Source organism: Ammodytes marinus, assembly GCF_949987685.1.
Source record: "Ammodytes marinus genome assembly, chromosome: 10".
Lineage (NCBI taxonomy): Eukaryota > Metazoa > Chordata > Actinopteri > Uranoscopiformes > Ammodytidae > Ammodytes > Ammodytes marinus.
Window position 1 is genome coordinate 22949949 of NC_137214.1, and position 65972 is coordinate 23015920.

At 40.5% G+C, this 65972-nt stretch overlaps 2 protein-coding genes across 2 annotated transcripts in view; one reads left to right on the forward strand and one right to left on the reverse strand.

Annotated features, from left to right (window-relative positions):
- The window catches only part of glrbb (glycine receptor, beta b), a gene marked incomplete at its 3' end in the record, with an annotated part of 23379 nt that extends 17360 nt beyond the window's left edge, over positions 1-6019 (reverse strand). The window contains exons 1-3 of the mRNA XM_080036184.1: positions 5886-6019; positions 4155-4261; positions 2724-2791 (exon numbers count right to left, since the gene is read on the reverse strand). Of these exons, the coding sequence (XP_079892310.1) occupies positions 2724-2791; positions 4155-4261; positions 5886-6004 (294 nt within the window). The 5' untranslated portion in view covers positions 6005-6019. The remainder of the gene's footprint in view (positions 1-2723; positions 2792-4154; positions 4262-5885) is intronic.
- Positions 6020-16850: 10831 nt separating this feature from the next.
- On the forward strand, positions 16851-58815 carry pdgfc (platelet derived growth factor c). The gene is made up of 6 exons (XM_080035307.1): positions 16851-17613; positions 43003-43195; positions 47637-47817; positions 56241-56448; positions 56972-57192; positions 57725-58815. Exons 1-6 carry the CDS (start codon positions 17436-17438, stop codon positions 57836-57838), a joined length of 1095 nt encoding a protein of 364 aa, XP_079891433.1. The 5' UTR covers positions 16851-17435; the 3' UTR covers positions 57839-58815.
- The last annotated feature ends 7157 nt before the right edge of the window (positions 58816-65972 follow it).

Below are 65972 nucleotides of genomic sequence, written 5' to 3' on the forward strand. Positions count from 1 at the left end.
CAGCCACTTATTCTAAATGTCAGTGCATTTACTCACATATAGCCTAAAGTAATACAGCAAATGAGCAGAGTTCAGCTCCTTCTGTCCGTTTTCTTTTCTGCTAAATTAGAAGGAAACGTTTCACACTAGAAACCTGTCCTCGGGACCAACACCACACATACACCTAATTAGCACATACACAAACAGATGTTGGTATTATCCTGTTTCACCCTATTCTCAAACAAGTTATAGCAGCGAATTGTGCAAGTGTTGTGTATACAATTTTCTTATCATACTGTGCACATCCAGGACACAGAGAAACCCTACTTTTTTTGGCAGCAATGTAATGGTATACAGGTCGATGCACAATACCTACGAGGAGACAAGGAACCACATGAATGTTTTATCCCTCTCCTGTTGTCTATGCATTATAAATAGCCAGCAACTATTTTAAAATCCCAGCACTGTTTCTATCCACAGAGGTCTTGAGACGGTTTATAAATCCAGCCCTTGAATGTGCTTTATGTCCCTGCCAGCAGTAAAGCGTTTTGGGAGGGAGGGGAGCAGCAGTGGTCAAATGGTTGATATCTTATTTTGGAGAGCGAGCCGTCATTTCAGTACAAGCCTAATTTACGACTCAAGTGTCCAGACTAGTCCTAAAGCGACAGCCTGAATCGCTAACCGCCGGTTCTTCTCTGTCTGAAGGAGACACTTCCAACACCTTTGCCTTTCTGCAAAAACCAGACAGGGAAATATATCTTCCTCTGGCGCGCTATCAAGCTGCCAGGGCTGCGTTCGATTTCGTAGGAGAGATTTAACACAACAGCTCGCTGTAAACAATGAGGAAAAAACTCAAGTCTGAAGAAGCAGGAAAAATTGTCTGTGATTTATTTAAGCCAAATTACTCATGCCTCTCCTCATGCACACAACCATAAAAGGAAAATAGATGGTGGTTAGAGATGCTGGGGTGCTGGATGGTGTTTGGGTGAAGGGGAGGTGTGCAAATGATTAGGGAGAGCTCCAGAGTTTCCAGACATCAGATACCCCACGGAGTGATGAATTGAAGGGGGGAGAGGTGACCAGCTGTCTCTTCACTTTCATTTTTTTTTCTTTCTTTGCCTTTTGTCGGGGCACCCAGGGGAAAACAGGGAAGACAGAATTTGCCATCTGGGGGTCCCACACACACACACCTCTCTTTCTCTGTCTCAGTCTTGGCTCGCATTGTCTATAGGCCTTATCTGTTCTATTCTTTTCTCCTGGATTATCTCTCTCTTTCCATTATTCCCTCTCTTGCTCTCTATAGTGTTTCTCTGCTCATCCCCTCCTGTATTCCTTCCACTTTGTCTAATTCCCCAATTGTTAGGGGGACTTTCCACTTCTTCATCAAAATCATCATCATCATCTGAACTGGTCTGTAATTGGTGTAAAACTCTCCACTGGAAGATTTTTATAAGCGATCAACACACTCTACGGATCTGCAGCCAAATAAGTAGATTTCCATGCCATGCACAAAACATTGACACTGCTTCAGACTGAGAAATTGTCCAGACCTGCTGCAACAAGACCCTTTGACAAAGGTCAAAAATGTCATACTTCCGTGTGCCTGTGAAGGCTGGGGTTGGCAGTATTTTCTACAACTGAAAATGGATTGGTCATACATTAAAAATGGCATTTCTTGCGAACCTGGCTGCCCTGCAGTACACAGGTTTGCCTGCTAATCTTATCAAAAATGTTTTCACAAAGGGGTCGCACGTCTTGGAGATCTGCAGGTGCTGTATGCGTTGCCATGGTTTTGTGGTAAGCTGTTCCGTTTTTGAGGAGCATTCAAATTGTGTTTACGTTCTAATCTAAACTAGCAGACTTCTCTATCTGGCATGGATGCCATTGAACAAACAGAGCCAGGGTTTTCACTTTGTGAATGACATGGGATTAGTTTGAAGTCCTGAATTTGACGGCGGTTTGACAGCTTTTGCAAACGCACCAAATTTTGACTCAATTTCAGTTGTAAGCCCAGTTATTCTTGCAAAAAATATTTACATTATACTTCAAGCCTATTATATGGTATGTAAAAATGTATATCAAAATTCTGGTTTTGGCAAAATCAATATTGTTTAAACATGTTGGTTGTGTTCAGTGTGTGTTCAGATCATGCCCTTAAATAAAAGGTCCAACCATGGAGGATTTGTGCAAGACAAGATGTTTTTTTGTGACTGTGCTGCTTGCAATGTATTCTGTGAGAGTGTGTGTGTCTACTGTTGGCATACAACAGTCCATAAAAGCTGCAGAATCAAGTCAAACTGTCACTCAGCACAGGATTCATCGCAAACACTTTGTCACATTACTGAATATATTTACTGAGAGAGAGACACTTAACGAATACTGGCTCCTCCCAGCAGCTTTAAATTAAAACACATCTGAGCACAGCATTTTCAAAACCTTAAGTAGTGAGTCAACTCATGCAGCGCCATCCTTGTGCTTAAACTGCTAACTCGCATTCAGACTGCACTGGCTTTATCAGCCATTAAGCCATCAGATAAATGGGGCATGGAAACTCCCGTCTTCAAAATGATTCACTGCTAAACGGTCTGATAGTGTCTAGAAAACATGCTCGCCCATTTCCCCCTTAGAACTTGTGGGCTTAAGCAGTTTTTCAGCGCCAGTTTGCTGATGCTGATTGTAGGAAATATTGATTATCAATACTGCCAGGCTGCAGGGTAAAAAAAAAAAAAGCAGTGCATTCTTACCATGGTGGTTTCCTGGATGGAGCCAAAACTGTTGATGAAAATGTTCACTCTGTCTTCCACAGGAATCCCTGGATGAAGAGAGAAGAAAAGAAGAGGGTTGTAGTATTGAGCCTACCGTGTTCTATAGCTGCTTTGCAATTAGAGGGGGAATAGCTGTTGTGCTTGTACGTTATAGTAAGTGTCAGTACGCTTTGTAAAACCCTGCAAGTCTTTATTTCTACATAATTGTACCTGGGGATTCAATTGATGGTGTTTGAGAAAGACTTTATCAACATTGCCAAGTAATGAAAATCCACTCTCATCCCCTTTCTTCTAAGCTATAGCGCTGTAAAAACACAGACATTTTCTCAACACAGCCCTTTCTATTAAACTGATACAATCCTTGATGAATGCAGACTGCTCACCCCGCTTTGAATACATGATTTACCTTTGAGGTGTTTACAGGAGGCTCAGGAGTTTGGAATGATGAATACTATCAGGCTATATACAACATAAATGTGCATAATATGGATTTAGCGTATAATAGCTCACATCTTCTCCACATTTTAATGCAGCCAAGCAACACTAAACAATGAAAAGAAAATACTCAAGAAACACTTCTGGTGCTTAGAATTCTCTATGCGGCCCATAAAAGCAAGCTCACCATTTTATAGGGCTCAGGCAAGGTATTGCACAAGGCACACAGTTTTAGGATATCATGCAGGAAGATTATGACCTAGATGTTAATGGACGGGGAGCTTTTTCAGCCCACCCTGAAATCAAGAGCAGATGTTTGGCGGGCGGGACCAGTCAGTCGGTGAGACGGAGCTGATTCTGTTCATAACACTTCAAACATGGATTTCCAGACACAGCTCCTGCCTGCCAAGTGCCAGAGGATAGAACCTACGTGCAGATCAGCCTAATGACTGCTAAGACCATCATCGTAGTGATATAGGCGTCATTGTAGAGACACACGCCTATCACCTCCTTGTTACTTTTCTGGGTCGTTTTTGTGAGAACTACAGTATGCCTTGTACTCCCTATGGTGTGACATTTTTCAGTATACTGTAAACACTGGAAATATGGTTCACTCCCAAAACTGTGTGTGTGTGTGTGTGTGTGTGTGTGTGTGTGTGTGTGTGTGTGTGTGTGTGTGTGTGTGTGTGTGTGTGTGTGTGTGTGTGTATCAATCACAACTCATGCTATCTTCAGCACATCAACCTACTGTCACTATGTTTTAGTACATGTTATAAATTGAAGTGTAACATTAAATTCAATCACATTAATGTCTCAAGCACCATCTCTGCAAATCCCTGTCTGCGCACCAAGTGTGTGTGTAATAAATCTGGAGGCACATAGTCATAGTGTGCTGGTTTCTTTAAGTAGCATGTCGACGCTAAAGCAAAACTGTCCATTTAAAAAGGGGAAGGATGAAGAGGAAAAGAGACTTGCCTTTGAAGTTGGGCCTTATTCTTGGATCATAGGTCATCAGTAACTTGTTCAATATAGTACTGGTTGTATTTTCAGGGACTCTGGCCAGTTCCTCAGGTGACAGCTGTCTGCAAAAAAAAACATGACATAGGGAACTTAAGGCACGATTACTTTAGCTGGTCAAATTCCTGGCATATGAATAGTAAACCCGCGTGTACTCTCAGATTAAACTGTAACCAGACAGCGCTACCCGTTAAGGAGTAAAGTCTACAGCATGGATAGATACTCAGTGAGGCTTTACTTAAGCGTAGCTGTGCTTAGAACATGCTAGCATGCTCAAAGTGACAATGCTAACATGCTCATGTTTAGAAGTTAGTGTTTGAACCCTGGGTGTAATCATTTGATCAAATAGGTTTTGGTTTGTTCAATGGGTATTTAAAGACACAGTGGGTCAAATGCTTGATACAATACTGTAACGCTTGATCTATCAAGAAAGTGGCCATTTTCTCTAACCAATTTTAGTTGCAAAGTAAACAACAGTAAACACTATTCTTCCCCATTTTGCTAAAAAGAAAATGTGTTGTCTTGAAAGAAAAATACCCTGAAGAATCGGGTCACTGAATGTAACATGTGGGTGGCAAAGAGTATGAATGGCATGTCAAGACAAACAGTTTATCTTTTCTGCAGTGCAGTGTACAATAAAACCACTTATTTGTAGAAACCAAGTGAACATTTTCCCTTTGCATCATCCTGCAAAGAGAATAAGTATAACAACACATCTGTCTACTGAAAACTAGCAGGACATTAGGCTGTGACTTTCAAAGACAAACTTCATTTGTTATTTGAGGTTGACTGATGAAAAAACAATGGGCCAGAGATGGGGAAAAAGGGGAGCACTGGATCTGGCACACACACGCACACACAAACCCACGCACGCACACACACACACACACACACACACACACACACACACACACACACACACACACACACACACACACACTTCTGGAAAAGGAGAAACAGAAAGCCTTCCTTGTGGGTGGCAATGAATTCTCCTGCCAAAGAATTTCCCCTTCTCAAAGCACTTTACATATCATTATTTAAACCTTATCGTGCACTGAGGATGAGTTAAAGTGCTCCACAGGAATGCAGCGTGCGGGGTGTGTGTATGTTATGCGGTTCCCCTGATCAAAGTGAAACACATAATTCCCCTCCACTAGACCTCAACTTTTTTTCTATTTCTCTCTCTCTCTCTCTCTCTCTCTCTTTTTAACAGACCCCTCTGAAAACCTCAAGCATAACAGCAGAAACTGGAACCAAGTGCTTCCCTTGATCTAACGGAGGCATCCTCGGCACTAAACACGAAATATGCAGTACAGCCTACACACTTGCCAATACTGGGATGACATCAAACTGTTTTTTTCCCTCATTTCAGGAAGTTTCACTGTCGAGTCCATTTGTTACCATTTTAGGAAGTAGAGAGGGTAGCACGGAGACAATGGGCCGTCCAAAAGCATGTTAGGGGTATATTGGAACATATTTGAACGATGTCTTGAAAAATACAGTCATATATTTAAAATGTCGAAATTCTTTTGAACATACAACCATCTTGGAACTATAAAGTTAAAAGGAACTCAAAGCAATATCATGTTGAATCATCATCACTGTACCTATTACTGTCTACATGAGGAACATCTGTTATTGTGTCTGGTGGTGGCAGCCCGTGGTGTGGTTTTATCCCTTTATACTTACGATGGACAGTAAACCTGCTTCTCTTTCTTCTTTCCCTTCTTTGTTCCTTTTTCTGCCAATCCTCCCTCCAGACAAAGAGAGAGGAGCAGGAGAAAGATGGCGAGCTTCTTAGTGCCCATTCTGGTTCGAGTAGAGCCTGTGGAGGATAAAAAAAAGTAAATTGTTTGAATAAAAGAGACGAGGGACCGCAGCACTTAAACTGCCCGAGCTTAATAATGGCGTGCACAATTTTAATAACCCAAACTGAGTTCTTTTTTCCTTCAGGACATTCAACAAATCCTCAAGCATTCATTTGCACATGAAGACACAGAAAGCACCAGTGGCCTGTTTCAGCTTAGCCCTCTGTTAAAAGCTTTGGAGTATGTGATCTATGTCATAGGATAGGAGTGTGTTGCATGCTTTCAATGATGACATGAAACACATTTACTCTGGATGCATGTCACAAGGAGTACATGTCTGAAATGACTCTGGAAAGGCTTTAGTTGCGTGCAAAGTTCAAGCATTAATCCAATCAGTGGAGCTATTCACTTGAATTACGACGGTCATTGGGGACACGTTAGGTGAATGGGTCCCCTACAGTGTAAAGGATGGCAGAAAATAATACCAAACATACCATTTACTTCAGTCTAGAACCGTTAGGCCCTGTTCTCACGGTGAAAACGTGACAGTTTTCCCGTTTTTGGTTTAAAAAAAAACCCTGTTCAGACACAATTTATCTGACATCTTCACTCGTACACATGTTTTCAGAGGAAACGGGACGAAATCGCTGTAGTAAGCATGCCATGCCAGCAGTTGGCGGTACAAGGTAGTAGTAGATAGCTTTTCCGGTACAATTTGATGCATAAAACCTTACTGTAACCGAAAATTAATGCCACTAACATTCATAAAGCGGTTGGTGTAAGCTTGGGGTTACAAGTATTGTAAATGACAAGCTTTCTGTCCTCTTATTTCACCCATTGAACTCGTGAAAATAGAAGACATGCTGGTAGTGAAGGGGCTTTGTGAGCGGCTATCTTTCCTTTCCTGTTTAGGCGTACTTCAAAATAAAAGTCAACTCACGTTTGTCCAGTGAAATGCTATTAATCTTTAGCCAGTGACATGCTTTTACTGTGAAGCCGTAGCCTTAATGCTCCTTTTGTTAAACAGTAACTTAACCGCTGCGAACTATGGATAGTGTTTTTTAATGTAGAGAGAGCCGTGTCCCTGGCATATAGAAGCTACACACGTCTATTTTGCTAGAAAAACCGGCAGAGCACAAATCTTTCCCCAGACAAAGTGGCGGTTGCATGGTATCAATAACTTACTAATAGACTATAGACTAAATTGGCGAGTGTTATATTTGAGCCCTGCACGACACTCTCCGCTGATCACAGTGATGGTGCCGCGGAAACACCGTGCATGTTATGTTGTCTTCTAACTTTATAACTCGCGTCGCGTGTGGGTATTTTGACAGCAAATGTTATAGACTATGTATACGTGAAGTGGAGCCGTGACGTCAGCGTTGTCAGAGGAAATGGTTTCGGTGTTTACAAGAAACCAAAACCGTTGTGTTTTCCAAAAAATCCTCCCTGGGAGTAGATCTCAAAAACTTGCGGTTTCATGCCTGCGTTTGCTGTTTTCATGTACATGATATAGTGCAACCGCGGGAATTTTTCCGCGTTTGCACCGTTTCGTGTTGCCGTGAGAACAGGGCCTTAGAGAAAAGGGCTTAATAATATTGTTCCTGCATACAGCTTATATACCTGTCCCCAGTTGTTTAAAATATGATCTTCATAAGCTATATAGCCTTCTGTAAATTTTGGTTTGATTAATGGTAGCTGTGGTGCTAAAGCTCTATCATTCTTTCTCACAACACAACTAAAATGTAAAGAGATAAGGTGGCCCTGTGTGTTTGCCATGAAGCTTTTTGTTAAAAAAAATCCAAAAGGAAGGTCTGACTGTAACACATCTATACGTATAGAAAAGCACACACACCTCCCCACACAGGCAGGCAGTGTATTTAGTGCTCTTCTTGATAGGGGCCATTAATCAGCGTGCAGCCTGTGTGATTCTTACTCCATCGAGGAAAGCGGTGCCCTTTTGTATGAGGACAGCAGTCTTCCCTTCGCCTGCCCTGGCAGCAAAGACTGTATATTAACAGAAGCAGTTTATTGTCTAGACAGACACTCTCTCTCTCTCCTGCCTTGGCCCAGTAACTTCTTGACTGTCTCTCGTCTGCACATTGATCACAATATTATCTCCTTGAAAATAGTTCCCGCCGCCATTTCTCTCCATAAGAAACACATTGTCTTGTCCAGGCTATACGTCAACATTTGCTTTATCAATTGGGTAGGATTCCTGAACCAGATGAAATGGCCAACATACGTCAGCACCCACTGACCCACACTTGTCAGATGGCAGCAGCTGGAGCGATGGGGAATGTGTAACTTGGCAACCGACCAACTACATTTTTCAGAAAACCGCATTTCGTCATTTCTATTTCCCGTCTTCCTTGCAGCTTTTTGCTGAACGCAATATCAACTCAGGCGTGAAAGTACAGCACATTGAGGGGTTATTGTCCAATAATGATGTCTTTTTGACCAGTCAAATGTGTGTCCCATTCCAACCTTACATGTGAGGGGGACGTTGGTTTTACCCTTTTATTTTTACATTTAAATAGTTACTAGCTGAAAGCCATGGTGCATATATTTTGAATTTGACACTGCCCCAGTGAACTCTGTGCTACCAATCCAAAAAAAGTGTCCTCCGTGTGTGTTACTGCTGACACTGTATCAACTGCAGTGCAGAGGGTTTGTCATGCAGTGACTTACAGTGACTCAAGCAGGCTAAGCTTCCATGGTGTGCCCCAGGGTCCAAGGTCAGCAAGCAAATTCTGCTTCGCCCAATTAACTCCTCTCAAGCTGTTCATTCTCAGATTCTGCACCATGAAAAAAGATGTTGTATGAAAAATAAACCTTATTAAAAAGGTCAGAAGAATAATCAGATAAATTAATAAATAATAGGTGTTGATTATACCATCGATTATAGATTATTATATAAGATATGTAATGTTGGTTTAAAACATATGTAGGCCTAATATTCACCCTTTTGTTAGTAGCCTATATGTTATAGCTTATGTTAGTTATAAAATACTCGATGAATTATCGGGTAAGCTTACTGTATCTAACTGCAAACGGCTTTAATCCACCGGGAAAGGCCTTTGCTTCGGGGCTATCAAAACATTGTCGTGATGCAACCGATTCAAAACAAACACGCCCTCACAACCTGTGGCTGCACATCGCATTGGGTCTCCTGGTAACAACAGAAAAGTAAACCCAAAAAGCAGAGGCTCGCTCGCTCTAAAAGCCTGAGCGTGAGAAGAGCAGTGGGACTGAAGTGGGGGGAAAACACAGCAAAACGGCGACCACCATGATGGAGAGGAGGGGGATGCAGGAAGAAGATTCCAATACACACACACACACACATGAATAACGCGAGCGAACTTCACACGAGCGCACGTCACGAACACAAAACAGTCGTTAATCAAAAAACACGGACGCGCCCACTTACCGGTTGGCCTTTGTCACCTGTCAATTCCTTTTAGGATAAAAAGACCATGTGAAGCAGCTGACTGTGCAAGTAGTCGTTACCAGAGCCTTCCGCACCAGTCGTTGTCTTTCATTTCCATTTTTGGTTCACCGCTGTCGACACTGAAGCGATTTGTTGAATGGGTTAAAGAGGAGCAGAAAAATAAAAAGTTACATCTCGGCAAATTGCCAATTTTCTTCCTTTTAATTGCCGCTGCAGGTTTGTTTTTGTTTTGGAATGAGTGTGTTTGTTTGTATATAAGGCTGCTGCACTTTCGCCTCAGCTCGGGATTGCCCAAGATGGAGGCTTGCGTGTACCTGTCATGCAACATGCGCAGAAGCGGCTGCACAGAGCCGGCGAGCATCATCAGTCCTCCCATCAGCACCACGGACAGCCGCTCCCCGCCTCCACACACGCTGCTAAACGCTCACTACGTGCCATGTGACGCCAGGGGAAAAAGAAGAAAAGACACTCACTCAGTGGCGGCCGCAAACGTCCCACTATTTATGGCCCCGTCTGTGTGCTATTTAGCGGCAGATGGATGCAGACAGTGCAGGGATGTATAGACCGTAAAACAGACAGAGCGACGGGTATAATGCAATACACCGTTCAGGCTGAGGGGCTTCCATTAGGGGTTATTGCTGTGAATGATGGGGTATATATTAAAGAGCAGACTACACGTTGCATTTAGGCTATATTTAACTGACTCATGTGAGTCATTCTTATTTCATTTTTGAAATATGTGTGAAATCTTTGTGAGCATGACAGTGAAAACCAAATAAAGGACATTTTCTTTTTCTTTACATCTGACATCAAGGTAGCCTATAGTTGCATATGATCATAATACGCATTTGACTCCTGTGTTTACGAACACTACTTACATGAACAAACATTTTATTATTAAAAATAATAATATTGGTAGAAAAATGTCTTGCAATGCATTTACCACATGTTACAGGAGCTTTCAATCCCATCACATGATCTTCATCGGCATATTAACACTAAGGTACTGTAGGTGCTCGAAATAAGTAGATCAATAATATATGGAATAATAAATGCCATGGCAACTGGGCAGATGATATCTGATGATAAAGGTTGTGTGGTGTGAGTGACAGCTCCAGTATAGCAACATAGACCTTATGGTGCAGGGAATGTATCTCCTTAGCTGTTAGCTCTAGCGTGAGTTTATCTGTCATCAATTTGGGAGTTTTAGCAGGTTGCAATATGTTCTTCATGTGTGTAGTTGGAGGCCATTACATCAGGCTTGTGCTTGTGAATTAATGAATTGAAGTGCTAGGAAAAGAAACTGACAGAATAAGAGACAAATAGGCTTTTGGCAAAGGGCAACATCGTTACAGGTTGTTCGACATGTATTAACATATAGGGTCACACCATTGAATATATCTATGTCTATATAAATGTAGAGTCTGTGATTTAAAGGAATTTTATGCAGCATGTATGGGATTTATAGGACACAAGATTTATGTTCATCCTTAAGTACACTGTAAGGAGTTGAGCTGAGCAGAGCAAAGCCTCAAGTCCTCTCACTGTTGTATGGAGGCTGAGAAGCTCAACTAACATAACAATACAACACTGCTCATTGTTGACAGTGTGTGTGTGTGTGTGTGTGTGTGTGTGTGTGTGTGTGTGTGTGTGTGTGTGTGTGTGTGTGTGTGTGTTTGCTTAATGCGTAGATAAGCGTGGGCATAATGTTGACAGCTGCTAATATGATGGAGTTTCCTCTCTGAGAACAGCAGACACATGCAGCGTGGATGAAATCTCTAAAAACTCATTAAAGTGGATTACCCTGCCCTCTACCTCACCTTAATGACTTTAATTGTGTAAACGGCGGTGCTATATTACAATGTGGGCTGATCAAATCATTGTGGAGAAATACTGAACACTATGAATGCAATTGTTTGGATATATACCTTGCTAGTTGAAGTGTTCTAACATTGGAGGTCTAAAGGTCTCATATAGTACATGTGCAAAATACTGCAAGATTATCTTTTGGTCACAAATGCAGTTGATTATATGGATGATGGTACAAATTCCTTTAAATGTTTTCTTTGCTAAGAATATAGTTCCCTCAAAAGGTTTAAACTGCAGCATGCATCTGGAATTACTGCAGTGTTGGTTATAACCTCTCACCATATTTTTTTTTCTTTTTTTTTTTTTGCAAATGCCAGAACTGTTTGTGTCATTTCTAATTTATTTCAAATATTTAGCTGAAACACACCGACTAGAACAGCCTGCTCTTTTGTTCTTTCAGTGAAACTAAAATCCAGCGCAGAACGTAAACCGAGTGGATTTTTTCCCACAGTTCCTGATCCATATCTCATTCATCACTTTATGTCAAACAACTTGGGCGGCCTTCTGATCCCCCCCCAGTCTAATTTTGACTGGCAAGGCATTCAATTTGCACACACAAATTAATCAGCTCCATATGCATAGAGATTAATGATTTATGTCACAGGGCACATAGTTCTGGCGTTACAATCAAGAGGCTTGCAATCGAGCACAAGGATCTTTTTGTGCTGTCTGTACTGTAATGTTCTGGCTGCAGGCCATGTGTCTGATGGACAACCGTGTTCCTTTCCAGGAATATGTCAGGCTGGATTGAACCTTGTGGAATTATACCTGATTACATTACACCACTACTGTAGAGGAGTTATATCTTTTGTCACATTCATTTTTTAACATAAATAAAAAAGCTTTTGATTGTACATTTCCATTAAATATATTTTATGCACTGCCAAGGAACATGTTTGAAAGTCAGAAGATATGGGTGTTTTTTTGTTTTCTATTTTGTTTTACAGAGCCCAGATAAGCTGCATGATCAGCAAAACAATAAATTGCTTTGGAAGAGGAGGGAGCACACGTCATATGAGCTGTCTAGCTAAATGAGACTTGGATGAAAACCATGAAAGATGAACAGCAGCAGGACTGACGGGATTTGAATTTTTTTTTTGTATGTCTGCAAACTGAATTTGATGTTGGGTTTCAAGTGATTTTACTGAAGGGTAAAAGTATGTACCTTGGTTGGCCAAAGAAATAAAGAGGAAATCATTGATGGTTATTTGTGAAACTTAGTGTTGATTTTTAATTATAAATCTGATGTGAACTCTTCAAGGGGAGTTACACACCCACACAACTTTTTTTTTGGGAGGGGAGGCTTTCTGAAAGGGAACTTTTTTTAAATTCACTACATGTAGCTATAACTAAGTGATAATATGTGACTATGAAATACATTGACAGTCACATATATGAAAAATATGTATGAAGGTTTTTTGTTTCTATTTTGTTATTACTTCCATTACAAAATAAGCAACGTGTTTTTCTGAGATGGTTCATAAAACTAAGAAAAGGCTGCTCATATTATGTGTAGTTTGTTAAAGTAGATTGAGCATGTAACCAACCTATAAATAAAGAAAGAAAACAATATGTTAAAAGAATAGATTCGGCTGGAACGAGGACAAAAAGGTTATTTTGATTTTGCTTTCTTCATACACGCCATAATTCAAACACTTAAATGTGAGACAGATCAGATAGATGTGATCCAAACTGCACATATTATTCAGTAGGCATTCTCTGCACACACGTTAGATAATAGTTGACATGTGCACAGAGTTGCATGCTTGCAGATGTTCAACCTCATGCAATTTATCACCCAAGTGCTGGGCTCCAAAACAATAAGGTATTGATGACGTTTGGCAGTGCAGTAGATTTTGATCCTGGATCATCATATAAGCAGATTGTCATGATGGAAAGTGAGTCCTCCCCGTCAGCAGATGTTTTATTAAGTGCAACAGTAACCTAGATTATGACTGGGGTATGGAGCCAGGAAGCTGTTGAGCAGGAGGGCTCCCTCATTCCCAATGGAGCAAGAGATTCTTTCCAAATTGAGATGTCCAACATTTTTGGAATGTTACAAATAATGAAAGTATGACAGGTTGAAATTAATAGTCAAACTTTAAATAGCTCACACAGTGGTTTAGCCTGTAACATAATAGCTCCTCTGTTTATGTCATCAGGTGAATTCCTTAAAAAAAAGAAAAAAATCACCACTTGAGATTAGATTTTCCCTTTTTAATATGTACACTATTTCAGCAGCACAACAAAACACAAAGGTTCAAAGGAAGGAGCTTGTTTACATGCCAGCTTGTGCGTTCACAGTGCATACTGCGTACCTCTTCTTTTTCATTATGAAATAAGCTAGGGGCAAAAACAAATCGAGTCAGACGCCATCACACAAGTGAATTTCAATTTGTGCTTTCTAACCCCCATACACTCATTCAAATGCATGATATTCGTAGTTGTTTTGCATGATGGGATTTAAACACAGAACATTATGATCAGGTTATAACATATGATGCAGTGGCCTTGATTAAACACCACAACAGTAAAGAAAATACTTACATTTGGCTCCAACTCAAGCTCAACGTTACATAGCTCTTTAAATGTTAATGCATCAATCATTTTACTTAGATACAAATTTGAAGGCAAGTCTCGCACCTGGAGTGATTACATTGTGGTATTGCTACTGTGACTTGAACATCTTTACCTTTATTTGGAATCAATGACGACATGATTTCCTTTGTTTAGAAACTGGAAACCAAACAAGCATTTTTTTCCAGAACTCAGAACTTCCCCACATTACTTGCAGTGGCTTCAACAAGAGTTCCAGGGGTAAAGGCCTGACTGTAGCCCCATGGGGCACCACCAGGGGGCTCTGGTTTCAAGGCCAAGTGCAGGCAAGGGCAATTAATCAAAATGATGCCGCACTTTTCACTTCTTAAACCCAAGCACAAGACGGTGATAATATCCATAAAGATAGAGGATCTCGCTGACATATTCAAGCGTGGACATGTTGAAGGACAGAGTTCCCTCACCGCAAAACATTAGCACAACATTGTAGCTGTGTTTTCAATGTAAATCAGCCATAACAATGAGTGTAAAAGACTTCAATTTGTCATCAGAAAATGTGCGTCATTTTCTTTGTAAATTACTTCACTGGCATGTTTCCCACCTTCAGGGGAAAACCTTGACTCCTCGCAGGACCACACAGTGAAAGCTCCTGCTGCTGCCACAGGAGGTTTTACCATATAAATGAAGTCATCTCCAAGGCCTTTCACTTGTAAGTGCAATAATGAGCTGCAACCTGGATTTTAGCAAACACGTCTCCCTTGTGTTTCACTTCATTTCACCCGGAACAAAAATTGTGTTTCGAGACATTGACAGATGCATCGTGTAATACAGACCGATCAGGAGAAGGGGGCATTTGTTTGTGTGACAGAACGTGTCCTGAAAAGGCAAGACAATCTAATGGGATTTAGCCAGGAGCCCACAACTGTGAATTCTCCATTGTATACATTTCCATCTCCAGTCTGCTGGGTAGACGATTAGCCCTCCTGGCTGGCATGTCTCTCTCTCTCTCTCTCTCTCTCTCTCTGTATGTTAGCCATGACCCAAAAGGTCTGTCTTGTTTCTAATTTCCTCTGTTTATTATATTTCTTTGTATCAAAGACTCCGCGTTCAACAGGACCACCGTGGAAGCGGCAATCAAATGTGGACAACGAGACAAAATACCCAGCTTTTACAGACAAAACCTCAAGGGGTGAATGAGTGTGTGTGTGTGTGTGTGTGTGTGTGTGTGTGTGTGTGTGTGTGTGTGTGTGTGTGTGTGTGTGTGTTTGTGTGTGTGTGTGTGTGCGAAAGAGAGAGGGATTCCACAATGTGAAGTGCTGACATCTGCTGCAGGCCCTTGCAGGGCTGGAATGTGATACTCTCCTTTACACAAAGGGCCTTGGCCCTTGCAGCAGGCACAAGAAGACCTCTATATGCCCCTCTCCACGGGGGCAAAACATGTATGAAATGACTGTATCAATGCCCCATTCCTTCTTTTCCCAGCCATTAACTTTGATTAAAACCACAAAACCTTCCTTGATACCTTGATGCTGGAGAGAGGGCTGCTCTGCGCTCTCTTTGAGGTGGTGGGTTTCTGAGCTACGTGAGACCGGGGGTAAATTGCTAGAGCATTGCATCATGTGTCTGGCTCAATGGGTTCAATATGTCTCCAGCTCTGCCTTGATTGTTGTGTCTATTCGGCAGCAGACTTAACCATACAGTGGGGGGACACACTGGTGGATTTTGCCAACAATAGAATAGTTAGGAACCACATGAAACGCATTTGATGAGGTACAACAGTGTGCCGGAGAGAAAGGAAATTGGGAACAGGCTGAAGTATTGTTCCAAGCGGCGTCCCTGCTTTGATATGACAAATTGAGAAGCGCTTAAACATTTCCTTCCACAGAAACATTTAGGCAGAATGCACCCCACAGTGTGTTGAAAAGACTTGAGTGCATTTATCTTTCATATATCTATTGGGGGAAATGAATCAAGGCTTTAGCCAATCACTCCATGGTTACAACATGCTTAGTAAGGCATATTTTCTTATGGAAAGTTTCCTGTGGTATGAAGAAGTCTCTGATGTGAATATGCACTGTGGACTTCATTGTTTAACCAGGTGTATGTTATAAACTTGATCGACCATGATGCACTGGGCAAAAAAAATTAAGTGGGCTAAACATGTTACAGTGATGTAGCCCAGTACAAAGAGTAAAACAAAGAAATGCATGAGAATTAACAGTGGGAGTCAATATGGAAACAAAATTACAAGTAAATATTGTCATATTTAATCTTCCAAATAGGCTGAAATGTTACAGCAGAACTTTCTTTTTCAGGGACAGCAGTTTCAGAAAAAAAACATTCAGGTCTGTTCATTCAGTTACAGTGTCCAATCATAGTTTGCATATTTTGTATTGTGTGAGACAATGTGTGGAGAGATGTGTTCTACACAGAAGAAAATCATATTATTTACTTTAGTTTAAAACCCACTTGTCTTAGAAGAAGTGACAAAGTCAGCTGCAATATTCCGTCTAATTTGACTGTTTTCAGCAGTTGCTGAAAGGTCATTCTGGAATATGACAGAAATAGACAAATAACTCCACTTTTATTTGAGACTTCCAAAAATGGGAGAAAAAAAGTTATACATTATGTTTCCATTGTGGTCAAAACCGTCTGCAAAGCTGTTTTATTTTGTTTGTATCAAAACCCTTCTTCATAACATACTATGCAGAGAAGTTGTACTCTGAGTTATCTGCAAATGCTGCCACTTTTTAGAGGAAACTACTGGAAACATGTGAAACTGTTTTGCAGCATGTTGAATTGCTGCATTCGCCACTTTGTAAAGAGAAGTAGGTGAAAAACACGTCATTGGAGCAGGCAGCAACGGAATAGTTAACATGCCGGGGAGTTTCCTCGTCTGGGAAAGTTGTACTTTATGTAGCCCCGTAGCACCTGTTGTGCCGTCAGTTGGCAGTCCCCAAAAACCCAACCCCGGCTGAGCAGCGATATTTTATCTGTCTCCACCAAAGTTATGACTCAAGAACTCGCCGGACAACAGAACTCGTCTCGGCGTTGCGAATGCTTTCTGGGCTACAGACTGTATCAGGTTGCTGCACACTCTCTCGCTGTCTCCGTGTGAGACATTTCTCTCTAATGTGTAAAGACTTGCGGGGATTTATTCAGACGGAGTTAAGAACGCACCGTGGATGCGCGCTTTTAGCCATAATGCATATGGGCTTTTTTTTTCTTATGATCTCGTACCATGAATGATATGCCTGCACCGGGACGCGTGTACAACTAATTCCAGGATTATAACTACTTAAATCCAGACCTTGTCCAACACAATATCCAACTTTTTTTCGCATAACCAACAGGTGCGCACTTGCATTGCGCAAAAGGCTGCAGGTCTGGAGTCTACGGTCGGGGACTTGTCTTGATTTTTAGGGAGATATATAAATATATATATTTCACTTTTTTTCCCCAAAAAGGACTGATGATTAAGAGTATGTGGATTCTACTCTGCGTGTATCCTCTCCAAATGTGTCCAAAACAGCACTGCTGTCCTGTAAACGACGCATGTGTGTGGTGATACAAACCATCCTGTCAACAGCGCTTTGTGATCGCCAACCACCACTCATCCAAATGATCCTTCCATTATTATTCCTTCTTGCATCGCTTCTGCAACAATATGGCTCGGAAGCTGAATCAAGTCATGTCAGCAAGTTTCACCCTCCAAGTGTAAAGGAGCAAAACGGTGAGTGTTGAGAATGTTAGTTACATTTAGAGAAGTTTGAGCCTTAACTTGGATATTTTCTCACACTCACATAGCAACATGCTTATGCTTACTGGGCTTGAAGCCATTCTTTTTTTAAATGCACATCTTGCTTGAGTTTAAACTGCAATGAATGAGAGCGTTTCATTCAGTTCAAACACCATTATCCAGGATGGGAAGTACAAAATTACCCTTTACCTTTAAAGTGTACCCATGTATGTTTAAGGGGGAAAACCCTCTGAAATTCCAGGTCCCCCAGGAGAAGTTTTCCCTGTGATCATAAAAAAGGACTCCATTCATGCAGCAGCAGTGGCTCCGGGCAATGTAATTTGCTTACCCTCTGAACTGCACCGAGCTGCACAATCAAATTCAGAAATCCACTTTTGTCAGTGTTTTATGTTAGCCGGAGTTTAAATGAAGTTGAAAAAAAAAGTCTATAGTTACTCTCTGATGATTTATTTCCACCCTGGGCAATTTGGAGATCAAGCTATTTGCTGTTGTATAGTGTGTGTGTGTGTGTGTGTGTGTGTGTGTGTGTGTGTGTGTGTGTGTGTGTGTGTGTGTGTGTGTGTGTGTGTGTGTGTGTGTGTGTGTGTAGTGGGGAGCAGAGGGACCATATTTCAAACTTACCTTAAACAGATTCTTATTTCCACTAATGAACTTAATGAACCAACTAGATTAGATTGTTTTGTTATCCTGCCTCATTTTCTCATTCCTTACTTTTAACCCACAAGATGCATCATACATTATTATATTCCAAATTAGTTTTTTATGGCTTCCATTATAATATGACTGCAACAGGTAATTAAGAACAATACGCCAGGATATATTGGCAACAGAAAAATAGGCTTGCCAAAAGTAATCCATCTTTACTTGGCATTTGACCAAGCCTTTGCAGGCTGTACATGCCTATACGGCTGTAAAGACTGATGTTTTAATATCAATATTCTTGTTTCAAGGGACATACTCTTTTCACTCCACAGTTAAGTGTGTAGCACTTTCTTATAATGCAACCTTTATAAAGGGTTTGTAAACTGTACCCAAAGGCTGGTTAATACATAGTTTAACCATGATGCCTTCTAGACCAGTTAAGAACAACTTTTTGATTACAATCCTCCTCTATCTTTGTCTGATTAGACCTAGAACCAAACCCATCAAATGGACTGTAAGACTACTTTATACGTCTAATAATAAGTTGTCAATAAATGGATTTTGGTCCAGATGTCCTTATAGTCCTCTTCTTTTTCTAGAAGTCATGTTCATCAGATGTGTTCTTTTTGACCGATTAAAGAGCTAACTAATAAGACAAAGCCTCTGCTATCTGGATTTGCACTAACTTGAAAACTTAAAAGTTGATCTTGTTAATGGCTTAAAGCTTAACTGTTCATTGAAGTTTTTTTTTTAACTAAAGTGCAATAAATTATCATGTGTACTTGACTGACACATTGACATGGATTTGCACTACAAAGTAAAGAAACAACAACAGAACCTCACAGTGTAAACATTTGGAAGTAAGAAGAACATTCCTGTGTCCTGCAGATGTTACACTAGCTGGTCTCACTTCATTCATTCCTCATTGCAGTCGGCAATGGCCAGTGTGCGTTTGAGTTTGACTGGCCTTGTGTGAGGACATGCAGCCTCTGACTTCCCTACAGTAAAGAGTTAGGGGCTGGGGGAAACCAGAGCCTCCCACCGGGATCTCTCGGTTTAATCAGCACGACTGAGAAAGAACAACAATAGGGAGGAGAAAGGGAAGGAAGAGGTGGATGGAGAGATGAAGGAGGAGGGAGGAGGGAGGGGGAAGTGTGGAGTGGGAGAGATGTTAAACTGTCAAAGAGCTCTTTTAAACGGTGGTCACACATTGGCTGAGGTGGAAGCCAGGCCGTCTGTAACCTTTCGCCTGCAGTGACTGACTTGCTGCACAGTTCTGGGCGCTTCACTGCTGACGCTCTCTGTGAGACAATTTGATATCGATCTAAGGGGAAGGGAGCGAGCCAGGATCTGTCTGGCATGTTTAGTAGTAGTTGCCAGGAGAGTTACGGGTCCCCAATCGTATTAAACTTGGCAAGCCTCTGTTGATGACTCCATAAGATATCAGAGGGGGTTGTCTCTCCCATTGAGGGGCCAGTGTGCTGTGCTTGAGTAACCAACATGTCACAATAAAGGATTTGGAGAAAAAGGCTCAGAAAGGCTAAGAGATCGCCATGAACTCTGGAAAGTACATTTTTTGTGTAGTGAACATTTCCCTCGTCCATCACCTAGGGGTTTTTGAGAACCAATTTTGTTGTTGTTGGTAAAAATGACATCTCCAGTTGCGCTATACCAACAATTATGTATGAGTTTAGAAAATATTTAGGGTCTAAATTGCATGCATGTACACACCTACCACGACCGTCACCACAATTGATGGTTGTGTCTACAAGTTATCCTTTACTTCTGAAAAAATAAATGTCTTAAAGGTTGATATTTTATGGAATACTATGTCGAATGATGGTTCATAAAATTGTAATGGAGTCTTAATTAACAGAACTCATAAAAAAACATATTTATATAACTAACAGAACAGCTAGACACGTTATTTTTTGAAAAAGCAGATGTGAAAGTATTAAATTAGTTTTATGTGTTGTAGTGAAAATTCAACCTATTAAACAGCTTGTGGGTTATGTTAGGGCAACTCAAAGCACCAGAGTCAACACACGTTTGCTCTGGGTTAACTTTTTTTCGATGCAAAACATGAAATTTTCCTCTAAGCGTATTGGTAGATGCCCAATTGTAACAACATGTGATGCAGGAAAAATGTCTAGTATATAAGAGTAGAGTATTTCATAGCAGGTAGAGTTGTGATTTTTTATAATACTACAGGATTTATATTCTGTTTATTTATTGTGGCATTCTAATCAAGGTTGTTCTCCCGTCCAAGCAAACAGTCACACCTATTGCAATAAAGCTTGCACCTTGCCTTCAAGCTTATAAACTAACGGCCTATATAAGATGGTTTCATTACCTTGAGATGGCTTTTGTTCACGCTACAGTGTTTATAATGGCTGCCCTCTATTAGACACTGATTTCCTTTGCAGAGCCAGCAGTTGTATAACACTGCATATCCCACGATGCATCTCATCTGCCCTATCAACAGAGGTCATCTCAGGTTGTGCCTCTTTAATAACGCTTCTCTTAGTCAAGTGGTCCGGCTTCACTTTACCTCAAGGCCATGTTTTCAACCCCACACACAGCCCACCCATAAACACATGCCCGGGTCTTATTAGAAAAATCCGGCTGCAAATATTAGTAGAAGATGGGGATTACCTGAAGATATTCCGATGTGAATCCCCCCCCCTCCCCCCTCCCCACACACACACTCTAAGCACCAATCAAGGAAGTTATGCAGCGTACTAGAACGGCCAATGATCACAGAGGCTGCTGTTCCGCCAAAGATTAATGAGATTAGAGGGGAGTACCGAGGTTCTAAAGGTCACAGGCACATGCAGACCATGTACATAGATGGAGGGTTCAAGAGAGGTACAGATGTGCATTGTGCATTCATTAGATTATGATGCAGACAAATAAGCAGGTTTATAGGAGGGCCTTTAAGAACAGGAAAGAGTGTGGGTGGCCTAGTTAGAACTGGTTCAGGTGTAATTTGAAGTGTTCATGAACCCATTCATTCATAGATGGCTGAGAGTTAATAGCACACTTCAAAAGCGTAGCGAACTGGGAGGAGTTATTTTGGTCATTCAGGGCTCCGCAAGTAAAAGTCCTTTTCATTTCTAACACTTACACAATGTCAGGAGACTGATTAACTTTCTCGTTTTGAATTACTGATGATAAGCTCCTGCATTAAGAAATAAACCGGGTCATTTATGAAATGTAACCTGTACAACCCTGTATACTGTACATAAAAGGGGAGGGGAAACTACAACTCTTTTTGGTTGGAAGCACCTAATCAGAGGATTCCGACAAATGCGAGCTGAAGCTAAATGGTCCACCCCTTTGCAAATTGACAATGCATTCAATTTATATTAATTTGGGGCCAATTGTTATTGGGACAATTTAAGATGATTTCAGTAAGGGTTGGTGCAATGTGCAGTAGGTCGTTTTCTATAAGTGTGGCCAGCTGGCATTCAAGTTTCCACTATGTTATTTGAAGTGGTTGTCTTGGTTTCTTAACTCTATGTTTTAATTTGAAATGACGATACGCCTCTTAAACTCATGAAACAAAAACCTGCCGGTCTTGGAATCTCCATTAGTTTTTTTAATACAGCTCAGATGTGTCCTGCTTTCCTGGGAAAGCTTGTATCCAGTTAGAAGAGGCTTTACTTTGATGGATATGCTTGAATGAATGAAGGCAGGACTATGCAGTTAATCATTGTAGTGGTCAGTGCAGTAGCTGGCGGTATGCTTGGCTGAATTAAAACCATTAAAGGAAATGAATGGCTCAAATGTTGAAGGAACTCAGGGGCCACAATTACACTGAGTATATTGCCATATTCAGATGAAAGCCATATAGAAAAATCAGTTGATCAAGACGGTTAAAATGATTTTGCATTGCACAATGAATCACTGTGAACAATGGATTTCTTTCTAACTGGTTTCACATGGCCCTCCATCCGGAAAGTCACTGAACACATCACTTCCCATGTACACATTCAGTGTCCATAACCCCGTGGGCCACTGAATACAGGCAGGTCTATGTCTACTGGCCAGAGGAGTTTTTTCCCCTCAGCATCTGACTCCAGAGTTGGGGACCCTGGATAACAGTGTCTATGTTTTTCCTGTCAGTACTCATTTGAACGTGGAGTGCTGTATTTGGCAAGCAAAGCATGCCACCGCCTGCCTGCTGTTTGTCATTTCAGGCAGGGGAAGCACCGACTCCCCCACCTTCTTGAGCAGCCAAGGGAGTTTTCAAGGGATGTGGGTCACATGGTTAGGCTCTAGTGGAGAAGAAATGTTCTCAACAGACACCAAGTTTGTCCCAGTTTAAATGTTAGGGAACGTTGTCATTGCTTACAGTCATTGTTTTGGCCAATGGTGGTCTAATGAAGTCATAAAAGCAGTAATTGGTCTCCTAATATAGTTTAGCATGATGCTTAGGAACTACAATAAAATATTTTCTGGCCACCTTGGGGCATTGCAACAACCTGAAAACACAACCTTATTGAGTATTGAGTATTGGTAGCAATTTCAATATTTGAGTCCTGATTCTGATCCCCTGATCATTTAAAGTACATTATTCATTTTGCTTACATCTTTTTTGGGCTCCACCAACTCCAAGAAATATCTGGCTAGTTAGTTGCAAATAGTTCGCTATAGAGCAAATAGTGTACAAGGGGCTTATGAGAGCTATTTCATTGAAAACATATGTCTGTTGTGACTGAAACGGAGTATGGCGAGAGTATTGTTTGGATTAACAAGTATAGATAGATAGATAGATAGATAGATAGATAGATAGATAGATAGATAGATAGATAGATAGATAGATAGATAGATAGATAGATAGATAGATAGATAGATAGATAGATAGATAGATAGATAGATAGATAGATAGATAGATAGATAGATAGATAGATAGATAGATAGATAGATAGATAGATAGATAGATAGATAGATAGATAGATAGATAGATAGATTAGATAGTGTTCAAGGGATCCAATTTTCCTGTGAGGAAAGTTTTTAATTCAGTTATGAAAATATACCTTAGAAAATATACACTTCTCCGACACACCCAAAGTTACATAGTGCACCTTTAAGTGCCTTTAAGTAGCCAGTGTGAGAAGTTCAGTGGGTGCACTTACAATTGCCAGGTGTGTCTGAGACTGCCTGGATAGAAATCAGGGTGTTGCTGAGGAAACACATTCATGCTCTGCAAACACTGCCTTGTTAAATAACCTATTTAAGTCATTTCTTTGATGCAGTGCCATATTTCACTTCTTTGAGTTTCTTATCGATTCAGCTTCCGTGATCTCATGGTCAGGCCCTCCATAAACTGCCATCCAATAATAAACTGACCTTCTGAAATATTACCAGTTTGCAGATAAGGATAGTCCTTGTGCTTGGCAATATGGTGTTGAATGGTTGGCTTTGTCAGTTTTTTATTGCAAATTATTGTTTCAAAAGACACCATTTTTCATTGGCAGTTGTAAGGTTATATTATCACTTTCCCCCTGAAGCAAAACAAATACAGATAACATTTATATCAGGGTTTTTTTCTTCTTTCTCCTTATCGTCAAATGAAATTACTTGAATAGAAAAGCAATTTATCTTCCTTAGTGGAAGGACTTAGTGAATGTTATCAGCTAGCTTCTACACAATGCCTCAAGTAGCTCTGGACTGACCAGCTGGCACAGTGCAAAGCCGCTCCACATGAAGCAGACTGGATAAAACAAAGCAAAAAGACAATAAGCAATTTTGAGTCTAGTGCATGCTTCTGAGACTCGCAGTGAGCAAAATGTACGGTATATATACATTGATTCTGACAGGCAAAGGAAAGTGTCTGTCTGTTGCAGTCTAAACATGAAGGTTGGAGAATGGCTGCCTAAGGTCAAGTATCTCCTCTCCCTTTCCTTACTAAACTACTGTTGTACTGTTGTCACTGATGTATTGATGTTGTGGGTGAACAACACACGGTGCACTTACTTTTTTTTGCCACTTTGAAGGACTTAAGAGTCATACAACTTACCTCAAAAAAAAATGTTCATTAAAATAATTGCAATATTTAACCTGACCAAGAAACCCTCAAAAAGAATATTCCGCATAACATATCGAGTTCCCATGGTGTTACCCTCTTACATAACTTAGTCTTTATTATTGAGTACCATAAAGGCAATTATTGTACATTTTGCATTGCATGTCAAAGCAAGTAAATGTACTTACATCCCAAGTCATGTGTAATAAAAACTATGATAGTATGAAGAAGAACAAAAATTGGAGCTCTTAGTGATTGTTTGATCTGCCGTCAATGTTGGCAAGAATGATCATTCTTCTTGTTCTTATGAAACCTATTATTATTGTGAAACAGATCCGGAAAAAACAGAATATTTCATTGGTAAAGCATTTTGGTCAACTTGAAGCTTTGATGGTTCAAAACTTCACCAGTATATGTTTGGCACAATTTTTAGACAGGGTTAAGTTGTCCTGTGTTGTCTTATGGCAACTGGAATTCCACAGGACTAAAACATCTTGGCAGTGAGATGAGTTGTCTCTGGAGGGCATGTCTGCATAGCTTGGCAGATGTCATCACCTCCTATCAGAGAGGTATTTCAGTGTGTCCTGTAATGACTCTGCTGCTCCTCAATTCACTTGGCTTCATGGGCATCACCTTGCAATTTGACTGACAGGCAGCTTGACCCAGATCAAGTGCGGGAGAGTCCCACAGCTGTGTCTTTTGTAAGAGAATAAGAGCTTATTTGGTAACCCTATACAAAAGGTTGGACAAAACCGTTTTGATCTTTATCTACTGAATAAAACACTATATATGTTCATTAAGAACAGACTGCGTGATACTATGTCAATTAACAAGTGACTGAGGATTTAATAGAATAGTGTGTTTATGTTGCATTTCTCCATGATTTGTGTACAGCAATTCCACATGTGCACTGTAGACAATGTAGCCACATTGCTTGATAGCTAAAACAAAGGTATCTCAGAGGTCACAGTATGCAAACCCATCACTGTGGCAGAAACAGCAACTAAACTGGTTACACTTTACTATGTCTCCGTTTCCATTTTCATTATGACATTCCTCATGTGTGAAACCGAGACACCATATTTATCAGATGCAGCAGAGACATTTCACGTTTATCGGGCACCATCATTAATGATGCTAATTTTAGCAAGAAGCAATGAGAGCTACTGATGCGTGAGGAGTCTCATGCAGTTTAAAATGCACCCTGGCGCTGCAACATCACTCACATATTCATCCCTCCAAAGTTAAAATGGAGAAATGAATTTTGCTTTCAGTTCACATTCCCTAAACGACTTATCATACTAACTTGTAAGTCATGCCTTCCCATGTACATCCAACCACCACTGTATCTTTATGAACTATTGGAGGATAGTGAGAAAAGAACCAGAAGCTATTAAATTGAGATGCGAAATATCCCAGCCCTAATGCATTTAGTTGGGGGGAAATAAAAAACACACCTGTCCCAGTGATCATGGGCACAGCTCCGTCCCATGCTGGCTGGATTATGTCACCTAGCACATGGTGAGATGTGATATACGACTCTACGACAGTGGCATAGGGAGACGGTAACCCAATCAACATACTATTTTGAGAATGTATAGCTTTTCCCGAAGCGCAAATAGGTTTTCAGTGCAGGCTGGATACACTCTCTGCCACGGCATGCTAACACTTGGATCCCCCATGGGAGGGTATCCATTTCTACGGCCAAATGGAATGAAAATGCACATTAGGTCTTATGACTGACTGGAATGATTTTGCCAACTGTGTGTGTGTGTGTGTGTGTGTGTGTGTGTGTGTGTGTGTGTGTGTGTGTGTGTGTGTGTGTGTGTGTGTGTGTGTGTGTGTGTGTGTGCACGCATGCATGTGTGTGTGTGTGCGTGTGTTTGTATATCGTTGTACTGAACAGAATCTGCAGCAATCTCCATATAATAAAATAAGATTGAAATTACGTATCACTCAAGCCAGATCCTCTGTAATACAGGTTTGTCAGTGTTGCTGGGAAAGGTTTTGTCTTTGAGCAACATCTTTATAGCCCGTCAGGTTGAATTTGACTGGAAACACTTAAAGAAAATGACAGTTGATACCAAGGGTAATAGAGGACATAATACCCATTAAATGATTTTTCTAAATAATTTGTGAAGACCAGGGTCAAACATAATATCTTAAATCTTGGCCTTGCCTTTTCAGTTTATTTTCTTTCTATTCAACTCAACCAATTGTCCGTTGAGGAAACTGTTGGTGGTGATTACGATACAATGAGATATCTGAAACTTTGTTGCAGTGCCAGGAGCTGCTGTCCTTGTACAATGTAGAAAGAAAAAAATAACTTGGCAACACCGGTCGATTTACTGGAAAAGTGTTTTTTCACATTGGCTTCTCGTGTTACTTGCACATCCGAAAGTAGCACCACTCTTTCTACTTCCAACTACTTGGGTGCCAGTTGGTACTTTGAGTAGCTGATTTGTCTGTGCACACGTCACCACGCTAAATGCTTGTAAATGTGTCATACTTGATGATTAAAAGGAAACCTGATTCTGGTTGTGGTTATAGGCACTTGGTGCAGAGGTGTGGAGAGGAAAGGGCCCAATGCCCAGATGTTGCGTGGCTTAGTAACCGGGTTGAGGCAAACAACGTATACAAAGAAATCCAGTCAAGTGGTGAAAATGCAGACAAGTTTAAAAAAAGGTCTCGAATCACACACATGGACTATGGGGTCTTGAAGTAATGTGATATATGCCAATTGGTAGAAAGTTATCCATGCCAAAGCAGAAGGTATTCTAGGAAGTATTGGGCACACTGGAATTTACCGTCAGGCAGGAACCAAATAATAATAAATGGGAGAAACTTAAATTGGTTTGCTAGCACAGGTGTATAACTAATAACCTTAGGTATGGCTTTGCTCCATTTAGGTGTGCCAGTAATCTGTTAAAATAGGCCAGAATGCATAACACAGGTGTCTTGCTGGCACAACTGAATGCAGTGCAGCCTTCATTGATGTTATTAGTTAGACCTGTGATTAACACGTGAACATATCGACTGTGAGAGATGTCTACTCAGTGTGTTGGTGTCAGAAGGTAGAGCTACAGCTGGACAAAAGAAACAACAGTGTCTAAAAAGCCTCCCTAAAATAATAATCCTAAAATGTAATTAAAATCTTGTGCAGTAAGTGCAAGGCCTTTAATCTCTCTAATGCAGTTTTAAAAGTGTTTTTGCTCTGTAATGGGCGTGGAGGGAGTTTGTGTTTCCGTCCAGGTGATAATTAACGTGACATAAACTGGGCAGCTCGCCACTAAAGTCACTAATGGGCATTAGGAAAGGAATATTAACGTTGTTTATTGGTGGTTTTCATTGTGTTTCCAGCCTTGGCACACTGCTGTATGCCAATGTGAAAATTACACACACACACGGCTGCTGTCTTCTCCATAACTTCGTAAATGTAGTTTGGTATCTCAGTTATTAAGGTGGGGTACAATCCGGCAATGTATATTTTGCTTTTTGTAATTCATGTATTCCTCTTTGTGTTGGCCTTTTCACAACTGAAAGTGGTGAAACATATCTCCCTGCGTGGATAGGTCTAACATGTATAGTTTTGTATTGTATTGTAGAATCAAGCTGTGTTCATATGTATCTGGCTTAGCTGGGCCTAAATCCCACACTAAACCATTGGGGCTGTACTGATTTATCAGTTTACACATATACAAAGGCTGCTGATTAAGCCATCTACAAATATTCAATTTGACAGAATACCAATTTGAAGCTCTGTGAAATGGATTGGCCAGTGTTAAACATTTTAATGTCTCTCTTCATGACTCACCAAGACTTTTCAGACTCCAGTTTCTTCTTCACAGGGAAGAGTGTGTGTAACAGCTTGAAAGGACACCTTCACAATGAGTCATGCTGAGGGAAAGACAGACTCTGTAAAAGGAGTATGGCGAGTTACAAAGCAGTTAATAGGAAAGGTGTTGAGCCCCCTCCTCCTTCTCCTCTTTCTACCCCCATATCTTACATCTGTTCAGCCGCCTCTAATTAGGGCTTTTACAAACAACAGCATTAAAATAGCCCCGGAAACCAGGCCAACTATGAGACACCATTGACAAGGCAGATCTTTCATGCCCAACTCAGTTTGTCAAAATATATCTCTTGTTTTTTTTCTGCCTCAACAGCCAAAGTTTGTGCAACACTTTGTCTGCCTTCACACCTGTTGACAGGCCTCAGTTGAGATTGGAAGTGTGCTTCACTGAGTTGCCTTGTTTTTGGCTCAGTCTGCAGCATGGGATGCTCATGGTGATGGATTTTCTCAGGCAGATCACTGACATGTTTCCATGCATGCTGTGGACAAGAAATGTTTTTCGCCATTCTGTTGCTGCCAGTATTTTTATTATGTAGAGACCAGTTAAATCCTTTCTCTTTCGATTTGTCTTTACAAGGCATCTTGTATGTAGCTACATTCAATTATGTTCCTACATTTAAAACATTTAACTGAAACGTTTAAGGACAATTTCACATGAAAAATGGGATTGTCCTTATTCACTTCCAAATATGAGCTATTATTAGTTGGGTGTGAGATGAATTGGTCAGGTAGCTATGTTATTACATAAGATAACTTTAGAGTTACTTGCTAGGCATCTCCCCTCATTCAAGATAATCTCTGCTAAGCTAACACGTCCCAGACCACAAAGCAGCTCAAGACGACAAAACACTCACCAACATGTTACTGAGTAATATCTGACTGTGCATAACCGACTGTAAGTTTCTAATATACGTATAATGTAGCATGTTGTCGTATAGTAGGTAGCCTAATGTGATAAAGAAGTTTCCTCTTCTTGTTGACAGCGCAGCAAGCTGTAAACATAACATTAACATTATCACCTTTAAAGGTTGATTCTGTGAACGGGTTTGTGCGTGTTGGTAAACAATGTGTTGTTAACTTTGAGTTGTGTTTCTGGCTACTTAGGAAATGTAAGCGAAACATTCTGATTTGATTTGATTTATTGAGCACATGTTAAAAAACAATAACAATGAGACATTTTTAATAACAGACGTGCTAAGAAAAACCCAGAAAGCCCTCAAGGGGCTTGACATGTTGGGTTCCCTCCAATGATTCAACAATACATCATAACATGTAGAGATTCTCTTTCCTTTTATCTCTGTTTTGGTTTCCATCAACTCCTGAGGGAATAATCCGTCTTGTCGGCTGCTAATGCTCCATATATTCGTCAGCTATAGTCAATAAATGTGTCTGTCTTTCCGATTTGTGCTGAACAGGTTCATTCACTTTGCCAGTGCTTGTTCACTCAGAACAGCTGTGTGGGTCTGTCGATGAAAAGGAGGCTTGTGAAAGCAGTGAGACTGAACCCAAAACAATGAAAAAGTGAATGCTGTCAAACTAAAACAATGAGCTGAAATACTCCCAAACCTCTCTGTTGTATTGCAGGGAACAGCTGCAGTGGGGTAGTCCATCGCCAGAAGGGACACTCTTCACATTCCACATGGTCATTTGATCCATTAATGATATCAAAATATAGATCTGAGCAACTTCCAGGTATAATACCTATTAATTGTCATGATAGGTAAATAAGTTGCAGTTCTATAGATGCTCATTTCTGATTGCTGCTTTTGCCACAACTCTCAATTCACAATTCCCCAAATAATCACATTTACATGAGATTCATTGAGTATGGTGACATCACAGCCGATATCAGTCATATCACTCACAGGGATATGTGCATGTGGTTGTTGAAGGTTAAACAAGGGGTTACTTAAAATGTTATTCCCCCTATGCAAAAAGAGACGATTGTACAAGCCATAGTTGTTACATTTAGTTGCTGGGGGGGATGTGTACATGCAGCAGGCTTATTTGAGAAAAGAGTGACTGTGCTATGCCCTAATGATTTGCCCAGAATCAAACCACATTCTAAGCAAATAGAGTTGCAAGGGTTAAAGTCAAAATACTGTGTTAATGTCCAACCACTGCTAAGATAGTAAAAGTACAGAGGCAGAGGGAGATGAGGCAATTGATCAAAAGATGTTCTACTGGGGTCCCAGACCCCAGTGTATTTCTCCTGCCGCCATAGTGGTTGAAATACAAATCCTTTGGAAACCCCTGGATGAATGGATCCATAGAGAACAGCTATGTGAGCAGCATTGCAATTATACAATAATTGTATTCCCTTCTTGTGGGAATTAACCTGCAGACACTAAGTCACTGCCCTCGCCTACAGACCTTTCCCCTCAGAAACATCAATTTTCCATTTTTCTAATCCTCAAATTGCTACTCATGTCAACCGTGAACATCCAGGTATATACTTGCTTCGTTCAGCAAAAGCCAACCCTTTGGCAAGTTGTTCTGCTGAGATGTATGCACAGACTGAGTGGGTGCATGGTGGTGACTGAATTATTAGCAAAGCACGCGTTTGACCATGGGGTTGTCACTTTCAATCCAGTGAGAGTTTGAATTGACCAAGCTTGTCAACTCTTTCAACAACTGCTGTCACAGTGCTTTGGACCGAAGCAAAAAATAAAAAAAACATATGGCTGTAGTGGGTATAGCAACAGGCCTGTATCTATGAGAGCGAGAGCAGGATGTTACAGAAAAAGAGCAGTTGTGCTCAGCAAAAGCCTCCCTGGGTAAATAGAGGTTGAAAGGAATATACTTTCATTACCCTGGGCTATGCACTGCAGCTCCTCTTCTCTAGACAGCTGGGCCAAAAGGTTATGCGGTCTTGGTGGGGTGGCAGTAATTAGAGAATCAGGGCAACCCGCTTAAAGGAATCAATCTGTATCTGGAAGCAGAGACAGAGACTAGAGAGTTTTTATTCTTAAACTGACACAATTAAAATGTTCTTTTACTCGACTCCTTGTCTGCTCCTTAGGATTAATCATCCAATTTGCCATGGCTGAAAATCCCTTCAGACCTTTGAAGGCTTCCCCCAGATTTGCTTGCATTGCTTCTAGCTTCTTAAAGGGTTGATCAGAGGCTAAATGTTCACTCTGGAAATTGTATGTTTTTTTCTAGGATGAATAGACAGCTTTTATGTTGAAATGGTTGTTACTTAGTGTTCTTCTTATGATATAAGGACATTTGATACATTGAGTATTGGGTGGTCAATTTAACTTGAATTTTCATGATTTAAGATAAGATCAAATGAGACACAATGAGACAAGGAGAAGACTCCTGAGATTGTGTGAAGAAAGAGTCACTCATGTGCACTTGGCAGTTATCCAAGTTGCAACTTTAGCTTTTCTTGAGATTCCAGGGCAGATTTGTGTGCAGTCCCAGATCAATAATGAAATAATTTGGTGGAAACATTATTGACCCATTTCTCTTCCAAGTTGTTCATTGCAGATTTGTGTGATTCTGTCTTGGAGCCAAAAGCTACAAAACAGATCGTTTTTGATCAGCCATCAATCCTCTCATATGCGTTCATTTGCAAAAAAAAAAATGCATCTTTGATCAGTGTTAATGGCAGTGTCTGGGATCTGGTGCGGCAAAGCTGTCTTCCAATCTGGCCTCGCCACAGATCAAACTGTAATTTTTCCTCCAAACATCCAGCTGTCCAGCTCACAGATGTGACTACAAAGCAGCCTGGAGCTGCCCATGCACAGCTGTGGAGAGACGTCCAAAAAAGATGTGGTTCGTCTGTCAACACCTGTTTTCCAGCCAGAAAGGGAAGTTAAGGCCGTTTCCCAATGTTTGTGAAAGACATCGCACAGCTTTCTTTTTTTGTGCCAGACTGTCAGACCATACATTCAACCATAATTAACTTTGATGTTGATTCTAAGTTTGACAACCGACAAGGAAACTGATGTTGATGTGAGGCATCCTGCATAACAAAGCTGCAGCCACGATTGTTATTACAACAGAGAGGTTATTGAAAGTAATACAACATACATTATATTTATTTGACCAAGTGATAATTTGAGACAATTTTACAACATTGGATTTGTTCAAAATTAGGGATGTGCCTTTTTTAATAAAGATGAGAAAGAAAATGATGTTGAAAGTGTTTATTCTTCATTTTATGGCTGATTTTGGTGTTGATATCTAGGTCTAAATCCAGGCTCAGGGGCTCAGACACAGAACACCAGAGGGCCACCACAAATAGACGGCTGTTGTGAAAAAGACTGACACTCAATCTTCTCTTTCCTGGATGCCAAACACAAGTGTGGGCACTAATTAGAGGCTCCAAGAAATCATTTAGGGGTGGGGAACCATTGTAACCGGAGGAGATGCCGTTGTGTGGGGACAAGCTTAACTTGTTGAAAGACTTAAGTTTAGGTCCTGTTCTGTCTGCTATTCACACAACATCCCATGTGCTCGCAAACTTCTGTGCATTCATTATTATAAACAGCCCACAGTGGTGCCTTTATAAAACTTTATCACAATTTCTCATCATTTGTCAGATAACACTTTGTGCAATTCATCAAGGGTACATGTGGTAGTTGTAATGCAAGTTAGATCTTTCATTGGCTTGAGGGATGCTGATGTCTTTGGCAATGTTTATGGTAGAATTAACTGTTTATTTGAGCAATTGTTAGCTATGTCCAAAGCTTTTTTTGTTGTTGCCATTTTCACCCATGCATATTCATTTTAGTTTTTATTAGGTGGGATTAGTTAAATCTTATTTCCACCTAGATTTTACATTTCTACACGTGCAAACATTGATGTGTGTCCTGCATTTCATTATGTTTTGACAACACATAACATTATACTGTAAGGCACATGCTAATGGCTCTCAACCAAATGGCATAGCCTATGTTCTGTTTGCCTCCAAATGTGTTCCTGGAACTGTTTTATGTACAAGAAATAACCTGACTTTGAGATCTCTTTACACCCACACAATTCCTCATTCCTAACCTGTTTTGGGGAAACAAGCACACACACACACACACACACACACACACACATACAAAATAGTGGTATCAGGTTGGGCCATCTGATATGATCCGCAGATGTTTTGCTTTGCCTCTGCAGCAGGTGTCAACAGATGTCTCTCCTGCCCCGTGGGCCAGGCTGACCTATTGGTTATAAGACCACCCTTCAGCCAGACGACCTCTGAGTGCAGCTCTCCTGCTGTGAATGATCTGCGCTGCTAAAGCAAGTCATTACCAGCATGCCCCATCCAGAGGCGCTCATCTGGCCTGCATGTAGCTACAGGGGCAGAGAAATGGAGCATTTAACTGCAGTGGTCACTAAAGTATTACATTATTATGCTATACGAAACAGCAAAACCAACAGGTTCAGTCTTTTTCATTGCTGGCAAGGATTACTTTCCCTTTGACCTTTGACCCCTTCCCTTAAAGGGCTTTAAACGGTCACACTAGTCCACCTGTTGATGACAGCACTTGAAGTTTAAGATGTTTAACACACAAGTATAAAAAGCTGTATTCTGGTTAGCAAGTGGGATTATTTACTGGTATGATGTTTTGCATAATTGTACCTATTGCTGTTGATGGAGAAACATAGAAAAAGGGAACAGTTTGCCTGAGAGCCCTGCTTCATTCTGTCTGCATGACTGGCTTTCAAGACACATTGTTTTAAACTGTTGATTATACCTCATCATCTTTTGCATTATCCTTTATTTGTGTGGCAGAAAAAAAGTATTTCGTTATTTCCCATTGTCACAATATGTGTGGTCTGTTGTTTTGTACTTCAGCAGACACACAGTATACAGTATGTGCAATTTTTCTTTAATATATTACTAGTGCGATTGCTGCCATGGCATGGTCTGTTATCACTAGGTCAGCCAAGTGTGGAAATAAGGACGATTATGCTGCTTTGGTCTAGCTGTCAATCAAACTGAACTACTAATTATTCCATCCATACGACTGTGCTTAGTGTTAAAGTAGATACATATACAGTACAGACAATATATCCAAATTGACATGCATATAATAAAGACAGTGCACTAGATAAGACAGCTCCCATTGGATCACACTAACTGCTTGCACATAATATATTTTATCCTTGACAGTGACTTGGGTGCACGTTGATATGTTAACATGTTTTATGCACCTCAACAACATGCATGCATTTAACCATTTCTTTGCTCATGTTATCCCTCCGCCCTTATTCCAGCGATCACTGCAGGGGATCTAAAACCCGGTTGAACTTGCTTCCTCTTCCGCCCGACACACAGAAGCATATGCCCGGCAGATGAAATCACTTTAGAGCAGTCCCAGGCAGCCAAATTATTGTTTAATGGTATGAAAGATTCCCATGGCGTGTTGCGGGTCCTTTTTTGCCCGGCCGACTGTAAACCTAAAAGCAATAAATATCCTAAGCAAGCTCGGGATTTACTGCACCTGTAGTAACCACTGCGCCGTCTTAATAAGCAACAGATGTCGGAGGGGATTACATCGAGCCTCAAACGCATGCATTATGTGAGAAAAAAAAGGGGAATTCTTTGTTAGATACAGTTTCATCAACTGACCAAAAGCTGCTTCGACTCTGTCCCTCATGGGCCTCACATTCATTTTGATCAGCAGGTAACAGGGGCCCAAATTAAAAACAATTTGGATTTAGTGTCACAGTGACTGGGCTGTCGATTACCAGACAGGAAATAGCTGTCGTGAATGATTATCCATGATGCATGAGGCTGCTGGGAGAACACCGTGTATATTACCTGACCAATCTCTAGCCCCATAATGTGTGAAAATAACAATTTAGCCAATTTGTAGAACAAACACTACCCCCATGGCAGTGTAATCCATACTTATTTGATTTGGACCCAGAGGTATGAGAATTCTGAAACATTTCTTGTGTTTTATCTTTTCAACAGGACCATTTCAAATGGTAAATAAAGGCTGTGATCCCCTCAAAAAGTATTGAAGGCAGGCACAATTATTTATTGCTTTGAGGGCTTGAAAGGGGTGCTACCTATATATGCATATATAGTTCTCCCAAAAATAAGGCAAATCTATGTCTACTATATTATACAGTATGACCACTGGATACACTCCAAAGCTAGGGGCAGAGGCATGTGAAGAATGATGAATGTAGTGAGCCTAATAGAAGTCAGAATGAGTGGATACTATCAGTCCTCCTGCTCCTGCTTTTTTTTATGAGAAACATGCAGCAGTCTGGATAAAGGAGCTGTTCTCATTAGTTAAGCTTAGCTGGAAGGCATCTAGCATTTATTACAGTAATACATCTGGGTATGTATGCATGTAACTGTGTATGTGTGTGTGGGTGTATATGTGTGTGTGCTTGGGCTTTGTAAGCGTGTGTGAGGGGGTGGGGATATGGTTGTGTGTCCATTTGCTTATGCCTTTGTCCACTGTGCGGTATGATTGATGTGCAGTCTTCTGTGTATTTGATCATGTACAGTATATTGCTATTTTAATTATAGTTTATGTTTTTATCATCACTAGAACTATAAGTAATAGTTGCAGCTGTAGTATTAATGATTGTTCAATGCTGCAGTTCACTAATGTAACATTGTATAGGTCTAAAATTATCCCTCATGTGCACTCCAGTTTTTGCTTTGGCAGTGGAAAGGTTAATGTTTAACAGCATAGAGGGGTTCACCCACTAACGTGTGAACAAAGCACAATGGCTGCACTGTATAGGCCCCTATTTATTCAGAGTCACTTCCTCCCTTAATAGTCAGCTCTACTTACCTCACGGAGGAAAAGAAAGTAGGTCGAAGAAAAGTCATGTTTGAGGTAATTCACTCTAGGGGACCGCTTCTCTGATCATTAGATGACATTGGTTAACCCCGAGAGTGAGGTCATTTTCGAGTCAATGTTACACCCAGAATCCAGCCTGACACGGTGGTGTGTCTGTGTATTTCACAGTACATGTAGGGTAAAATCAGAGAGGGAGGATATAAGCGGGAAAGTCGAAACGAGAGAGGCATGACAAGATAATATTGTGATTAAAAAACTGTAATCAAACATTGGTTTTCAGTTGATGTAGTCCGATGGGGCAAACTGTTGAGGAATGTCTGCTTTGATAGCAAGTGAACAAAAGATCCACAGCAAGAAACACTTGGATGGTTCATTTTTGATCTTCTTGCAAAAGAAAATCCTGAGCAAAAGAGGAATGCACACACATTGTTCCACCTACTGCAATTACTTATGATGAGTGTGTAAGGATTAAGCAAGGATGTTTGCAAGACTTTTTGGATTAAGTATGATTTCATCCGTGCAGATTTCTGGAATACCTTTTCATCAGGACATAATGCTTTCATGTCAATGGCTCTTTTTTCTTATTTCCCCCCTTCTCTGCACCATCAAGCTCAGAGTTTCCCTCCCCTTCCCCTAATTACAGTCCTAAATAAAGGGGCATTCCAGTCATTTAACAGATTTCCCCAAGGAATGATGTACATAGACAGAGAGCCCTAAAAGGAAGATTATTTGTAAATGTGAAAGTAGATTTTTTTTTCTGCCCACGTCTATTAATACCACACACATACCTACTGTCACAACCCCGATACAATGCATCTGAACTCAAATATTCAAGATCATCCCATATTTGTTGTTGTGTACTTTATGAACCTGTATGCTGGAGCCCACTTTAATGGGAATGTCATTAAAAAGATGTCATTGTGATGGAGGGCCAAGAGTTAATAGCATGAAAACTATTGGCTTGTTTCCTCCTGAGCCAGCACATGGATATAAACATAGTCAATCAAACACAGTGTCCTGGCGCAACAAAGAGCAGCATGAACAGCCATTTTTTTTCAGAATTGTCTGCAAATAAGTATTGACAAGTAAAAGTTGGATTTTTTTTAATATAATCAAGCTATTATTAACTAAAGAAAGACGGTTTAATCCTGATCCACAAAATATGGCTTTAAGGGGCTCTCCTGGATAAAATGCCGATTTTCTTTCCATGTATTATTTTGAAAATATTTTGACTTTCCCTTAGAAGGTGCACAGCGCTTATTTGCCAAGACAGATTGCACTTGAGGCCAAACTCTTCACAGAGTTATGAAAGAACCTGTTCATTGAGAAGTCATGCCCGGGCCTTTTTTTTTTCTTTTCATCTGGCACACTGTCATTCAATCTGTTCCCACCTGGCTCACCACCAAACCCAACTGAAAACATCAAAGTGACACATGCGGTCTGAAGTAATTGTTTTTGTTTTGTTGTTTAAGTGTCATTGTTGTTTTTTTCACTTACTCTAATTGAAAGACGGAATCTTCCTGGGTGCCAGGAGAGAAAGTCCAGATTTCATCAAGTTACATCTTGATAAAACATTTCTTTTTGATCGGATCAGAAAAGGTAGTTGGACGCCTTTCTATCTAAAACACAACATAAAAAGGAAATCCAAAAGGTAAATTTCCTAATGCTTTCAGTTTTATTTTATATTACGATAACTATTATTGTATTCTTAAAAAAGCAAATTGGAACAAATTGATGTGCATTGGTTTTACAGCAAGTATCTAGTAAATGCAGGCCTGTGAAGCTTTGGATTTCTCAACAAGTTGGAGTGGTGTGCACAGAACTTTAGAAAGAGCGATGTTATACATTGGAAGATATTTGAGGGTTGTGTCCTGTTCTCTTCCTGTATTTGAGGGATGTAAGCAGCCAATGGTTATGTTATGTAACACACAAAATCATCATCCTAAACGCTTTTTTCCCCCCCGCTAACATTAAACAAAAACTAAATGTATTTCCAAGTCTTCTACATGGTTTATCAGCTGGTGGCGTGATGGAACTTAACACAATATCATATACCATGTTTCTTGTTTTAAAGGTCACATATTATGCAAAATGCACTTTTTAAACGTGTTGGAACATAACTATGGGTCCACGGTGTGCCTAGGGACTGCCAAAATAAAATAAAAATAATTAAAAATCCTCACCCTCCCCCTTTCTGAAAACCTCTCCAATATACTCCAGTCAGAATTCTCGCCGACTATAACGTCACAGTCGGCACAGCCACTTCCCCATATGTTCTTTATATGTCCATGCTCCCCCCCCACATTAGTAACCAGAAACTTCCACCGTGCAGTAGTCTATGATAACCCCCCCCCCCATTTCTTATTGGTCCGAGGCCCCGAGATCCGACGGAAAATTTTCCGAGCGACAGCCATGTTGTTTTCCCCGCTAAGCGACAAGATGCCCATAGTATAGCAAACCATGCTGAATGTTACATACACCAACACAGAATGCTTTTGCTCATACTCCACTAATTTATCTTAACCACAAAATGGTAAATGGACTTGTATAGCGCTATATCTCCGTTTATCACAGACCCAAAGCGCTTTACATTGTTTTTGTACACATTCACCCAGTCACACACACATTCATAAACCGATAGCAGCAGCTACCACGCAGGGTAGGCTAAGCTAACTAAGCTAACTATCGGGAGCAATTCGGGGTTCAATGTCTTGCCCAGGGACACTTCGACATGTGGCGGGGAGACGGGGGATCGAACCTCCGACCCTGCACAACAGAGGCGAACTCCCTACCCACTTCGCCACTGCCGCCTATTAATGCCTCGTTTTTAATAACACAACGGATAGGAAGCTACTTGTGCTTTTTTTTAAACTGTGAAACTAAAATAATAGTTTTTATTGGTATTTTTGCCTGACTGGTGTATAGCTATTAGCTTTGGGACAAGCAACCAGATTTTGCTCATAACATGCTGTTTATATTCCCCACAGCAGTCTGAAAATGCCTCGTTTTTAGCAAGACAAAGCATAGGAAGGTAATAGAGTCAAAGGGCCAATCCGAATAGTCTTTTTTGCATAGGAAATTTCCTTTCCTATCGAGATGAACCGGAAGTACTCGGCGGATAGGTGATTCGAATTCTCAAAATGCTTAGGAAAGGCATAGGAAAGGAGCCTCGATTCGTCCTTTAACCCTCCTTTAGCATAGGTTACTCTGGACCAACCTATGCAAAAGGAAAGGAGATAGTGGTATCCCATAATCCTTTACGGCGGCAAGATTTAAAGCAACAGGCCACTGACGGAGTTTACCGACTCTACACGAATATGAACGAGAGGTAAAACAAAAGAGAGGAGAGGAGAAAAGAGGAAGATTTAACTCGGCTAAAACAAAATACCCCCCCCCCAAAGATAATAAATAACTCATAAAAGACCAACACAATTTAGTTATTTTCGTAGCACATAATTTACACCATAAGAAAATAAAATACCAACTTCACATTTAATGAAGTTACTGGGGGCAGTTCATTTCAACATCAACATAAGTGTAGCCTCTTTTTATTCCACATGTGAATTGGGATTCAAGTGGCCTTAAATATTCCCCTTGGCCAAGTCCGATCTAAGTGATTCTCACTCTGTTGGCGACAACCTGATTAAAATCAATATGAAAAGAACGCATGGATCAAACGAGCGCTTGTTGTAGTACATTTTCGGAGAATAGGCTATAGTGTAGTTTCACGCTAGTGACTCACGTCAGCAATACTCGCCGTCGCGCAATGACGTCGGTTAGGAAAAGTGGAGTCGAATTCATTTGAAACAGTGCTGTCTTTTCCTATGTTCGATAGGAAGCACCTTTCATCTCTCCTTAACCCCGATGACGTTTAGGGGTTAAGGTATAGGAAAGGAGGCTTATAGGTTAGGAGATTGGACTATTCGGATTGGCCCAAAGTCTAACTTTGAAGCTAATTTTTTCACTGATTTTAGTGATATTTTTAGCGGTTAGCTTCCAAGCTAGCTTCGGGAAAAGCATTGATAATTGCTCATAACAAGCTGTTTATATTCCCCACAGCAGTCTGAACATGCCTCGTTTTTAGCAAGACAAAGCATTGGAAGGTAATAGAGTCGAAGTGTAACTTTGAAGCAAATTTTTTCACTGATTTTAGTGATATTTTATTAGCCGTTAGCTTCCGAGCTAGCTTCGCAGTAGCCTCCATCTTTTGCTGCATTTTTATTGTGAACATGCCGTTTCCATTAGCTTGTGGCTGTCAGTGCATCTGTATGAACATAGTCTTTCATGTAGACAAGGATCGGTCATGTCAAACTGTTCAAAGTGCGGGTGAGCTCCTGCGTTACTAGCACTAGACATGGTTCTTCTCAGGCTAAACCTAACCGTGGTAACATGCAGTGCCGGCACGGCAAGCTATGTACCTATGGGCAGACGCCAATGGCTTCGTTTCCAGACAGGGGCGGAGGGAGCTCATAGATTGTATATTTACGAGGGGAGCTGCAGCTCGGTTTCAAAAATAGGCCATCGTGAGATTAGCTGAAAATCAAGGTATAGAGGCATACTACAATAAATTATCTGAACGTTTTTTTCAGCAAACAACTAAAGAAAAATTTATTAGGGACCTCTAAGACCATATAATATTGACAGAAAAGTGTATAATATGAGTGCTTTAAAACATAAAATTATCTAAAAGTCACCCAGAGACAGACTTTTCAACTAACTTACAAAGCTAACATTAACTAAATTAGCTAGCTGAAAGAATAGGCCAGCAACATGTTGGCATTTAGGACACACTTCATCTAAAGTTACTCTGTATTTATTCTGGTAAATATGCCGTTGTTGTCATTATAAACCATGTATGTGACATTCAGGTGTGTCAACAGGGGGGCAAAGCCTGCTAAAGATGGTTCCACTCACTTATTTTCAGCGACGATTACTTCTGACAGAATTGTTGTCCTTGGAACCATCCTGAGAAAGTCAGGCTTACAGTGGGACTGTTTTGACATTGAACAGGGTGAGCACATGGCACAAACTTGACCTGCCTGTGTTTTTGTTTCTATTGCAAGCAAATAACCTCAGAATGAATCACCTTGCTGGCTATGAATCACATCCTTAAATCAAATTCATCACAAAGTAAATACTAGTCAAGCAAATCAAAAAATTATTTCAAATATATATTCTGTCTGTGTTCAATTTGCAGTGGGAAAACGGTTACTCATCCGTTTAATGCACTGACAAACTTCCAGCAGCACTCTCCTTCTCCTGAGTATATTAAAGCCCTGCTGGTTCCTCTGAGGGCTAGACACATTGGAATGGTTATGAATACTGAATGATCATCACAAAACAACATAAGTACTGCTTAAACACATTGAGGATAAGCTGGGAATGGGATTTTTTTTTAAGTTAGTCAGAAAGTCATCAAAACTTCAACACAGCATGTTGATACTAATAACAGTATAAAGAGCTAGCATTGAAGTATATTGTTGTTAAAAAAAAGAAAATTGTTATGCAAAGCAAACACTACAGGACTGTTGATAAGAGTTGAATTATTTATTTTACAACTACTGTGAGCACATACAAGATCTGTGCAGGCCATTGTCGCCTTTGTGCTGCCTTCTTTTTTACTTCTTTTTGCATTGCTTTACAGCACTGTATTCTATTATGGGGAAAACCAGGAAAATATGCTTCTCTCTCAAATGTAGCTGCAGCTATAGAACATTTTATGGAAAAAATATTCCATCACACCAAGAGTCATATAAGAGGATCAATATCAATGTCAGCTGTACAATCAATATATGGCTCTATGGCAGGTTTAGCATAGCTCAGATTGAAAATAATAATTGATATAAAGTATATCTGTAATTGCAATTGTTTGTTCACAATAATCATACCAAAAGTTTGTGAGTAATTTGGGATAAAGCTACTTTTTCTTGATAGCTTTAACATGAAGGATACATTTAAACTCTCATTTTGACCCGGTAAAATGCAAACAGTCAAGTAATCAATATGGCTTCAGGGTGTTGTCATTGCATTGAGTGTGAGGTTCAGGTGGCATTATTTACTCTGAAGGTGACGGGGCCTGATGGAGCACCCTGGGGGGACAGAGTGACAAGCTTCTTTACTGTGATTGCATCCTGCAGCTACTGCTCCCAGTGGCCCTTAATGGCTTTATGAGAGGAACTTGCAAAAAACCCATCAGGCACAGCCACAAATAGTTAGGCAATATGCAATGTTTTGATTGTATACTACTTAGCTTAATTTACCCCCGGAAGACTAATTTTCCAATTTTGTATTTCCCACACTGTCGGCTCAATCTTTTTTGCCAATTTTTTGGACATTCACGTTCTCTCAAAGTTAACCCATTTGGTTTGTTTCTGTCAGGTGTTCCCTCTTGTGCTTCTTTAAGCTGTTATTTCAATCCTGCCCTTACATGGCTCTTATCTCCCCCTAAAGCTCTTGTGATTTTCATAACAAAGCCCAGAGTGGGACTCAGCTTCAGTTGCATACTTCATGTTTGCCTCTTGGCGAATTCTATCACACAATCAAGAAAGAATTTAAGTAAATCATAAATGACAAACACACATGATTTTAAAAGAACTATTCTTTTAGGAATGTATAAAAGCTTTATATAATTAAGATATTGATTTGTCTTATTTGCATGTGGGTGTATATTTTTGGATGTGTATTGGATGTTAAATATGGAATGGAGATATGAATTGTTCTATTATTTTCCTGGATTTATCATTTGTTTAATGTGACAGGTAGGTACGTGTTTGAGAAGCAGCCAGATATGTCAGGGTTTTCCAGACTCCCTGAGGGTAAATAAAACATCGAAGGAGCTTAAATCCGGTGTTCCTTCTTTACAGTCTCACCTTTCATATTGGAAACTCTGTCACTATTTCACAAAGCATTGTACCCCCTTTGCAAGGTGCTTGGCAAGATTGTGTTTTAAATCATAAGTCTTCCCCAAACCAAACTCCCCACCACGGTTTACCAATTTAATCTCAACCTGTCAAATTCTTGAAAGTGCATAACACAAAACGTTTTTTTTTCTCTTTCAGGAGTGCAAGAATCCCATCAGGAGAAGATCATAACAGTATCTGGAGAGGGAATGGTCCACAGCCCAGACTTCCCAAACACTTATCCCAGGAATACCGCCGTGGTGTGGAGACTAGTGGCGCCCAATAACATGAGGATCCAGCTCACCTTTGATGATAGGTTTGGTCTGGAGGACCCAGAGGATGGCATATGCAAGTAAGAACAACAAAAGATGTTCACTAGTATTTCAGTATAAAGATGATTAAATAAAAAATGTTTGGCCTCATGGGTTCTCCTCGCATATATTTGTCAACCTCTGGAAAGAAAATGTTTACACACTATGAAGGTAAAGTTTATGAAAGAAAAGTAGCTTTTATTGTCTGAGGGAAAAAATATAAAGCATTACACTTTAAAGGATAGCCGGAAAAGGGTAACCCCCCCTCAGCAGTTAGCTGTAGCAGTTTTTTATTAATAGTTTCCTTCACTTGCATGGTCAGCCCTCATTAAATGGGGGTTTCCCCAGTTTGCTTGTCAGACACTTGATCTAGGGTAATGACATGTCCATGTAGTAGTCCACCTCTAAAGATTTAGAGTCGAGAGTGTGGCCATTTGTGAAATTGCCTTTGGACTGCTGTGGCAGCTCGTGAATATGGAAAACACAGCAGCAGGGTGATTTGTGTTGCCCGAGACACCATGATGTCGTGGTCTGGACAGACATATTTTACTTGATGTGGTCGATATTTTTTAGCTTGCTTACGTGATTTTTCAAAAGACACACCTTTTGACATACAAACACATAAACACAAACACAAACACACACATTTGTACAGTGCATCTCTCTGGAAGTGCATCTTTATAGAAGCGCCCACTTTCAATTACTGCCTGGCTTTGCCTTTGTTGCCATTCAATTTAAAGAGGAATCCCGAGCCCCAACAATCGATTTAGCCGAGGCACATTAAGCTCAGTGCTCTGCTGTCAATATATCACAACTGACTGGTTAGCATGGAGAAGCCTAATCAGTGGAAGGTGGAGAGGAGCTGGGGGAGGGTGACCCCCCTGCTAGACATTCCTGGAGAGCCCCCTAATGGATGACAAGGTGAATGACAGGTTTTTCTACAGAGCTGACAAGGTTTTACATTTCAGACAACATGGCAAGCAGCACTAGATGTACACGTATCATTTGAGTAATGAACTGTGTCTATAAGAAAAGTAAAAGAACATGTGGCCATGAATAAGTTTGCTTCTGTCCCAAGTGACAGTTTTTGGGCATTTGACTTCAAATAATCAATCAGGTGTTTGTGATCGTGACTCAGATTTTGGACACGATCTGCTTTTAAAATGTATTTGTTTGATGTGCTGACATCCAAGATTCATTGCTTCCGTCCCACATTATCTTCCCCGTATCCTGTCTTTGTCGGCTGTTGCTCATCAGTAAAGGAAAGAAAAAAGAGTGTGTGAGTGCAGGTAATTTGAGGCCCCCAGCACACCTCTGTGGTGGGCCGGGCGAACGTTTGACGTATGAGTGTTAGTGTTGCCGTTTGAAACCCCCGTGAGGGAAAGTTCCACACTGGGGCAGGGTGCAGATTGACAGCTTTTGTGCTTGTCCCGCCTTTGCAAGACTGCACTAGTCGACTAGTCCTCAGGGAGAGGGCCGAGAGACAATAACGGCATCCTTTTCCAGGGGTCATGCGAATCATCGCCACGTCTACCGCTCCAAGCTGTCACTGTTTTCCTTTTTTCTCTCTCTCTCTTTCGCCCCCACCTCACCGCCGACGCCCAACAGGTTCTTGATCAGATCCCAAGATACACACTCTTGGCAGGGCCTGGCAGACGGATGAATGCAGCATGCAATCACAAGCAGAAACAGACACACATGCACAAGTCTGTCTACTTGTTTTTTCTCTCTCACTCGCTACTCTCTCTGTCAAACACACTCTATCTTTGTCTCTGTCTCTCTCGGTCTCTCTCTCTCTCTCTCTCTCTCTCTCTCTCTCTCTCTCTCTCTCTCTCTCTCTCTCTCTCTCGCTCTCCCACATACAAACACTTACATTAACAAGCCCCTGGCATAGTCTGCACACATCTACTTTATCTTGGGTGTTGTTTACAAATGCATTCACAAATGTTGCCCCTTAGACCATCATATCACTGGGTTTACGGTACAAAGCGTGCATACAGGATTATTGATATAGCCCTTAACCCTTGTGTCACTGCACAATGCGATGCAAATAAAAGATGCAAATAAAAGCATTGATTGAATCTCGTGTCCACAGTAATTAACAGCAATGGGGGTGAGAGACGTGTCTGTGAGCCCGAAGCGAGAAAGTCTTTACTAAGATGAGAGCGGCGGCCGTGTAGTCGAGAAACTCATCTGCTATTCTGTTTGTCTGTGGCACGATGGAAAGCATTCTTATACCAACAAATCCACTTGGCGGAGAGAGGCATATTGGGAGGGGGATTGGTCTTTTCTTCTGGTTGGCATGGCAGCAGAGTCGTGCTTGAAGGCTCACAGACAGGACCGTTCTCAGAAAGGCGTTTATGCTTCTCTGTCTCTGAAAGGAGAGGTTTAAAAAAAAAGAAAAGAAAACAGTGTTCGTGTTTGCAAATATGCGTCATCTGTGTGGTGGCTTATGTAGCTATTAATAATGTACGGAGAAAAAAAACGTTGTAGGGAGAGAGCTTTGTGAATATTAAAAAACACAGTTTCCTTGTAGTATAGCGTCTCTCCGGTAGCACTGTGTATCATATTCCTTTGTTGATGTTGTGATCCTGTTTACTGTGACAGTATACGGCACAGTTTGGTATGTATGTCAGTGCATTTGTAAATCATAGAGAAACCGCTGTTGGACATGGTGATTCTGAACACATGGTGGTGTGTAATGATCAGGGCTGTGCATTATTGATGATCCATCTGTCAAAGCTGTGGCGCTGTCTGAGGGCTGATACTCAAGAGGGGGAAGCGTCTCTTCCCATTGAGCGCCATATACAAAAGAGAAAGAAGCTAGACTCAAATTGTAATCATTTTCCAAAACCATTTCAAGCCAGTCTGGCTTGCCCTTTACATTTTTACATTTTACAAATCATACATGTACAGCTTCAGTTTTTTAACCTTTCCCAATGTGTGTTGTTTGAGCGCATTAAAAAACGTCCTGTAAGCTATATCTTTCCAAATGAAAATGCAGCAGAGCCGTCAATGTATAAAGACCCTCCCTACCCCCTTCAGTTTATTTAGCATCACAGAAAAATCCATTTTTAGTCTCGCCCGTGTCCCTCCATGTTGTTTTATTGAAACCAGCTTGAACCGAATCTGTCAAGCCTGGGCAAAATGTAAACAATGTCCTTGAAATCCAAATATCCGAATTGGCAGTGCTGAATGAGAGGTTAGAGTGCCTGTTGACGCAAATGGCAAAGTGATTAATCCCAGACTGTGAAGAGCAGGCGAAACAAGGCTGTATTGAAAGTTGTGCAGCCACTGGTGATACACAGACACACACACACACACACACACGCAGGTATAAATAATATGAGCTGAACTCCTGAACTGTGTGTCTTAAGTGCTGAGGTTTGTCGATGTTAGGGTTGGCACACCAAAGGGGTTTGGAAAACGGCCATATGCTTCTACACTTTGGGTTGGCAGGACTGGCATATAGGAGTAATAGGGTCACACAGTTTTATCTCCACAACAAGACACACATTGTTTTATACATTTCTCAGTTGACATTTGTATTGTCATTCTGTTGACTGAAATTTGTGCATCTAAAATTTAAACCAATTAAACCATCATGGTAAATCTCAAAATGTTTTCAAAAAAGCATGGAATTGTTTTTAAGACACAATGTTTTATTTTCAGCCTCTAACAGCTTCTGCAGTTTTCAGCGATTGATGTGTTTTAGTCAGAAAAATACTGCATAATATACAATTCATACAACTTCTGTAATTTCTTGTTCACATTGATATCCAGACCTACAGCAGCAGTCTATCACAAAACAGCAATCATAAAAATGTTATGATTTACAGAGTCAGCTTTCAAACAACAGGGAATTAGTTTTGGAGTCCAAGTAAAAGGGCTGCAGCTTTATCGGGCAACATCCATTACAATTTAGTACAAGATGACAAGGTTTAATTAAAAACTTCAGTCACTGACAACATCTAGCATTAGTGTCATAGGACTTAGAACAGGGTTAACCCCAACCCTGCCACAACCACTAAATACTAAGAGCACCCGTAAATAACAGAGAGAAATCACATCTGTCAGTGCTGAGATATTGTAACCTGGTGTTAAAGATAGTTATTTCCTTTTTCTTTATTTTTCTTTTTTTTATGAGGTTAAACCTTTATTTCCCTGGGCAGCTTTATTGATTTTAAAAATCCAACCTTCAGAAGGGCAAGACAGATCTGAAGAGGCTGCCTCATGGCAAACACTTCAGGTGCTGACAGGCTTACAACAAGCAAAAATACACTTAAACTATATAAAATTTTAAAAAATGCATGTGCTGGTCTATTACAGGCTTTATCACATGGTTGCTCCCGATAGTTAGAAGTTGTGGGATAACTAGGACAGAGACAGTATCATGACAATAGAACACAGTTTGAGAGTGCATGGGCCTAATAACTATGTAGATAATCAAGTTCTGCATTTTTCTCTGTTCCACTCCACCAGGTACGACTTTGTGGAGATAGAGGATCCGATTGAGAAGAGCATCCTGGGACGCTGGTGTGGCTCACAGTCGGTTCCAGCTGCTCACACTTCCAAAGGCAGTCAGATCCGCATCCGCTTCACCTCGGATGAATACTTCCCCTCTGAGCCTGGATTCTGCATCCGCTACACCCTCCTGCCTGTGGTAAGTACAGTGCCAATGGTCAGACGTTTTTTTTATTAAAATGTTCATTGTTGTGAGTAGTTGAGCATTTGGGAGCTGCCGTAGCATTTCTCTGCCTCTATCTCCCAACGTGTGGGAGTTCACGTGGCAGACTGGCAGTGGGCTAATTAGTCTTCTTGCAGGCACAATTAAAATCTGCTTGCATAACATGGTGTCCTAATTTCGCAAATCATCCATTGCTGCTTATGTTTACCCAAGGTTTAAAGCACCGTTGGGGAGAAATTAGGTTTAAACACTTTGCAACAACATCTGGCACCTGTACAATCATTGTGTTTAGTTATGAAGATGCATACAGGCCAGAACTGCTCAGACACAGTCACAGACAAAACAATATTTGCTGTGATCTGGGTTGAGCACAACCAAACTGCCAACCACTGTTTCTTTCAAAGAATAACATTGGAATTTTCTGTCATGGACCCTAATTTTCCCATTTTCTGGGACCCATATTGTTTCCACCTTTAAATAATCATAGAGTTATGTTGGATGTTGCTTTTCTATATGACACTGTACACCCTCTTAACCTGTACTGTATCGAAATATCCCGTGAGATGAGTCGGACAGATGAAGTGTGTCAATGTCACTGATGGTGTTGCTCAAGACTGAATTGAGAAAATAAGTGGTTTCACATTCACAAAGAGGTCGTCTGACCCCTCGGCATGGATCCATTCAAGTCCCTAAAATGAAATGAAAGTATAGGAATTAAGAGATAGAAGTGCTCTTTGTCTGAAAGAAAATTGTCAGGCTGTCGGTTTTATTTTCTGCTCCCGTTTTATCAACTCGTAGCTTACAGTAGTACAAAAGTAATATCCCCTTTTATGTTTTTTATAGTAAAGGCCTAGCCCACTTCATCATAGACATCCATGTTATTTAACTCTACACTCAGGATGTACTGTCTGTCTGGAAACAAACACAATAGTTCCTTCTTCCTACTTTTTCCCCATCATCCTAAAACATATCCCATAATCACTACTTCCATCCTTCGCACTAGACCTTCTTTCCACTCACTTTTAGAATGTTGGCAGCTACTTTTCCAATAAAAGAGTGTGTATACTTGCATGAGCTTTAACTCATTCAGTACGTCACCAGCTTTGCAATTAAGGTTTGTGTTGATTTTGTACACTGAAAAAATATGTTACCCTCATACAGCACAAATGTGTGGAGCCAAAGTACCAATATGTTTCAGAGCAAAGTGGAAAAACGAAAAGTGGATGACAGAGAATTACACTCTTATCAGTGTTTTCCTTTGATGACCTCTCACTCTGACTTCAGTCGGAAAACAACTGATACAGCTGCATGCATCCCACATACTTGTCACCTATAGAGTGGCTATGCTGCCCATAATGTCTTTCTTTGTAACTAGCTAGCCAGCTACGTAGGAAGAAAACATCCCTATGCTTAGTCCTGCCTAAAATAGCTTGAGCTGCTGAACAAATCAAGCAAATGCAGAATTGATAGGACAGCGCAGTTCTGCCTCCGACAAATACTTTCACAAATTCAGTAAAAATGTCTAAAAGATGACTGCACCTATGTACTTCTAGCCATCTTTGTCTTGATCCATCCTTTTTTCCCATTCCTCCACATGCATTCTCTTTCACTTTCTTAATGTTTCTCCGTCCCCGGGTATTTGGACCACACACACGCACACAGACAATCCCTCGGTCCCCCGCTCCCCTTTACTGACAAAAGCCCAGAGAGATAAACTGAAGAGACGGCTGCCATGTTTGAACCTGTCATGTTCCAGCTCTGTTCACTTGCTTTAAGTAAACAGCTCTTCTCCTCATTAATCTCTAATGGCCCTGCAGCACTGGGAAATCTGACAAGCAAAAAATAGGCAACCGAGGTCACTGGTTGGCACTTTGTATTCTCTCTGCAACTTTACTTTCTGTTTCAAAAGCTTTTTTTTGTTCTTTAAAGCCTGGTACATTATAATTGCATTCTTTCTTCACCTTTTAAAAGACAAAATAACACTGTTGATAGCGCTTATTGACATAACATTCACATACTGAGTCTGATGCAGACTATCAAAGCTGTATTTCTCAAGATACTGATGTGTAAAAACTGATACATGTACAAGCTCCTTGTACTAAATACAATATATGTTGCATTATTGCAGCCCACTAAGAGGGTTGCTTAGCCATTCTACAGTAACAATATCATTCATGTCCATGCAATTGTGTCTACTTGTGTCGTATAATGTGCCATCCAAAGACAGCATTAAATTATGATGTAAGAGCAGGGTCTTGCCTTTTCGTTGTGGAAGTTGATAAATCCATTAAGACACCATAACAGGAAGTTACTTGATTCCAGAATCCCTGAAGTGGGAGGAAGTGTCATCACATAATGATACATTTTTAATGATGTGCTTTTTTATTTGAGCAGCAGAGTACACTTTCAAAATCTACAAAAGGGCACTATGTTCTGTCCTTGTGTTGTAGACACATTAATCATCTTAAGCATTAGGTCAGGAATCCATTGACATTTCTCAATACTGGGATCAGGTTGTGATATCCAGCCCTATCAACCATTGATCTCGCTGGCTACTTTATTTACTGTTATGCTGTATGTTATTGCATTAAAAAAAAATCTGAAATATTTTAATTTAGGGAAGAACGGGGTAATCTGAGCCACTTTTTACATTTGCTCCCCTCTAAGCGAGCTAAAATGATTTATCACTCAAATGTACACATTTCCCATTAATTCAGGATGTTTCCTAGAAATGGGCATTAGCGACAAAGGGCAGTGAAAATATGGTTGTTTTAAAAAAAGTTGTCATGTGGCTCACTTTACCCCAGCTGTGGGGTAAACTGATCCACTTACTTTTTCCACTCTGAAACTACCATAACAACACATATTGTAACAGTAAGAATCCTGAAAGCTAGCCACACATTCCAGAACTAATGTCGGACTAGTAAAAGAATGATGGGGTTTGGTCAATTAAGCAAAGCAAATTTTCTAAACACTTGAAAGTAACTCTGAACAAAATCAAATACAACATATTATATTCAAAAGGTTTTAATAAGATTCAAATGAAAGATATAACCAGTTAGATTAGAACACAGTCTGGGGGTCAGAACACAGGACCCTTAGAGCCAGCTTGTGTCTGGGGGTCAAAGCATAGGAAAATCAGAACCAGCGAGAACAGCCTGGGACTCAGAACACAGGAGAAGACCCAACTGGATTATAACATCAGCCTGTCATACTCTATAACTAGGCCTACTCTACATTCCAGCCCTGAAGGTTACAGGGAAAGATGAGAAGGTGCTCTTTCCGTGTGGTTGCCCCAGGTCGTCTTCCTGGTGTATTTCCTTGGCATGATGGCTTTTCTACAATGTGTATGACATTAAAATAAAACTCGTGTCATGTAATATTACATTAAAATATGTTTAAGACTAAACTTAACTTGTGCCTCATGGTGGGGGAAAGTGAGACTGTGGCTCACTTTCCCCCACAGCATTTGGCTCACTTTCCCCCACCACCACAATTTGAGAAAAACTACCTCTCTTAGCATTTCAGGCTAATCTTTAGCTAATATAATCACATGGTTTTTATATGTTGGTAGTTCATCAACACGTATGATAGAAGTTTTTCTATGTGAATACATTTGCTTTGGCACAACAGTTGATTAAGTTGACAGCAAGACAATTTACTTTTACATGCAAAATACCTATTTTGGTGAAAAAAACATGCTTACCACAGCACCATGAGGTCCTCTCTTTCAGGGCCATGGGGAAATGAGAGGGGCTTGAAAACATATATCTCACATGACCACAAATGTTTTCCGTTGCCTAGATACAGGGGGTGGCTCACATTACCCGATGCCTCAGATTCCCCCGTTCTCCCCTATATGTAAATATCTCCAAACAAATTATTATTTGTGAGTAAATTGTTATTGCTTTGCAGCAGAATTAAACTATTTTACTGTGGAATTTAAATGTCTGCCACTTACTTTTTGTGACGGAACAAGAGAGACAGTTTTTCTTTCATATTTATACTGCAGAAGGTGAGGAAACCATGAGGTGGGGGGGAGCTTTGGCCTGTGTACGTTCAGTCTGGCTTTCCTTTGAACCTTTCCTCTGACAGTGAAGGAGCGTGCTAGAAACAGCAGCACTCTGTTTCCTCTGTGGTCTTACCAGCGGCTACTGGAACCTGGTGCCACGCAGGGGCCGGCACTTTAGTTTATATTTAAACAAGCAATAATTGCTCCCCACCACTTCCATGGAATAAGACCCGGTCTGTAATTCACAGGAAAACGTTTTTTTTTAAGGAAAAGTGAAAGGCCCGGGGCAGATAGGCTATTAAAACAAAGAGGAGGATAAGACTTTTGAATGGATCACAAGAGAGGTGTGAGTAGTGGGATATAGGAGGAAACAAAACATACAACGTGTTTTTGTGAGGTCCCAATTCGGAATTAAGCCCCATTGCTATCTAGGCATCAAGATTGCTCTACCAGCTTTGGGACATTTACACACTCTGGCTTGAACAGAGCGAGATTGGACATGCAGAAGTTTGAAATTGAGGTCTGTTTTTATACCAACCTCAATTGCAGTGTGTGTGCCATAGAGTGAGTGCATAAAACACTTTATTCACGCACAACAGACCTTGTTGCTTACTCAGAGCTCTGTTGTGCAAGGAAGTGGTTTGCAAACTCCATGTAAAAGAGAAGATATTGTTTGTCCAGAGCTCTCCCAAGATGCTATTTCAGAATTTTCATCTCAACACAGTTAGCCAAACCTGTCATTTCAGTTACCCAGAATAAGACAATGTGGTTGTGCTGGGTAACAACAAAGAGAGCTGGAAATGAGGTAATCACAGCTTGAAAAATGAGGTTATTCTCTTGACGGGCAGGGGGTTGGGAGAGTTTTGGCAGTGACAAAACGTAAGTTACAAGCTCTTACAATTTTGACTTTGTCTTAGGTCATTTAGAGAAAAAAAACACATTCGGTCTGATACCACTTAAAACACAGCTGTTCTTATGAAAACACACAAGAGTTACACATTGCAAATCTTGTTAAATATCCCACTGCTGCCAGCGAACACAATGTCTATGCCCATATTGTTATGTTCACAATTGCACATATTTTGGGACAAGCAAAGTACCTCCTCTGAGTCTCACATTTCTCCCCTTAAGCCTGCTTTGGTCTGCTGGCTCAGCTATTTCTTAAGCTAAGGCATGTTATAGAACATAACATGCCAATGGAGGTTTGAGTTCTTAGAGTTTTAAATCTCCACATCACAAGTTGTTGCTGAGGTTAAATAATTAGCATGAAAATTAGATAACACAATGCAACATTTGATATTTATTATAATTCTGCAAGGACATTTTTTTAATGTAGTCCTAAATCGCTCAAAAAATCATCAGAATCCTGCTTTTTTTCCCGATCATGTAAAAAATAAGAACTGTAGGCCTACATACAGAAAGGCCTAATTCTTCACTACACAGTTGTTATATTTGTAATGGACTGTTGAATTCAGGATATCCTCTTCACTGTTCACCTGTCTTGTCAATGGCAGCTTTAAGTAAACATGAAGTTTTGCCCAATGTTCTGCCTTTGGTAAGTAACTGTCAGTCACCTAGACACTAAGACAATAATCCCATAAGTAGGACCTGGACTGACCCGGTGCCTCAGTGGACCAAACATGTTGCATCCCGTCTATTCCAAGGCGCTGTTGAATGTCATTCCACACTCACTCTGGTTCAATAATTTCCATTTCTTATGTTCTTTTGAACACAAAAACAACACAAAAACAAATGGCAACCAATCAAGAGCTTTTGAGTTATGTTGATTCAATACAGCGCCTCTTTGCTAGCTCAAACTCGTAAATCTTAAAAAATCATCAATCATAGATCCAGATATGTCAAATCATAGATCAATTTGTTGACAGCAAATAATATCAACTACGCATAGAAGATATATTTCTAATATAGATTGGGGGTTTCACTGAACCTATTTCAAAAGTTATGTTTGCTTGTCCTCTAGTTCAGGAAGGTTTTTCTTCTAAACTTATTCCAACACTGTATGCGTTCATGCATCAAGTCTTTATGAGAAAAATTTGACACTGAATTTGTGCCAGTTAGCAGTCGGTGGTCCATTTAAGTACTTTGCTCGTAAATGTCTTAAATAGGAGCTCTCGTCTGCTACTTATAGATTTATTCACACCATCTTGATGCGTCTCTGAAGGATTGCTTGGCTTCTCTTTTCTCAAGCTGAGATTGCAGTGCGCCGCTAATTGGGGGGAGTGTGTTGCTCCGTCAACATTCACAAGCTGTTAATGGCTTCCAATCCATGCTGTTTGCCACTGCCAAGGCTCAAATAAAAGAATAACTATACTTCTGTTGACTGGAAATAGCCGCTCAAATAAATGGAAATGTTCTATTTACCCTTACTTATGCTTCTTCTGTGACGCTAGTATGACCAGTCCTTTCTCCACACATATTCCTTTCACATTTGCGTCTGTTTATCTCAGTAGGTGCCAAATAAACCAAAGAAATGTTCAGTGGTTACGAGACAGTCTCATTAGAATGAGTCAAGTCTGTGGCATGGACACAGCTGCACATCAGCTGTATTTCTGTAGCCTCCGGTGCAGCCATGCCAAGCCAATGGCATCTTAGTTTAAAGTCTACGCACAAAGAGATTGATTTTGAGTGGTTTGCACAGACTCGTACAGACAATCAATCTCTTATGGGCGTTTCCTGTGTTACACCTATTATTCAAATTAAAGAAATGCCAATACACTTGCTAATCTGTTTTACTATTAATATCAGCTCCACTATATAGTAGAGCTGAACAAGCAGACTATATCCATTGTAAATACCATCTGTATTCTTATGAAAAGATTTGAAATACAAAATCTATAAGCCACTTGATTGATAACTTTTTTTCCAGATGATTTTACAATGCATCAATGCCAACACTTTTAGTAGTACGCTGAATAAGAATCCTTGAAAATCCTTGCAATGTGAGTGTCATGGCCTCTTCCAATTCCTTTCAAACTGGATTCCCTTCTAAGTCAATGAAACATACAGACTCCTGAATTTTTTTTTTTCTTTTCATAAATTTTTGTCACTCAGAAAGCTTAAAGCTGCCAGCAAGACAATCTCTTCAATGCTCCAAAAGCGTTCATTTTTTTTCGGGGCGGTGTCACAATTTTCCCTTCTACCTGTCAGTCAAATAAGATTAAGAAGACCAGCGATCTGACATGTTGGACAACGCGGAGTCACATAACTGAATGGTTTAACAGATTAGCCTCTTCTCTTGTGGGAAGGCGACTAGCCCAGATATCAATCTTTTCTGTGACTGCACGCTGTTGCCTGGCGGGCTGAGAGCTTGAAACAAATAACACTGCCATCTCTACGCAAGCTAAAGGGACAAGTGTTGCTATGCCAAGGAGGTGACAGAGATGTAGATCACATTCAACAAATATGCTACTCGTTCATATTTGCCTCTCAATTTCAGCGCATGGAACAATTTCATATCTAGGCGATATTTTATGTTCTTGTTGGGAGTTCAGATGCATGAGGACCTTGCAATATTATTTGGCCAGTGTGTCAATGCTTACAAAAATATCAGTCCGTCTGTCATTTTCAGGAGGTCCTCAACACATGACCATGTCTAAAACAAATTGATTAAATTGGGTCCCAGCTGGCCGGGAATTTCATGGTTACTGTTTAACTCAAAGCAAATCCAAACAGCTGTAGCTTTTTATGAGCATGAAGCCAATTTAAACCCAATTTTTGACCATGACTTTAAATGTGCAATTGAAGAATAAAACTCCCATTATTTGAACCTCCTCAGCACATTTGTACATTGTAGAGATAAATCACATCCTGCCACTGCTGACAAAGTAGTTCCTTCTGTGCAACTTTGCTGGTTCAGTATTTGTAACCTACGTAGAGCGAGGTTATTAGCTCTCAAATGTCCCACAACGTGGCTGTTCTGTAAGTATCATTGGGCAGTTGGTGCAATGAGGAGGTTGTTGCTGTGGAAGCTACAGTATACTTCTATAACACGAGCATTCCATGCTTGGCATACACGCATTATAGTGCTCTGACAGAGAAAAAGAAGACCTCTTCAATGACCAGCAAAAGCCTATGAAAGAAACAGATACTGTATTTACTTAATGGTGCTACGAGGAACTTTTGAATAATTCTGAAACAGCCTCGTTTTTCAAATGTCAAATAATTATATTCTTATATAGTTTTTTCTAAATGCCTGTGCCATGGGTCCCTCACCCTGGAACTATAGCTGGCATAGTAAAAACACTATACCGCTTTTGTCCAATGGGGGTGCAGGAATTAACAAAAACTGAAAGTTCCTCAGAGCACCTTTTAATAAATAAGCTCTCTTTTCCATTTCCCTCGATCTAATCTATTGGTTTCCCTGCAGACTATATCAGAGGCAGACGTCCCGGCCGTTGTGGCTCCGTCTCTGCTGGGCATAGAGGAGCTGTCAGAGGCTGTGTCAGGCCTGAACACCATGGAGGACGTCATGAAGTACCTGGAGCCTGAGCGATGGCAGGTGGATATGGACGAGCTGTACAAACCAACATGGCATGTGCTCGGGAAGTCATTCATCCTCAACAAGAAAGCAAGAGGTAGGGCATATTCTTCACTAAAATGTCCTCATTAAATGCTTCTTGCCAAAATCACTTTTTGTAAAGATCAAGGAATATTTCCTCATGATATGCTACCTGTCCGTACTGTGTGAAGAAAATCCAGTGGTAATACACAGCCTATAGGGGCTCTGTAAATAATCATGTTGCTAGCTATGTTATAGGCCCCCTTTGGTTTACATATACCCTTTGATTACATACCAGTTTACAGAGCCCATGCTGTGTGGATTAACAGCAGACTTTTTCTCATTGCACACAGAGTACGGACAGGTAGCGGAGTGTGAGGAAATATTCACTGGTATTGATAAAAAGTGATCTCCAGAATCGCTGACTCCATCTTTAAATTGATTATAAAAGTTAAGAATACACTATGTAGGCTTACCATTGCAGCAGGTACAAGACACATTAAGCTTTAACACGTGTAATGTTAGAAGAGCAATGTGAGCATCATACCATTTGTTTGGAAAGGAAAGCCATTCTGACCATGGTCTTCTGTGTCTTTAAGGAGGAGCTGATCTCAATCTGTTGAGGGAGGAGGTTCGACTGTACAGCTGCACCCCGCGCAACTTCTCTGTGTCGTTGCGTGAGGAGCTGAAGAGGACAGATGCCATTTTCTGGCCGAGCTGTCTCCTGGTCAAGCGTTGTGGGGGAAACTGTGCTTGCTGCTCTCACCGCTGCTTCGACTGCCAGTGTGTTCCCACCAGGGTCACAAAGAAATACCATGAGGTATAGATGTAGGAATTTAGATTTTTTATTTTTTTTTAAATGAATAACAGTTAAGAATCAAACATAGATGTTTAGTTATGACATTACTGATTAAGAATTATTCTACATTATACTTCCAACAGACATAAGCTCTGATAAAAAAAAATATATATCTATTTGGGGCCATATTGTCTTTTATATTAACAAAGGATGTGGAAAGGTCTTTCACCAATAAAAAAACAACATTGATTCAGCAACATGTATCGCCATTAGTTTGGAATGATGCTAGAGGTAATTACTGTATCATGATCATCAGTAGCCTCCTCTCTGCCATGACAGAAGTGAAAAACCCACAGCAGAATATCCAGTGAAAGAAAAACAGTATAATAAGTTGCATACTTGTGTCAATTATCTCATTAGTAATCCTTCAGTAAAAACCTTGAAACATTCTCCAAACTATGAATTTTCTTCTTTAAAAAAAACAGTAATGCATATGTACACCAACTACCCGCTGAGCTTGTTTGTTAACTAAAGCAATCCTACTTTCACACAGGTTCTACTGTTGAAACACCGGAGCGGGGGCAGAGGCCTTCAGAAGACTATGACCGACGTGCCCTTGGAGCATCACGAGGAGTGTGCCTGTGTGTGTAAAGATGACTGGGACTGACCTCAGACCTGTTTAAGAGCTGCCACCAGAATCGCATAGGATGTTAGAAGGGAACCTCTGCCACTGTTGCAACGTTCTCCCATCTCATCCACTTCCACTGGACGCTAACAAGATTCTCCCTTTATCCTGTTGTCCTTTCACTAATCGGATTAGGCAGAACAGACTGGAATCTAATACATCTACAGAATGGATTTGACTGCTGTGTGCTCTGGGTGCATTTAAGAGAGACAACAAGTCACTAGTGCAGGTCTGGACTGTTACCTGTGTGCTCGGAAGACGGTATTCTTCAGATTCTCAAAGACATAAGAACATTGCAGCACTTCTGCCTCCATCTCTTGAGGTCTATTTCAAAGTTCAGCTAGCGTGGGCTGATACTGCCATGAAAAATGGCAACTTCTTTGTTCAAGTATTTTTTTTAAGTCTGTAAGTGAGCTGGCTCCAGCTGCCTTACTCCCCCTGTTACCCCTCTATTATTACCATCAAGGCAAAGAACGGTGCTTTTTCATGAGCAGTTTTCCTTTGCTCCCCTCTTGTAATAAAGACTGTGTAAATATGTCATTCATTATCTGTACTATCATGCCTTTTCTACCAAGAATTCCTAAGAAGAAGAAAATGGTCTGTGTTTTTTTCATTATATCTCTTCATCCGATCCATCTTAGAAATGTCCCCTCTACTTGCTTCAGGAATGACTAGCGTCAAGCGATCCTTGCTACATTTGAGACTGTTCATATGAAATATTTATTTGTTTGATGAAAGGGAAATTAGGTCCAACATGTCTTGTTTGCTTCACGTGTCACTGTCATTTCCATGTGTATTAGCCTTCAGTTTTCATTGTTAGTCATTTTACAATGCCGTTACATTGCATCATGGATGTTTTTAATTTTTCTTTATGCCAAAGTTATTTATCTCTTCCTTTGCAACAATTGTTTGTGTATTTCATTTTACTGAACATTCAAAATAAATTCTTCCATTTCTGATTGGAGATACAGAAACTTTGATGACTGGTAAACAAATTAAGTTAAGAGGTTCTTTGTGTATAAAAGCCCTGTATATGTATTTTTACATATTTCCACAATTCATATTCTTAACAGCTAAATTAGTGGGGAATAATTTTTAAAAAATTGCATGCGTTTTGCTTTAAGATTATATTGATTTGATTTTCATCGTGTTCGATTAACGCACACAAAAAATGAAGTAGAATCAACTTTAAACAACAGTATTAACAATCTACTCTAGACATCTAAAGGAGCATCATTTGAATATGTTTAACCAGCTGTGAAAAGTTAGTGAACAGCTAGAAGGTCCTAACAGTTTTACAATGATTATCATTTGTTAATATATTTATTTTAAAATTACAACTGCCACCATACCACACTGACCACCAAGGTAACACACTAACTATGCCTAAGTACCCCACACAACCCTACTTCAAAAATACTGAACAATCCCTTGGAGTTTAAATATGTGTAAGAGAAGGATACTCAGTATGAGAGAAAATGATTAAGATACCAGATGTCCATATTTGTAACCTTGTACTACACCTTCATACTCAGCATTTCTCCCTAAAGCTTCATCAATTCATATTGTATTTCACCATCTCCTTATCAGACACTGAGCAGTGTTGTTCATTCTCTCCCTCGGCCATCAGGTCACCCAGGAGGAGGTTCTCATTTGTCCATCTCACGCTGCTGTCCCGGCCAATTATTCACTTCTAATGTGTGCCCTGGCAGCCTTCTGCGGTGACGCCAGATGCTACTGCATAAACCCGCCGGCTCCCACTGTGGTTTTTATAATATTAAACAGACTGCCTTCCCTAGCCGGGGCAGTGTTTCTTAGCAGAGGAAACCTCACTTCACTGGCACAACATGTGACACATGGGTCTGGCGTGTGTGTGTGCGCGCGTGTGTGTGTGTGTGTGTGTGTGTGTGTGTGTGTGTGCGTGTGCGTGTGCGTGTGCGTGTGTGTGTGTGTGTGTGTGTGTGTGTGTGTGTGTGTGTGTGTGTGCGTGTGTGTGTGTGTGTGTCTATATGTGTATGCTCCCCTAAAATCCAGCACTTGACGCTTCCACCCTTCCCCCCACAAACTCCTCTGCTCATCGCCTGCTTTGCTGTGTAACCGGAGCAGCCTCAGTCAATACAGTACGTACATAGATCGCAGCAATTTAAGTGCCTATACTTTACAAAACTATAATTTTATTCAATTTGGTTTCTGAAGAAAAACAAACTCTTAACCTACACCAAACTAAGTTGTTTCGTGCCAGAAATCCAAAGCAATTAGCATGAATTGTAACAGCAACTGTGGTCAGAACAGAAAAAAGAAACGCACATAGAAAGTCATTGTACATTTCACAAGGTCTTGCAAGGCACGTCACCAGTGGTCAATACGCACTGCAGATGTTACCCAATATACAACAAAAAGCAGAGATTCTCACCGTGTTCAAATGCCTTTTGGAGTTTGTCACTTGCTCGGACTAAAGGCCTTGGGAACAGGGACATATTCCCTCTGCTCTCTCCCTCAAAACATGACTCATCTTTAACAACAGGTGCAACAAACTCGGCTAAATCATCCTCCTTCAGAAATTCACATTCAATCTCTCATAATTCACAGGTTTGACCTTTCTTCTGCATATCCGAATAGCTAAAGAGATGCAGCCTCCTACGCCCATTTGAGTGAATAATAAATCCAAACTCAGTGAAGTGCGTCAGCAGTGTCTGATTTGTCCCTGACATTTTTCTTTCAATGGAAAGAGTGGAGTGGAGGTTGCATTGCTTTCATCTCACCTGGCTTCTTTTCTGCTCATACAAATCTAATTCAATTCAACTGTCATTATTGTGTTGTACATACATTGGAACATATACACATGCTGTCTTCTTAATGGAACATTTCTGAATGTATTGGGAATGGATAATAGGATAGTGACAAAGGGCATTTTTGGTGGCGTGGTTATAACTAGAGACACTGGTAACCAATCACATCACTTGTCTCATTTCTATGAAACAACCAATAACAAGGGAGCGTGATAACAGTAAATGGAAAGAGGCTCTTTCAGGAAATCCTCATTATTGAGCCACGCTAATCCGACATCCAGCAGACTACTGAGTAATAACAAAGTCTAAAGGTGTGTGTATAATCTGTATTAGCATGCATGGTGTCATTTGCATGTGATCTAAGCTAAGGTGTCAAAGGTCAAATGTCAAGGTCACTGTGACGTTGCCTTTTGTGACTGCATTATCTCATGAACGCTTCCACGGTTTTTCTTCAAATTTTGCACAGATGTTCATTATGACTCAGAGATGACATCACAAGAGTTTAGAGGTCAAAGGTCAAATGTCAAGGTCACTGTGACGTTGCCTTTTGTGACTGCATTATCTCATGAACGCTTCCACGGTGTTTCTTCAAATTTTGCACAGATGTTGATTCTGACTCAAAGATGAACTGATTACATTTTGGAGGTCATACTTCAAGGTCATAATTCATTCCTAATTCCACCTAGAAAGTCCATTCAAACTTCCAAATATTCCACATTTTTCAAACATTCTATTTTTCAACCATTATGTTCATTCAGATATATTCATCCTTCGTTCTTCATCAACAATCAGCAGTGAAGCGTCAGCTGCTTCAGCATCAGCTTCAGCAGCGTCAGCATTCACACCACAATTTCTTCAAGGAATTGCATTTCTAGTTTCTTCTTGTACTTTTTTTTCTTTTCGTCTGCTCTACAGAACCGCTGATCCAAACAACTTCACACTCAGCAATGCACTCCCTTGGGTCCAAAGCAACATACCCTCCAAGTGTCAAGGCAACTTGATAAACAGTTGGTATTATGATCCTACAGACACACATACATGCACACACAGACATGTCTTCCTTTATAGTTAGTTTGATGTTGATAACGCTCTATAATAAGCTCTAACCCTTTTCTGTGGGGATTAAATATCCTCTGACCCCGTCTCAAATCTCAACCACCAGCAGTAAAGCCGATGGAAGCAACAACAGTGGTCTTGCATATTCCACCTATCTCTATCATTTCCCAGTCACACACACACACACACACACACACACACACACACACACACACACACACACACACACACACACACACACACACACACACACACACACACACACGCACACACACACACACACACACACACAGTGCGTTTACATGCAGACTCATAATCGGGTAACTAAACGAATAAGACTTCAACAGGACTTTTAAACTGCATGTAAACACCTTTATCCGATCTACTTCGCACACAAATCGGCACAATAACGGACAAGAGATGTCGGATAAGAACACCTAGATAAGTCGTTCGTTGTCGGCATTCTCTCTGCATGTATACAGGGACCGGACATCGCTTATCGGACTTCTCGTTCTGTGCTTGTGTGCCTGCGCGTGATAGGCTACACCCATGGCTACACCATGGGTTATTGACGGAAGAGAACCGGACGTGGCTCTTTCAACACTTGTTGAAAGCATGGTTGAAAGGGCTACAGCGCCACCTAGCATAGTGGAGACAGTCATGCATTGGACATTTATCCGATATCTGAAAGGCCATGTAAACTCAGACAAGTGACACGGTCCGTTCGAGTGTCTAGTTCGATATATGTGATAATCTAATCTAGTTGTGCCATGGAAACGCACTGAGTGAAAACTATTTCTAAACTCCACTTTGCTACACATAAGCACTTCCTTTGAATGTATGATACATCAACTTCCCCTTTCAGAGGAAAATGACATTGTGATTCCAACTCACATAACAATCGAGGGAGATTGTGACATTTTTATGTTGTTACATCCATCTCCCAAGTGCCTTCCGTTGAGAGGTTTGCAAGTTTTGTTAGCATGCACCGGATAAAATCAGGGGTCACACCTCACCACACTGCAAGCACACACTTAGCTGTGCCTGTGTGCACAATGGTAATGATGCCAACAAGCCATTTAAGGAACACTAATGCGCGTACATAAAAGCTAAGTGTGACAAATATCAGGTGAAGAAATGAACCGTTACATTTTACACTGTCAAAGCATCACTACAAACTAACTTAAACAGAATATATAACATTTTGAAACTTCATCTCCTATACTGAAAATAAATCAAATGTGATGCAGAACAAGAAGTGTTACAGTCCTGTCCTATTGCAATTAAAATCATACTATTGTGTCTACAAGAGGACATTTTCAGTAATATTTATTACAGCCTTTGCAGAACCCTCGCATTTCCAACCATCCATCTCCTGTAACTGGCAACTGACTATACATTTCTACATGCAGCCTGGGAATCGATGGCAACTTGAGGTCGTTTATAACTGTGCCCGGGTCTTTAAGCACTGACTGATGGGAAAAATATGGCAGCCCGCATCCAAATGACATCCATAGCATCCCTAATTGGTTCATCGTATATATGGATGGAAAGGCCAAATTGACGGGTGCATGTTATGTTTTGATAATTAAAGAGTGCTGCTGGAGCGGTTTTTCAGAGAGCCAGCTGTTGTTGCTGGGAACCTAAGGTCCTCCACTTTAGTGTAGTATTAATCATGGTTCAGGAAATCATTCACAAAGCGGCCCAGCAGCCCAGAGTTCCATGTTAAATATATTGTGTGTTGAATCATTTGACAGATGTCTCCTATTTCAGCCTTCATCTCCTCGTTACGTCTTACGTTGAACCGCTCCACGTTACCACACCAAGATGAAAGGTTTTCACATTTACTCTGAACTCTGTAATACACTATGCATTAAACAGCCTGCCATAAATGAAATACGCTATAGTGTACAGTATATACCATGATTTTACCAAACCAAAAAAAACACAGACAAAGTGGAGCAGGCCTATACTATACCTGAATGTATAGAATAGTACTAATGTACTAAGCCTAGAAAAGCCAAAATTGTGATTGTTTAGCAACTATCAACAAATGCAAAGTCATAATTTTTTACATTGTATTTGTGTCTGCCAAGTTGCCACCTCCTCTGCCTCGATTGTATCATGTCACTTTGCATGACTTAGCAAATGTCATCCGACTGACTGTGTACTTTATCCCCGAGATAGTACGCAAGCTACATTTATGTCATACCGCATCTCCTGCGACACACATCACAACATGGTGGCAGAGTTGTAGTTATGGCGAGGTTCCAGGACAGATGAGCGCTGAGAAGTCTCTCCTAGCTGACATGATAACTTACCAACATCCAATACTGCCCCATGGCCATAAGGGAAATTCATTCTTAATAAGAGAAGAGGGGTCAAAAGTCATTGATTCCTGTGGCATCCAGTAAGCTGGCAGTGTGTTTCTCTGACCCTGGAGGAACAAGTGGTGGGTCTGTAATGATGAATTCAAAGTAAGGGAAAGGCAGCTCTCTCTGGTCTATTAGTATTTGGTGTGCTACTTTTAAATTCTGAAGGGCAAATATAAGTATTATTTCCCTGAGTAATTCAAAAGTTGTACGGCCTCCAAGCCAGAACACACAAACTGAATTCGTTAAGAAGTCTCCAATAGAGGTCAGAACACAAGTGGTGTATCTTAAGAAACTTGTGAGAATGGCATTAACCATTTTCCCAAGGTTAGATTATGGTTATGTAAATCTTCCACCATTGGCTCGTATAAAAATATGAAATCCCTTAATGTGGCAATGAATAAAGCATTAATCCCCTTAGGATCGTTGGCGCTCTTTAAAGTTGGAGCTCATAAAGAAACAAAATGATAGTACCTCCATATAGGCAAAACAGCTCCTAACTTTCCAGTCTGAATCAGCACAACCGCAATGAGCATCAGGATCCACAGCCTCCCCAAACAGCATGTCGGCACAGACATCCACATGCCTGCAGCAAACTGTCCGAAACTGTTAACTAAATGCTTGTCAACCAGGGCCGGCGGTAGCCAGGGGCCAGGGTGGGCCGTGCCCACCCAAATGTGGGCTGTGCCCACCCAATAAAAATAAAATAAAATAAAATATATATATTTTTTATTTTTTTTTAGGTGGAAGTCCAGACCCACTATCGGACGGACCTGTTCATTAGCTGTCCAAGAAAATGTCAAATAAAATTCAGACAATTAATTAATACTAAAGAATATACCATTGCTTCTAATTGTATTATTGGGTGGGCAGGACAGCCTGCCTCCAAGTTACTGACCCGCTTATAGTGGTCACTGGTCAGCAGAGCCGTCCCGAGGCATAAGCGAAATGAGCGGTTGCTTAGGGTCCCGACTGCCAGGGGGCCCCCCCAATTTATTTTATTTTATTTAGTTTTTTTTTTAGTTTGTGTGTTTGATATCAACATTATAGATGGTTTCTTGAATATACAGGTTCCTCTTAACTTGTATTTGCTCTCTCTCAGTTGGAACAACTCCTGGATGCCATGAGGCAATTGGTGATTATTTGCTTTAAACATTATTTGAATAGTTTTATAGTCAATCAAATCAAGTGTTTTTAGTTCAACAAATAATGGATTTGTTGGTTCTCTGTAAGCGGTTTTATGTATAATTCGTATAGCTCTTTTTTGAAGGATGAAGATCGGATGTATATTTGTTTTGTATGTGTTTCCCCATATCTCCACACAGTAGGTCATGTAAGGAAGTATGAAGGAGCAGTACAATGTATACAGGGAGGTTTTATTCAGTAGGTCTTTGGTTTTATTCAGTTTGCTATTGATTTAGATATTTTAGCTTTAATATAATTTATGTGAGGTTTCCAACTTAATTTGTTGTCAATTAATACTCCCAGAAACTTTATTTCAGATACTCTTTCTAGTTATATGCCATTTATCATGAGTTTCTTTTCTGTGTTGGTTGGTCTATTCCCAAAAATTATAAATTTAGTTTGACTTAGATTCAATGTAAGTTTATTTTCATCAAACCAGATCTTCATCCTGTTCAATTCCTTTTCCATAGTATCCAGAAACTGTTCCAAGTTGTCTCCACAGCAGAGTACATTTGTGTCATCAGCAAAAAGAACAGTGTTGACAGTTTTTGATACTTCACATATATTATTGATGTACAGAATGAATAATAATGGCCCTAACTCTGAGCCCTGGGGCACCCCACATGTAACCTGTTGCAATTGTAATTTATGATTTAGAATTTCGACACATTGTTATGTAAATGTAAATTATCATACAATAAAAGCAATACAATG

Coding starts and splice junctions, on each gene's coding strand:
- pdgfc (XM_080035307.1), top strand. CDS start 17,436: ATGTGTGTGGTGATACAAACCATCCTGTCAACAGCGCTTTGTGATCGC. Junction 17,614..43,002: donor AAGTGTAAAGGAGCAAAACG/GTGAGTGTTGAG, acceptor TTTCTCTTTCAG/GAGTGCAAGAATCCCATCAG. Junction 43,196..47,636: donor CCAGAGGATGGCATATGCAA/GTAAGAACAACA, acceptor CCACTCCACCAG/GTACGACTTTGTGGAGATAG.